General features: G+C 38.1%; 2 protein-coding genes across 2 annotated transcripts; one reads left to right on the top strand and one right to left on the bottom strand.

Annotated features, from left to right (window-relative positions):
- Positions 1 to 8480: 8480 nt before the first annotated feature.
- Positions 8481 to 16012, bottom strand: LOC132560655 (uncharacterized). The gene is made up of 6 exons (XM_060225320.1): positions 15982 to 16012; positions 15297 to 15450; positions 13109 to 13337; positions 11337 to 12924; positions 9134 to 9235; positions 8481 to 8755 (listed from the first exon to the last, which is right to left on the bottom strand). Exons 1-6 carry the CDS (start codon positions 16010 to 16012, stop codon positions 8481 to 8483), a joined length of 2379 nt encoding a protein of 792 aa, XP_060081303.1.
- Positions 16013 to 23838: 7826 nt separating this feature from the next.
- On the top strand, positions 23839 to 25074 carry LOC132560654 (uncharacterized). Its single transcript, XM_060225319.1, has one exon. The coding sequence runs from the start codon at positions 23839 to 23841 to the stop codon at positions 25072 to 25074; it is 1236 nt and encodes a 411-aa protein (XP_060081302.1).
- The last annotated feature ends 35874 nt before the right edge of the window (positions 25075 to 60948 follow it).

Below are 60948 nucleotides of genomic sequence, written 5' to 3'. Positions count from 1 at the left end.
GAGATGCATTATTGGCCGGAGGTCATCAATGCTTCTATTCAGAATTTTGATTTGACCCCTTGGGGCCGAGGGCCGGGGTCCAAAAGGGAGAAATAATCAAATAAGCTTTGAAATGCTACTTCACCTTCATTCCTTGTGGAATTTCAACAAGATTTGGTGAGATGCATTATTGGCCGGGAGTTATCAATTCTTCTATTCAGAATTTTGATTTGACCCCAAAGGGCCGGGATCCAAAGGGGAAAATAATCAAATAAGCTTTGAAATGCTACTTCTCCTTCATTCCTTTGTCGGATTTCAACAAGATTTGGTGAGATACATTATTGGCCAGGGGTTATCAAATCTTCTATTTAGAATTTTGATTTGTCCCGTAGGGGCCGAGGGGCGGGGTCACAAAGAAGGAAATAATCAAACAAACTTTGAAATGCTACTTCTCCTTCATTCCTTGTGGGATTTCAACCAGATTTGGTGAGATGCATTATTGACCAGGGGTTATCAATTCTTCAATTCAGAATTTTGATTTGACCCCTAGGGCCAAGGGGCAAAGCCCCAAAGGGAGGAATTAGCTGAAATTAAGCTTTAAAATGCTTCTTCTTCATTCTTCTGAGGATATCTTCCAAACTTTATTGGATGCATCAGTGGGAGAAGAAATATAATTAGTAAATTTGAAATATTAATTCGAACACTTTGGGCTGATGGGCGGGGCCGCAATTGGGGAATTTTGCTAAAATTTGGCTTTAAAATGCTACTTCTCCTTCATTTCTCCGTGAATTTAAACTAAAATTGGTGTGATGCATAATTTGGTTGTACCATTCAATTCTTGAATTCGAAATTTTGATTTAACCCCTTTGGGACAAGGGGTGCCCCAAAGGGAGCAATTAGCTGGAATTAAGCTTTAAAATGCTACTCCTTCTGCATTCTTCTATGAATTGCTTCCAAACCTTTTTTTGATGCATGATTGGGAGAAGACATATAATTCTTAAATTGGAAATTTTGATTTGACCCCAAGGGGCCGAGGGGCAGGGCCCAATATGGGAAACTTAGTAGATTCTTAATAAATTATTTAAAAATCTGACTTCTTTTGAAGAAATTACAGGAAATGGTTCATATTTGGCAAGAATCATGTTTAGGTAAAGGGGGTTCAATTTTGTTTAAATGGTGGGTCTGGGCCCCTAGGGGCCAGAGGGGAAGGGCCCAAAAGGGGAAATTAAGCAAAGCCTTTATAATCCTACTTCTCCTAAACAAATTGAAGGAAAGGATTCATATTTGGTCTGCAACATGTAAATTCTTACTAAATTCTTTTAAATCCCACTTCTTCTGAAGGATTGCAGGATATGGTTCATATTTGGTCTGCTACATGCTTAGGACAAGAGGACTCAATTTTGTATCAACTGTGGGTCATAGCCCCCAGGGGCCAGAGAGGCGGGGTTCAAAAGTTGTAACTTACTAAATTATATTTTTTTTTTGACAATTCTGCTTCTCCTGAAGGAATCGTAGGATATAGTTCATATTTGGTCTCAAGCATGCTTATTTAAAAGGCTGATTAAATGTAGAAACTGGGTCTGTAGCCCTACTGACTAGATAGGCAGGTTTCAGTAGGGATAACTTATTACATTCTTGAAAATCCTTTTTCTTCTAATGGAAATGCAGGATGAAGGTTTAGCCTGAAGTATGATGCAATGAAAGGGATACTTTCACTTTTAAATTCTCTGTGATGTGGTAGTCAGATGACCATTAAGGCCCATGGGCCTCTTGTTTAAAGGAGGGATTCAACCATACAAATTTTGGGGGGAGGGAGGGGCTCAAACCTAAAACTTGCCAGAAAAAGACCTGTTTTTGTAAATTTGCTGATATTTAGGGGCTCCGGACATCCTTCTCTAGCTCCATGCATGCAACATTCTCCCATTCTCCATTAATGACTAACCTTGTTCAACAGTTCAATTGTTGTATCAAACGCTCAACTTCGGTAACTCTTTTTCCCCAGTTTTTATTTATTTATTTATTTTTCGTAGAACATCAAAAACTTCGTCATTCTTTCCAACAGAAAAAAATAATTGAGGACTTGCTTCTCTACCAGTTCAAATTAAGAATTAAGTACAATATCCCCTCTTTCAACTTCAGTGAAAATTCGGCTGAGATGCAACGGGAAAACCCAAGTTACCAAGTGTTGAATTGTCCCCCTCCTCCTCTCTCTCAAAATAGAAGGGATACAGGTTATTAATTATACCCTAACATGCATGGATCTAGTAGCTTTCATACGATAGGGGAGGGTTCCAAACAAGAAAGAGCATTTTTTTTCTCTTGGACGAAAGGGGGAGGGGGTTTCAAACCAAAAAACTGAAGCAAAAGATCTTTTCTGGTAAAAAATTGCAGGGGGTGGGGGTGGAAGGTTGGTTTAGTTCTGAACTTTACTCCTCCTATGGTCCTTCACCCTCTGGATCATATTGCCTTTAAGGATAATTGGATCTATAACACAAGCTGCGAATGTATAGATTTCAAAGATGTAATGGAGGCATTTACAAACGTATCGTAAATGTTGAGGAACCTTATCGAATCAACTGAATATAACTTGCGAAAAGTGACTATTGTATGCTGCCGGAATTATCAGCTCGTTATGTGTCCGTACATAACCCAAAATGACATACATATTGTTGTTTATTAACTTTGCACAAGGTTTGTCAATGACTGTAATCTGTCTACGTTTTTGTTAATGCTACTGATACATACTAATGCATAATATCTGGACAGACGGACGGATGAACAGAAAAAGTGCCGAGAACATGGGATGGAATATTCCAGGAATAGAGTATCCATGTAATTAAAGAGGTGAAACTGTTTGTGGATGTGATGAGTAATCAGAAAACATACGAATAATGACTAAGTTTCCATGTCCAGAAAATCCACAAAAATACCCGGAATGAATTCACAACAGGAGATGCACATTTTCAATATGTATGCAAACATCCTACAAAGTTTCACTGTTCTACGTCTAAAAGTGTAGGAGGAGCTGATTCTACAAAATAGGCACCCTATTTCCTCGCCTGCACGACATTCGCCATACTATAACCCGGATTCGCACTTTGTGCAATCTGGCCAATAAAACGAGTGACTAGCAGGGTTACACGCACATTTCCCACTTGAGCACAAGCCAGGGCAATATCATACCAGGGTGACCATATTAGTGCAAGGTCGTTTTGTTTCATTGAAATCCAAGCAGTTGTATCCGATGAAATGTTTAATACGCCTCAGAGGCCAGAGTGACGAATCATTTGTTTACCATCAAGTATTCTTTAAAGACATCGAGTACTTGATTATCATCAATTTTTACAATCCAGAAGTATTGAAATCAAATCTTGAGATCGCCATATTAACTCAGAGCTTGCGTAATGTTGTTTCATTCAAATCCTAATAATGACTGGAGAACAAGAGTATTAATCATGAAAAATATGTAAATACTGATATGTATGGTAAAGAAGATATAAGCCATTGTTGAAAGTGTGACAGACAGATGGATTGGCGGACAGACAAGGGATCCCTGCCTACACAGGCGACACATAAAGTTGATAATGCGTCAGCAAATCAGAGGCATGGGTTGCTTTGCAACAGATTCAAGGGAAAATTCAACAAAAGTTCTAAGGAACACATTTCGCCTTCGGATGACTTTCCCATAGTGTTACAGACACTTTGAGTAGAGAACCTCGAGTAATTGCTTCCTGTCAAGTTTTACTACAATCTATGCAACAGATTCAAAGGAAAATTTAACAAAGGTTCTAAGGAACATATTTCGCCTTCGGATGACTTTCCCATTGTGTTACTGACTAACGCAGACGAACAAAGTGATCTATTTGGTTGTTTGCCATGGACATCTCCCTCCTCTTTCTAGGTCTCCTTGCTATGCAAACAAAACACAAATGGATAAGCCGATCATAGTCTAGAGCAGTCATACTAGCCCACAGATTTAACCTCCTGACAATTTTTTTTAATAAATCAGAATTGTCTACACATCACGTTGTACTAAAACTGGGGAGAAGTCAGAATGCATAACATTGTATGAACAATGAAATATTCATCCCCTTAATGAAAATCTAGGATTAATGCTTTGGCTATTCACCTTTGATTGAATTCTCTTCGGTGATATAGGACGACAATGACGTCAAGTTTTTTTTACGTGCAATAACATGTGGGGCAATAACCCCAGTTTTCATGAACATTATCTCCCTTCATGCACATCTATATATTACCCTACCTTTTCTTCAGCGTGAAGATAACTGCTCCTGATGTAACAACATCTTTCGGGCTCCAACTCTTCATGTACATCTACATTTAGGTTTGATTAAATCCCTTCAGTCATGTATGAAAAATTGCAACAGGACAAGGTTAAGTGTGACAAACAGATGAGGGGAATAAAAGAACTTTAGAAAGTCACATTTGTAGTTGTCTGAATTTTATTTAAAAATAATTCAAAACTTGGTACATTTAAATCATTAAAACATTACACAAGAGGCCCAGATTGCCTGTATCGTTCACCTGGATCTCATATGACCAACAGTAATACATCTTTGCATATGTTCCAGAATAGATACTTAAATCAATATGACAAATTACCCCATTTGGGTTTTCCCAATAGCAGTTCTAGATAAAAAGTTGATGTTATCAACATAGCCAATTTGACTCCTTTTGGCCCCTCCCCTCAGGCACCTGGGGTCAGCCCCATCATTTGTATCAATCTGAATCCCAACCACCTAGGGATATGTCCTACAAAATGTATCTGAATTTACTACAGTGGTCCCAGAGAAGAAGTCAATTATATAAATATTGCCAATTTGACCCTTTTCAGCCCAGCCCCTCAGGCCCCCAGGGGGTCAGTCCAATCATTTGTACAAATCTGAATCCCAGCAACCTGAGAATACTTTCTGCCAAATATGAGGAAATTCCAATAATAGCTTCCAGAGAAGAAGTCAATTATATGAATATAGCCAATATGACCCATTTTAGCCCTGCCCCTCAGGCCCCCGGGGGGTCAGCCTAATCATTTGTATAAATCTGAATCCCAGCGACCTGGGGATACTTTCTGCCAAATATGAAGAAATTCCGATTGTTGGTTCAAGAGAAGATGTCAAATGTTGATGGACGGACAGACGACGGATGCAGGACGCCACGGTATGGCATAAGCTCACCTTGGTCCTTCGAACCAGGTGAGCTAATAATACACCTGGCCCCACTTGTATAAAACATCTCAACTTGAGATTTCCTCAAGTCGAGATTTTCCTCAGCTAATATCTCCTTGAAAATATCTTGTATGGAAATTCCGCAAGGAATTTCAGGACATCCTAGCCGATGACTTCCTCGTGTTCCTTGAGAAAATTTTATACAAGCCGTTTTTGAGGAGATATCAGCTGAGGAAAATCTCGACTTGAGGAAATCTCAAGTTGAGATGTTTTATACAAGTGGGGCCTGTTGTGTTAAGTTTTCAAAATCTTATCAAAGTTTGTTGGGACCCTGATTCTGAAGCATGACCTTGGGTCAAGGTCAAGGCCACTGACACATCATGGATAATATAAGTGTTAAGTATGAATCTGTTCCATCAAGTTATGTAAGAAATACAGACCAGAAAAGAACATTTCATCCAAATCTACAGTGATCTTGGCATTGATGGCATGACCTTGTGTCAAGGACATGTCACAATGTGACACATTTGCCTCAAGTAATAAGCTGTTCCATTGAGGTAGTCAGACTGACAGACTGTCATACCATAATACACACATAAACAAATTCCAATGCATCTCCATCACCATCAACAATGAATACCACAGTACATATAAACACAGTAAGTGCAATATTTCATTAGTAATCACAAAATTTTGGCTTATTCAGAAGCAGATTTCAAACCGTTCCATTTGTGCTTAATCTAATATGACTTTGAATTTTATGTTTGTATTGTATTTCATTTATTCAATTCTTACAAAAATATGATTAAGATTTACTAAATTCTTGCACAAATATGGTTAAAAAGAAGTTTCAACACCTTCAACAAGGGAGAAGACCAATGTGAAAAAAATAATTAAGATAATGCCCATGCTTTATCTGTACAAGACTGAAAGGCAAGGAACACGTGAACCAATTTCCAGTACGAAGAGATTCAAACATGCAAATCTACTGTAGATATAAAATAATGTTCAGCATTTTACTAAAGAGAACATATTCGATTAGACCAGTATTTTTTGAAAATTAGAATTACAGATTTTATTTCTGAAAAAGTCTGAGGAGGGAAACCAAGGGTTGTCAGAAAGACAACAAAGCTTTGTGGGGCAACCATCTGTGAAAATATCCAAGCGCAACCTCTTACAGTTCAATAGATATGGCAAAGGTTGAAGTTTTTGAAAAGTAGGTCAAAGTCAAGGTCACAAGGTCAGAAATTTTTGTACCAATGGAAAGGTCTTGTCACAAGGGATGCACATGTTAAATAAGAAAGCTCTTAATGGTTCAAAGGTTATGGCCGAGGTTAAGGTTTTTGTGCACGCAGACGCCAATGCTGATTTCAGGGAATGACAATAAGCTTTCCAGACATTGTCCTGGTGAGCTAAAAATAACACAAACAAGAGTTTCGTAAACAGTACATAATACACCTGCCGACACAATGAAGGGAGTCAGTTTTATAGTAAGATGTACATATACTCACATCTAGAGATTGGATCAGGAATACTTGTGTGAAGTTTCATACAGTTTGGTCCAGTACTTTGGTCAAAAAGTTGCGAACAATCATATTTCCTGTTGAAATTTGGTTGCTGTGACCTTGAACTTTTGCGCGTAAACTCAAATTTCAACAGGCACCTGGAGTTTGATATCAAAAAGACTTGGGTGAAGTTTCATAAAATTCTGTCCAGCACTTCAGTCAGAAAGTTGCGGACAAAGCAAATGTTGACGGACCGACAGGATGACACCAATATACAACCGCCTGTACAGGCAGGCGTATAAAGCTAGTGAACACTTATCTCAGGTCTTTTTTGTGTTTAAACTAAAACTAAACTTTAGAATAAAATACACAGATTTTACAATTCTTATAAACCTGACACTGAGTAACCATTTAACATCTGTCAGATTGCATTTATTGTCGATATGAATGCAATCTGGGTGCCAGAGAAATAATCATGATGTTGTTAGGACTAAAATGACGTCATGCTATTGTCCTTTGTTCCAGACTGCATCAATACTTCTGTCAATAGATTATGACAGAGTTAATGGAAGGCTATCATACAAAATGAAAAAATATATATCTATATCTCACATAATTATTGAAGACTGTGATATACCTTATACAATATATAAATACAAGAGTCTTCATCCTCCTTAGGAGCTTAATAACTTAAAATTTGAAAGTTGAACTTCCTTTCCATCCGCAATATCTTAGAATCTAACTATCAGAAATACAACTTTTCTATTTTGTCCAAATTTAGGGGTCTGCAGATCCGTAAAATGAACTTTAAAAAAAAACGAGAAATTGCCTTGATTTAGCAGAGCTAAAATCAAATGTCTCCCCTTCTTGGGAATGAAGTAGTTTTGGGGTGAGTGTGTGTGCAATTGTGTAGTTGTGCAAAATATTGATCGAAGTTGAACAAGCTTACAGTTAGTGTTGCATGCAACACATGTCCCCTGCCATAAATTACTGTATTTATCAGCAAATACGCACACCAATGTTCTGTTGAATGGGAGCAAATGCTACTTTACTGATTGCAATACAGACGGACAGACGAACAATTGGAGACAAACACTATAGTCCCCTCCTTATAAGCTACCATTGTATGAAGTTTCATCCAAATCCATCCAACTGTTCTCAAGTTATTGTCCGGAAACTTAAATGTGACAACAGTTTCTATTTTTAGTAACAGTGACCTTTGTAGTTAACCTTTCCATCCGAAACAAAATCCCACACTGTATCACCTCATGAGCTACCACTGTATGAAGTTTGATCCAAATCCATCTAGCTGTTCTCAAGTTATCATCTGGAAACCAACATCCGGACAGACAGACGGACGGACGGACAGAGGGACAGACTGAGACAAACACTATAGGTTTCACCGGCAGGGGACTAAAAAAAACTTTTTTTACAAAGGGCAATAACTCTATTATAAAAGGGCCATGGCCCCTAATATTTGTATGCGACACACCGTCTTTTAAGTCATGAACATGTATATCAAATATCATCATCCTATCTCAGTTACGAAGAGAGTTACGCTCCGAACAAGTTTTTTTAAAAAGGGCAATTACTCTGTTATAAAAGGGTCACGGCCCCTAATTTTTGTACGCGACACACCGTCTTTCAGTCATGAACATGTATATCAAATATAATCATCCTATCTCAATTATGAAAAGAGTTATGCTTCGGACACGAAATTATTGGAAGAAGAAGAACAAGAAGAAGAAGAAGAAACTCGTACAAAAACAATATGTCTCCCTTCTGGAGAAGGGGAGACATAATAGCCTTATCAACACTTTTTCTTTTTCATGATGATGTTGTGCACAGCGTCCTTAACATTCCTCCATGTTTGCTTTGACAAACATTTTTCTTTTTTGAGAACTAGGTCTATATCTCCCTTTCCTGGCACATTTAGCATCTGAATGAAGTGTCCAAATTCTCTGTTTATGGCCTCTTTCTCCTGCTCTGACCATGGCCTGCGATTAACAACAGGTTTGGACTCACTCCGTCGTACTCTTATATGCTTTTCTGATGTTTTCTTTCGCAAAGATATGGCCTTTGGAACTGCAATACAGTCAAAACACTTTTTATGTTTTAATGCAGACATAATATTACAATATTACTAGAAACAGCCTAACTAAACCTAAACCTACTGGATCATCATGGTGATCTTCATTTAGGCTATGTGACATTTGATCAAAGTAATGACACCAGTTTGAGTCATCAATTATATTTGTGTATAAGGTTTGATAAAGTTCCACTGACCTTGAACTTGTGACCTTAAAATTAATAAGATATTTCATTAAATATTAAAGCTTTATAAAAATGTAACATGATCATAGCAAAAGGCTCAAGCAATGGTGTAACTTGAATATACCAGCTATGGAATATGCAGGAAACTCATGACCTAAAAAAAAAAAAAAAAAAGCATGAAAAAATAACCTTCAACAGGATATGCATCAGACTCTTCAGTAGCACTGTCATCTTCAGAAATACTGTCATTATCATCATCTCCCCTATCCTGGTCATTTTCAATCTCGATCTCTGTTTAACAAAGAGAAATGATAGATTAAACAACTTTCTATAAATTAAAGGTTTGTCCACTGAAAGAAGAGGCCCAAGTGAGCCTATATTGCTCACCTGACCTTGATGAGCCAACAAATACCCTGTGTAAACCAGCACAAGATATGCTACAAAATCATTTTTCCTGTTACATGACATTGTGACTTTGACCTCTGACCTTTGTTCATGGGCAACAACATATAATGAAGTAGGATCCAGTTTCATGCAGGGGTATCTGAGTTATGGCCCAAACAAGGTTTTTTTAAACACCAGTCCATTGTAACCTGGACCAAATGACCTTGTGTCTAGGTCATGACACCCTGAGGCTATGGTAAAATTTGTATGTCGATGAAAAAATTTGGTGAAAAAACAAAACTAGGTTTTGAGTTGAGAACCTTCAAGGCTTGCTTTCTGTTTATTATTTTTCACTGAAATACATGGACTTAACTGTAGCACTGAAATGGGCGCTTAACATTACTTGTTCTGTAATCAGAACAGGGGACATACACTGAAATGAAGTGAAGGAAATGGGGACTTTACACACTACTTATTCTGTAATCAGAACTGGGGACATAACTTGAAATGAAGTTCTGAAATGGGGACTTCACACATTACTTATTCTGTAATCTGAACTGGGGACATACACTGCAATGAAATGAAGGAAATGGGGACTTTACACATTACTTATTCTGTAATCAGAAACCAGAAAACCCGTATGCAAACTGATATTGTTAAAAATGTTTTGCCAAATCAATGGTCAGGGTAGCTTTTCTTATTGCTAATCAATTACAGCCACTGATACAATTTTGCTAAGGACTTTGACTATTTGCCCCCACCAAGTTTCAATGAAATACCAGAAGTAAGCATGTAGAACTCAAATATGTGTCAGCAAATCATATTTGTTGATCCAATGGACACACAGTTGAAATTTGAATGATATAGAATTTAGAAACTCAAGCATTTGCTCCTTATATTAAGTTTAAGCATGTTCAGTAAGACTGGACAATGTATGACACTACCACAAAAGCTCAATTTAAGCTTTGTTTGAATTTCTTTCAATTTAATCATACAATTACATACATTGCCTTTTGATTTTAGCATACTTGTCACAAAGCAGACCTGGTAAGGTAGTGGTTAACCTTGATGTTTAACCTTGGTCAATGACCTTCGCCTTTGACCTTTTGAATTAGAAATCAATAAGGTTATCTACTAGTCATGGCCACTGTTTCTAAGTTTGACAAGAATAAGGCGTAAATACTAATACCCTCTGCTGGCAGCTATATGTTTGTAGTATGAAAGCCTGATCCTTTTTGCTTTAGAGAAAATATCTTACAGAACTTCTTTACCAACTTTTCAAAATCCAGTCAAAGTTCAAGGTCAAAAGTCATGGTATAAAAATTGTAGCTCCTGTCATGATGGTTAAATTTATATAAAATGAAAGCCCTACCTCTCATACTTTAAGAGAAAGTAGCTTACAGAATGTCTTAACCAATTTTCAAAATCTTGTTGAAGTTCAAGGTAAAGGTCATTTGGATTGGTCGAAATTCATGGTATAAAATTGTAGCCCATGTCATGATGGATAAATGTATGTTATATTAAAATTCTACCTGTTATACTTTAAGAGAAAGCAGCTTACAGACCTTCTGAACCAAATTTTCAAAATCCTATCAAATTTCAAGGTAAAGGTCATTTGGTCAAAAGTCATGGTATAAAATTGTAACTCATGTCATGATGGATAAGTAATTATGAAAGCTCTACCTTTCATACTATAACAGAAAGTAGCTTACGGGAAATTTTTAACCAAAAAATTTCAAAGGTCAAAGTTCAAGGTCAAGATCATTTGGTGAACAGTCACTATCTTAATCTGTAGCTTGAGTCAAGATGGATAAGTGTATGTAAAATGAAAACCCTGCCTCTTATACTTTAAGAGAAATTAACTGAACAAGGACAGAGGGAAAGACAGACAGAATGATTCCTATATAACTCTACCCCCCAAAACTTTGTAAGGGTATACCAGTAGTAAGTTACCAATAGAAAGATTAAGACAATTTATTAGATGTAAAGTAATATATCGGTGACTTACCTGCCTCATTGAAAGTCATTTTCTCTATATCTAGCCCTTCATTTACTCTAAGTAACATCTTGGTAATTTTTGTTTTTTGGACCAAGTCCAGAGGCTGTCTGTATACTTCTCTGTGTATGCGTATATCATGACCCAAAAACTTGGCTAGCTGGTCCTGTCCATTTTCGCTCAGTTCATGTACCTGGGCCATAGTGGCAATATGTTTTCGCAAATTTGTATACGTGATCAGGTCTGCATACTTGAGATTGACCTTCAAACACATTTCTCGCAATACATCTCTTGCTCTGTATGTCCTTGTGGAAGGTGATTTCCTGGAAAATACATATTTTCCAACAACACTTGCCTCCTCCCTCTTCTCTAACAGAAGGTTGATACTTGAAAGCATATCCTTTGTTAAAATGATTGCAACCTTTCTCTCTTGCTTTCCTTTCATTTCAGTGCGAGTCATTGATGAACTAAGTGCTCTTTCAAGTGTAGAAAGACTTGACCTGACCTCATTGTCAAATAGCAAGCTGTTCTGCATCTTCAGCGCATGTTTATAGGTTGCTACGGTAATTCTTTGGACATCTCCACCACGTTTCCTATTAAATAGTGTAACCAGGCAAAGAGTTAATTTTAACAGCTCAAAATAGATGGAAATATCATCTACGAGGTGCTGCATCATGGTCCTCATCTTTGATTTCAAGAATCCAGTCAACATGTAAACATCTTGACTCAGAGGCAGCATTTTCGGTGCATTGTACTTCTTTTCTTCTTGTGTCTGCCTGGCACGCGAAGAAATCAAATCATTCCAATTGGAGGAGTACAGCTTAAGAAAATTTTCACCATTTTCTTTCTTACTCTGATTTTTTTCTGTAATACCATTAGACTCCAGAATTTTAGCACACCGTTGAGGGCTGTATCCTACCTTCAAAGTTAATGAGGGTGTGGTGTAGAAATGGGTATCCTCATTAAATCCTGCTAGAGATTTCACACAAGAAACAATGGTATAAAAATTGAGAGGATTCAGACAATCTTCCAAACTGAAGATGGGTGAAGGAAGTTTTCTGGTTTCCAAGACAAGTCTGCCTAACTCCCTCATTCTGCCACTTATATGATTAGGCGTGTGCTCTTGAATGTCTTTGTTGTCAAATAGCCTCTTTCCAAAATTCATTATCAATGAGTCACTGGTAACAACAGAGAACACGTCATCATTAACCATGGACTGTATGACCCTCTTGTAAAATCTTTCACCTACATTTTTTGGCAGAGGCAACAGCATCTTTCCTTCTTTTACTCCTTGGCCTCGTTTGTTGGATGAATTTGCTTTGCATAATTTCCTATGTTCATGCAAAGATTTCTTAGAAAATAATGCTTTACACCCTGTGCATGGGATATATTTTGAGATAGGCTTAGCATCTTCTTTTTCTCTGTATTTAGGAATAAGAGTTCCTTTCCCTGATTCGAGAACTTCAAAATTGTGCTCCCAGTTTCCTTCATTTCGAATCTGTGCCCATGCATCTTTCCTTTCTCCTGAATGTTTTGGTAAGGCAAGAGCTCTTGCAACATCTTCTTCATCACTATGCACTGTTTCAAGGTGCCTTGCTATCTTTGGATAGAGATTTTCACAGTATTTGCATGCATGTCTTTTATCCCATTTCTTTTTCCTTCAACAGAACGAGTGGTTTGAACATGTAGTGCATCTGATGTGGAGGACATAGGTATCACAACACTTTCATCATAACTCTCAGCAGGCAAATTACATGCATGTCTTTTATCCCATTTCTGTTTACCTTCCAAAGAGTGAGTGGATTAAACACAAACAGTATCTGATGTGGGGGCACAGGTATTGTTGCACTTTCATTGTCATCCTCAACTGGCCTTTTTGAAACATGGAGATCAGAGAATTTCTTGGATGATCCTGTCCTCTTGGAAACATTGAGATCTTTTGAGATTTTCTTGGACCTTTCATGAAATTCATCATCTTCCAAGTCTGTATCATCTTCCATACTGTCTGTTTCCCTTTTTAAGAAAGAATAAGAGAACTATTAGGAGACTTAAGATTAGAGGAAGAGATAAATTGTCCAACAGGATATTACAGAAGTTAATTCATGTTTCTAACGCAGTTGCAAGACTGAAGGAAAAATTTCAATTATTTTCTCAATAACATAACAGCGATCAGTGAAGTATTAACAAAGTTTCCAAAATGCACAGACACAGTCTACTTGAATACACGGCAAAGGTAAAATCAACATCTTTCTACTTCAATAACATGTGTTTGTGAACTATTGATGCCCCTGTATGGCAACAAGTTTCACAGAAAATGAATAAGTAGGTCAAAAGTCGTGGTCAAAAGGTCAGATAATTGGTACCAATGGGAAGGTGTTGTCTCAAGTAATACACATGAAAACTCTCACCTTTTATAGTTCAAAAGATACAACCAATATTAAAGTTTAAGTCAAAGATTAAGGTCAAGATCAGTAGTACAAAGATTTTGATATAAACCAAAAGGGTTTTATTACAAGGAATACACATTTAAATTAAAAAAAAAATCAACCACTTATGGATATAAAGTTATGACCAAGGTTTAAATGTTTTATAGACAAACAAATTGACAAAAGAACTGACCAAAAACTAGATACCCCCTGACTTTGTTTCCAGGTCATAATAAAAAAGGTCCAAAACATGGTTACCAGAAGACAACAGAGCTTGTTGAGTCAAATTAGACTCAACAGCTATATAAGGTAACAGATTTTCAACAAAAGTCGTCCGAAGACAACGGAGCTCGATGATGGGTGCTTTTGCCTAGCATGGGGTTGCTTTTGAAGGTAGGTAAAACTTCAAGGTCAAAAGGTCGAAGTTTATTATGAATCCAACAGAAAAATCTTTTCACAAGGAGTAAATGTGAGAAATATCAAAGTCCTACCTCTAAGGGTTTAAAAGGTATGACAGAGGTTAAATTTTTTGAAAAGTAGGTCAAAGGTCATTATCAAGGTCACTAGATCAATTTTAGCACCACTGGCAAGGTTCTGTCACATTGAATACACAAGTGAAATATGAAAGCCTTACTTTAAAAGGTTCAAAAGTTATGACCAAGGTTATTTTTTTTAAAAATAGGTTAAAAGTTACAGTCAAGGTCACATGGTAAAAAAAATGAAATCAACAGAAAGGTCCTGTGACGTATCAAAGCCCTACTCTTAAGATTCAAAAGATATGACCAAAGTTAAAGTTTTTGTTTATGCCAGATGACAGTGCTAACAGACGCTGACCCTAGTTCTGTGACATTAGCTCTCTAGACATTCATCCCTGTGAGCTGAAAAGTATTGTATGCTATGACTATACAAGATAAAAACCATATGAAACCCTTCATACAGACAGAAGCCCCTGCCGCCTACACCAGAGATATGACAACAGCTTTCCAGATGTAACCCTGGAAAATATTAGCTGCAATATACCACTCAGCCAGGGAGATCAGTTGAGCGTCAGACTAGTAAGCCAGGGGTCCTGGGTTCAAATACTTGTGGAGGCATTGAAATAAATAATGACCTCTGTTACATTGGCACCGATGTAGGGACTCTGGAATAATACTTAGCCATGCCCCACCAAAATCATTGTAACCCCTGGAAACTCGAGGACGAGTTATTTCCAGGAGGGGGAGTATGTAACCCTTTAAAATACCAGCCGCAATATACCGCTCAGCTAGGGAGAACTTCTCTTTAGCTCGATTGGGTGAGCGTCAGACTAGTAAGCCAGGGGTCCCTGGTTCGAATCCTTGTGGAGGTATTGAAGTAACTAATGACCTCTGTTACACAGACATTGGTCTCCAAGAGCTATGATAAGCAGATGTAATAATGATTTTTAAAACAGAAGAACATTTGTTAGAGTTTTTGTAAAAGGGAATGCATGTACATGCACAGTTCATTACCATATTACTGTATTGTATGTAAATCATCATGCAATGTCCAGGCAAACTTTACTTACTGACTGGAGTCACTATCTGCAATGTAATCTTCATCATCATCTGCGAATAGCTGTTTCTCCGTTTCATCGTCAGCATTATTGTATGATTGTGGTACATTGTACTGTTCTTTCTCCATTTCATCTTCATCATTTTGCTCTTCCTCACTATCATCTTCTGCAAAAAGTTTTGAGAAACTCTAGTTAAGTGAAAATGTTTAACAAACTCGTGTCCTGCCTGTTGAGAATTTGACACTGGATGTGAACTAGACCTTCAATAGGGGCTACATTTATTAAAACTTTTGGTACCAATAGAAAGATCTTATCACAAGGAATACACATATGAAATATAATAGCCCTTCCTCTTAGGGTTAAGAAGATACAGTCAAGATGAAAGTTTTTGAAAAGTAGGTCAAAGGTCAAAGTCAGGTCACAAGGTCAAAATTCTGGTACCAATGGAAAGGTTTTCTTACAAGGAACAAACAAATTAAATATGAAAGCCCTTCCTCTTAGGGTTCAGAATAAATGACCATGGTTAAAGTTTTTTTTTTTTTTAAAGTCAAATTTCAAAGTCAAGGTCACAAGGTCAGCGTCTTTGGCTTTTGATTTGGCTTTTCAAGAACTCGCACACTTATTTCAGAACAGTAAACCTGTCTCTTTTGACAACCTAGAATTACCTGAATTGCAGTAAAAATCTCTTTTCATTTACCTGGATAATTAAAGATGAATTTCTTGTCCATTATGTTTATAATTGTACCATCTGTAAGGACCTTGTTTCTTTTGTTTTTGCCACATAAACTTCTTAGGAAAGCCTGTAATACACATAAGCAGTAAAATCTTAATTCCTTAGTCAATCAAACTTCAGCAGTCTGTTCAAGTCAACTCAAAACTTTACTGACAGTGAAAGGTTTGTATACAAACAGATCTATGTGAATTTAAAATGGCTGTGTACCTCAGAGGGAAGCATTTTTCTTCACTTGAATTTTCCTGAATGCAGAGCGATAATGTGCCCATTTAGACATGCACAAAGCTTCAAAACTGGATTTGAATCCATAGCAGAGATATCTCTGCCTGAAATGATCTAATTAACTCCTTCACGAAATGCACATTTATGAGGAAAATCACAAGTTATGTCATCACAACAAAACGGGTAAATGTTAGCATGTGTTCAATGCAATGCAGTCTTTCGATTTTAATTAAGGTGGATCTATGGTCATACTGAATGCCTCTGATATCCTTAAGTGACACATTTTCAATAATAGCTGACTCCTCTGAAAAACACTGCCCCCTTCTTGCGTCAATACTCTTTGAAATTTGAAATCTCTTGGTATATTGGCTATAAGGAGAAATATTTTGCTACTCTGGAAAAGTAAGTATAACCCCGTTTTTGTTTTTTAAGACGCCTTTATCACCTACCACAGTCACTTTATATCATGTCGCCTTTATATTTTAACCGTGCTTTTTGTATCATGTTTTCTACATGTATATGATTCCAATCTCTCTAGTTTCTTCCTATTCACTTGTACATGGTGGATATAAAAAAACTATATAGTCAACTCCTATGCCTATCACTTAAGTACATATACGTGTATGTCCCTATTTCAGTTACAGAGAACGTTACGTCTGAAGTCACGTTACTTTTTTTTCAGTATGAATGAATGTCCCCAGTTTGGTTAGAGATGATGTTATGTGTTAAGTCACTAGGTACTTTAATTTATTTAAGTATGTGTGTATGTCCCCAGTTTGGTTATAGATGATGTTATGTGTTAAGTCCCCAGTTAGGTTATAGATGATGTTATGTGTTAAGTCCCCAGTTAGGTTATAGATGATGTTATGTGTTAAGTCCCCAGTTAGGATATAGATGATGTTATGTGTTAAGTCCCCAGTTAGGATATAGATGATGTTATGTGTTAAGTCCCCAGTGACTTTACTTTATTTAATTATGAGTGTATGACCCCAGTTCAGTTATATATGATTTGTGTGTTAAGTCACCTTTGCATGTTTCAGTATTTGTAGGGTATGTTTCCAGTTCAAGTTTTAAGATAATGTTGTGTCTAAAGTCAAAATTTATGTATTTCACTTCTTTATCACAATGTAACTAATTCATGTACAGGAAATGTTGTCCATTTCAATAATCAGTCTCAGTATAAGTGTACATTGTGTATTCCAGTACTTTGGATGACCAAAGTTCAGTTTCAGATAGCAATCCTTTATTACTTGTACTGTGTTCTGCACATTTATCTCAGAATTTCTTTTCTTGACCTTGACTTTTTATTTGTACAATCTAATTTTCATGACAATGTGGAGAAAAAGTGTGCAAACAGCAAAAATTTTTGTGCTAAAGTTAATTCCAAATCATAAATGAAAGCTTGTGAAGTGGAAATCAGTGGGTTTCATCACAACAAAACGGGTAAATGTTAGCAGTTTTTGATGCACGGACCACTGCCCGGTTTAAATTAAGGTGGCAGATATCGCTTTTCACTAATATATTCCTGATGGACTTGGGTATCCTGAAGTGACACATTTTCAATAATAGCTGCTCCTCTGAAAAACACTTATCAAATTTGTAATCCAACATATTGGATAAGGATATTTTGCTACTCTTGAAAAGTAAGTATAACCCCGTTTTTGTTTTTTAAGACGCCTTTATCACCTACCACAGTCACTTTATATCGCCTTTATATTTTAACCATGCTTTTTGTATCATGTTTTCTACATGTATATGATTCCGATCTCTCTAGTTTCTTCCTATCTACTTGTACATGGTGGTTATAGAAAAACTTGTATTAGTCATCTCTACCAGATCACTTAAGTACATATAGTGTGAGAAAACATGATACAAAAAGCATGGTTAAAATATACAGGCAAATAAAGTGAACGCGGGTGTTACCTAATTATACTTACTTTTCAAGAGTAGCAAAATGCGGTTATAGCCAAATATGGTGAGATTCGGAATTTCAAAGATATGAGGCAAGAAGGAGCACTAAGTGCACAAATGTGTCACAATCAGAGGCATTGTATGCATCATTAACGAAATCGAAAGACCGCATTGTGGCGGGACATTTACCCGTTTTGTTGTGATGACACGGTCCCTCATGACGTCATTTCGTGAAGGAATTGATTTGATCCATTTCAGGTCTGTTATCGGATTTAACCAGTTTTGAAACAGTGATAACAACCGTCGTGGCAATTCAGGAAAATTCAAGTGAAGAAAGTCAGGTACACACATTTTAACAACGCAGCCAGAAGGTCTTGTCAGTAAAGTTTTGATATCAGAGCTGAAGTTTGCGCGTAATGAATTACACCCATGTGTATTACAGGCTTTCCTAAGAAGTTTATGTAGGCAAAAACAAAAGACGCAAGGCCTTAAAGCCGAGATAATGGACAAGAAATTCATCTTTAATTATCCAGGTAAATGACGATACTGCAATTCAGGTAATTCTAGGTTGTCAAAAGTACACACCATGCTGAAAAACATGGCACCGAAAAGCCAAATTGTAAGCCACACTGGCTGACCTTGTGACCTTGACTTGAACATTTAAAGAAAAAACGGCCATATATTCTGAACCCTAAAAGGAAGGGCTTTGCATTATTAAATTTTCCCTTGTAGAGAAAACACCAGAATGAACGAGAACCGGATTTGACCTACTTTTTTCAAAAGCTTTAATCTTGGAGGTCTTTCTAACCCTAAGAGGAAAGAATTATATTTCATATGTGTATTCCTTTGTGACAACAAGTGAAATTTTAATAAATGTAGCACCTATTGAAGGTCTAGTTCACATCCACACAGTCGGACCAGCCCATTAAAAACTATCGACCGGTTTTGGATTTAGGAAGAGCAAAATGATGAAGAAAATTGAAAGAAAGAATCATTAATTATGCTGATGATCAATGATGATACAGCGTCGCAGATGATGATGAAGATTACATTCTAACAGTGACTCCAGTCAGTACATTTGCCTGGACATTGCATGATGATTTCGTATTTATTCCAATGAACGCCCCGTACTCTAATAAACGCCCCCCACCTGTTTCTCAGTAAATTTCAACAACTCAGGAACGAGCTTATGATGGTTTTAATTCTCTAGGTATCCATGAACATGAACGAAGAATTTTGGCACAAGACTATGCAATATACATATGTTTATATCTTTTATATGTCACCTAACGACCGGGACTAGAAACTACTGTCTTGACTGAAGCTTAAAAAAATTTTTTTCAGCTCAGTGTTAATTCGCGTTTAGAAAATTTTGCAAAACGTGGTGTGCAGCTGGAATCCTTTTCATTAACCCCTGGAATCCTCATTGATACAGAGTGCCGTACTGGAATATGATCCTCGCTACGTCCAGCGAATTTGTGATCCCGCATTTTAATGCGTTACCGTTACTTTATGATCATGTGATGTCTAATGCTATCCCATGCATAAATAACAAGACAACATTACAGCTTTTCAGTGGGGCTAAAAAATTGTTTATATATCTTCCTGAAGAAAGCCACTGGGGCCACCGGTGAAACACCCACGAATAAAAATGAACTCTCCAAGTTTTTGTTTGAAGGGTTTATACCACGACACATATAGAAAAGCATGGTTGAAATATAAAGGCGACATGATGTAAAGTGACTGTGGCAGGTGATAAAGGCGTCTTAAAAAACAAAAACGGGGTTATACTTACTTTTCCAGAGTAGCAAAATATTTCCCCTTATAGCCAATATAGCAAGAGATTTCAAATTTTTTTTCAGAGGAGTCAGCTATTATTGAAAATGTGTCACTTCAGGATATCAGAGGCATTCAGTATGACCATAGATCCACCTTAATTAAAATTGAAAGACCGCATTGCATTGAACACATGCTAACATTTACCCGTTTTGTTGTGATGACATAACTTGTGATTTTTCTCATGAATATGCATTTCGTGAAGGAATTAATTAGATCATTTTAGGCAGAGATATCTCTGCTATGGATTCAATTCCAGTTTTGAAACTTTGTGCATGTCTAAATGGGCACATTATCGCTCTGCATTCAGGAAAATTCAAGTGAAGAAAAATGCTTCCCTCTGAGGTACACAGCCATTTTAAATTCACATAGATCTGTTTGTACACAAACCTTTCACTGTCAGTAAAGTTTTAAGCTGACTTGATCAGACTGCTGAAGTTTGATTGACTAATGAATTAAGATCTTACTGCTTATGTGTATTACAGGCTTTCCTAAGAAGTTTATGTGGCAAAAACAAAAGAGCCAAGGTCCTTACAGATGGTGCAATTATAAACATAATGGACAAGAAATTCATCTTTAATTATCCAGGTAAACGAAAAGAGATTTTTACTGCAGTTCAGGTAATTCTAGGTTGTCAAAAGAGACAGGTTTACTGTTCTGAAATAAGTGTGCGAGTTCCTGAAAAGCCAAATCAAAAGCCAAAGACGCTGACCTTGTGACCTTGACTTTGAACTTTGACTTTGAAAAAAAAAAAAAAATTAACCTTGGTCATATATTCTGAACCCTAAGAGGAAGGGCTTTCATATTTAATTTGTTTGTTCCTTGTAAGAACACCTTTCCATTAGTACCAGAATTTTGACCTTGTGACCTGACTTTGACCTTTGACCTACTTTTCAAAAAATTTCATCTTGACTATATCTTCTTAACCCTAAGAGGAAGGGCTATTATATTTCATATGTGTATTCCTTCTGATAAGATCTTTCTATTGGTACCAAAAGTTTTAATAAATGTAGCCCCTATTGAAGGTCTAGTTCACATCCAGTGTCAAATTCTTAACAGACAGGACACGAGTTTGTTAAACATTTACACTTAACTAGAGTTTCTCAAAACTTTTTGCAGAAGATGATAGTGAGGAAGAGCAAAATGATGAAGATGAAATGGAGAAAGAACAGTACAATGTACCACAATCATACAATAATGCTGATGATGAAACGGAGAAACAGCTATTCGCAGGTGATGATGAAGATTACATTCCAGATAGTGACTCCAGTCAGTGAGTAAAGTTTGCCTGGACATTGCATGATCATTTACATATAATACAGTAATATAGTAATGAACTGTGCATGTACACCTCCACTAGGATTCAAAGCAGGGACCCCTGGCTTACTAGTCTGACGCTCACCCAATCGAGCTAAAGAGAATTTCTCCCTAGCTGAGCAGTATATTGCAGCTGGTATTTTAAAGGGTTACATACTCCCCCTCCAGGAAATAACTCATCCTCAAGTTTCCAGGGGTTACAATGATGCTGGTGGGGCATGGCTAAATATTATTCCAGAGTCCCTACATGGGCGCCAATGTAACAGAGGTCATTATTTATTTCAATGCCTCCACAAGTATTTGAACCCAGGACCCCTGGCTTACTAGTCTGACGCTCAACTGATCTCCCTGGCTGAGTGGTATATTGCAGCTAATATTTTCCAGGGTTACATCTGGAAAGCTGTTGTCATATCTCTGGTGTAGGCGGCAGGGGCTTCTGTTGTATGAAGGGTTTCATATGGTTTTTATCTTGTATAGTCATAGCATACAATGAGACTTTTCAGCTCACAGGGACGAATGTCTGGAGAGCTAATGTCACAGAACTAGGGTCAGCGTCTGTTAGCACTGTCATCTGGCATAAACAAAAACTTTAACTTTGGTGATATCTTTTGAATCATAAGAGGTAGGGCTTTGATATGTCACAGGACCTTTTTGTTGATTTCATTTTTTTTTACCATGTGACCTTGACTGTAACCTTTAAACAGTTTTTAAAAAAATTAACCTTGGTCATAACTTTTGAACCTTTTAAAGTAAGGCTTTCATATTTCACTTGTGTATTTAATGTGACAGAACCTTGCCAGTGGTGCTAAAATTGATCTTGTGACCTTGATAATGACCTTTGACCTACTTTTCAAAAAATTTATCCTCTGTCATATCTTTTAAACCCTTAGAGGTAGGACTTTGATATTTCTCACATTTACTCCTTGTGAAAAGATCTTTCTGTTGGATTCATGATAAACTTCGACCTTTTGACCTTGTAGTTTGACCTACCTTCAAAAGCAACCCCCTGCTAGGCAAAAGCACCCACCAGCGAGCACGGTTGTCTTCGGACGACTTTTGTTGAAAATCTGTTACCTTATATAGCTGTTGAGTCTAATTTGACTCAACAAGCTCTGTTGTCTTCTGGTAACCATGTTATGGACCTTTTTCATTATGACCTGGAAACAAAGTCAGGGGGCATCTAGTTTTTGGTCAGTTCTTCTGTCAATTTGTTTGTCTATAAAACTTTTAAACCTTGGTCATAACTTTACATCCATAAGTAGTTGGGTTTTTTTTTTTTAATTTTACGTGTGTATTCCTTGTAATAAAACCCCTTTAGTTGATATCAAAATCTTTAAATTACTGATCTTGACCTTAATCTTTGACTTAAACTTTAATATTGGTTGTATCTTTTGAACTATAAGAGGTGAGAGTTTTCATGTGTATTCCTTGAGACAACACCTTCCTATTGGTACCAATTATCTGACCTTTTGACTATGACTTTTGACCTACTTATTCATTTTCTGTGAAACTTGCTGCCATACAGGGGCATCAGTAGTTCACAAACACATGTTATTGAAGTAGAAAGATGTTGATTTTACCTTTGCTGTGTATTCAAGTAGACTGTGTCTGTGCATTTTAGAAACTTTGTTAATACTTCACTGATCACTGTAATGTTATTGAGAAAATAATTGAAATTTTTCCTTCAGTCTTGCAACTGCGTTAGAAACATGAATTAACTTCTGTGATATCCTGTTGGACAATTTACCTCTTCCTCTAATCATAAGTCTCCTAATAGTTCTCTTATTCTTTCTTAAAAAGGGAAACAGACAGTATGGAAGATGATACAGACTTGGAAGATGATGAATTTCATGAAAGGTCCAAGAAAATCTCAAAAGATCTCAATGTTTCCAAGAGGACAGGATCATCCAAGAAATTCTCTGATCTCGATGTTTCAAAAAGGCCAGTTGAGGATGACAATGAAAGTGCAACAATACCTGTGCCCCCCACATCAGATACTGTTTGTGTTCAATCCTCTCACTCTTTGGAAGGAAAACAGAAATGGGATAAAAGACATGCATGTAATTTGCCTGCTGAGAGTGATGATGAAAGTGTTGTGATACCTATGTCCTCCACATCAGATGCTCTACATGTTCAAACCACTCATTCTTTTGAAGGAAAACAGAAATGGAATAAAAGACATGCATGCAAATACTGTAAAAATCTCTATCCAAAGATAGCAAGGCACCTTGAAACAGTGCATAGTGATGAAGAAGATGTTGCAAGAGCTCTTGCCTTACCAAAACATTCAGGAGAAAGGAAAGATGCATGGGCACAGATTCGAAATGAAGGAAACTGGGAGCACAAAGTTCTCAAATCAGGGAAAGGAACTCTTATTCCTAAATACAGAGAAAAAGAAGATGGTAAGCCTATCTCAAACTATATCCCATGCACAGGTTGTAAAGCATCATTTTCTAAGAAATCTTTGCATGAACATGGGAAATTTGCAAAGCAAATTCCTCCAACAAACGAGGCCAAGGAGTAAAAGAGGGAAAGATGCTGTTGTCTCTGCCAAAGAATGTAGGTGAAAGTTTTTACAAGAGGGTCATACTGTCCATGGTTAATGATGAGGTGTCCTCTGTTGTTACCAGTGACTCATTGATAATGAATTTTGGAAGGTGGCTATTTGACAACAAAGACATTCAAGAGCACACGCCTAATCATATAAGTGGCAGAATGAGAGAGTTAGGCAGACTTGTCATGGAAACCAGAAAACTTCCTTCACCCATCTTCAGTTTGGAAGATTGTCTGAATCCTCTCAATTTTTATACCATTGTTTCTTGTGTGAAATCTCTAGCAGGATTTAATGAAGATACCCATTTCTACACCACACCCTCATTAACTTTAAAGGTAGGATACAGCCTTCAATGTTGTGATAAAATTCTGGAGTCTAATGGTATTACAGAAAAAAATCAGAGTAAGAAAGAAAATGGTGAAAATGTTCTTAAGCTGTACTCCTCCAATTGGAATGATTTGATTTCTTCGCGTGCCAGGCAGACACAAGAAGAAAAGAAGTACAATGCACCGAAAATGCTGCCTCTGAGTCAAGATGTTTACATGTTGACTGGATTCTTGAAATCAAAGATGAGGACCATGATGCAGCACCTCGTAGATGATATTTCCATCTATTTTGAGCTGTTAAAATTAACTCTTTGCCTGGTTACACTATTTAATAGGAAACATGGTGGAGATGTCCAAAGAATTACCGTAGCAACCTATAAACATGCGCTGAAGATGCAGAACAGCTTGCTATTTGACAATGAGGTCAGGTCAAGTCTTTCTACACTTGAAAGAGCACTTAGTTCATCAGTGACTCACATTGAAATAAAATTAAAGCAAGAGAGAAAGGTTGCAATAATTTTAACAAAGGATATGCTTTCAAGTATCAACCTTCTGTTAGAGAAGAGGGAGGAGGCAAGTGTTGTTGGAAAATATGTATTTTCCAGGAGATCACTTTCCACAAGGACATACAGAGCAAGAGATGTATTGCGAGAAATGTGTTTGAAGGTCAATCTCAAGTATGCAGACCTGATCACGTATACAAATTTGCAAAAACACATTGCCACTATGGCCCAGGTACATGAACTGAGCGAAAATGGACAGGACCAGCTAGCCAAGTTTTTGGGTCTTGATATACGCATACACAGAGAAGTATACAGACAGCCTCTGGACTTGGTCCAAAAAACAAAAATTACCAAGATGTTACTTAGAGTAAATGAAGGGCTAGATTAGGAGAAAATTACTTTCAATGAGTAAGGTAAGTCACCGATATATTACTTTACATCAAATAAATTGTCTTAATCTTTCCATTGGTAACTTATTACTGGTATACCCTTACAAGGTTTTTGGGGGGTAGGGTTATATAGGAATTATTCTGTCTGTCTTTCCCTCTGTCCGTGTTCAGTTAATTTCTCTTAAAGTATAAGAGGCAGGGCTTTCATTTTACATACACTTATCCATCTTGACTCAAGCTACAGATTAAGATAGTGACTGTTCACCAAATGATCTTGACCTTGAACTTTGACCTTTGAAAATTTTTGGTGAAGAAGTTCCCATAAGCTACTTTCTGTTATAGTATAAAAGGCAGAGCTTTCATAATCACTTATCCATCATGACATGAGTTACAATTTTATACCATGACCTTTGACCAAAATGACCTTTACGTTGAAATTTGATAGGATTTTGAAAATTTGGTTCAGAAGGTCTGTAAGCTGCTTTCTCTTAAAGTATAACAGGTAAAATTTTAACATAACATACACTTATCCATCATGACATGGGCTACAATTTTATACCATGAATTTTGACCAATTCAAATGACCTTAACCTTGAACTTCAACAGGATTTTGCAAATTGGTTAAGACATTCTGTAAGCTACTTTTTCTTAAAGTATGAGAGGTAGGGCTTTCATATTATATAAATTTAACCATCATGACAGGAGCTACAATTTTTATACCATGACTTTTGACCTTGAACTTTGACTGGATTTTGAAAAGTTGGTAAAGAAGTTCTGTAAGCTATTTTCTCTAAAGCAAAAAGGATAAGGATTTCATACCCAGCAGAGGGTATTAGTATTTACGCCTTATTCTTGTCAAACTTAGAAACAGTGGCCATGACTAGTAGATAACCTTATTGATTTCTAGTTCAAAAGGTCAAAGGCAAAGGTCATTTGACCAAGGTTAAACATCAAGGTTAACCACTACCTTACCAGGTCTGCTAAGTGACAAGTATGCTAAAATCAAAAGGCAATGTATGTAATTGTATTATTAAATTGAAAGAAATTCAAACGAAGCTTAAATTGAGCTTTTGTGGTAGTTTCATACATTGTCCAGTTTCACTGAACATGCTTAATATAAGGAGCAAATGCTTTAGTTTCTAAATTCTACATCATTCAAATTTCAACTGTGTGTCCATTCGATCAACAAATATGGCCTATGATTTGCTGACACATATTTGAGTTCTACATGCTTACTTCTGGTATTTCATTGAAACTTGGTGGGGGGCAAATAGTCTAAGTCCTTAGCAAAATTGTATCAGTGGCTGTAATTGATTAACTATAAGAAAAGCTACCCTGACCATTGATTTGGCAAAACATTTTTAACAATATCAGTTTGCATACGGGTTTTCTGGTGTCTGATTACAGAATAAGTAGTGTGTGAAGTCCCCATTTCAGAACTTCATTTCAGTGTATGTCTTCAGTTCTGATTACAGAATAAGTAGTGTGTAAAGTCCCCATTTCCTTCATTTCATTGTAGTGTATGTCCCCAGTTCAGATTACAGAATAAGTAATGTGTGAAGTCCCCATTTCAGAACTTCATTTCAAGTTATGTCCCCAGTTCTGATTACAGAATAAGTAGTGTGTGAAATCCCCATTTCAGAACTTCATTTCAGTGTATGTCCCCAGTTCTGATTACAGAACAAGTAATGTTAAGTGCCCATTTCAGTGCAACAGTTAAGTTCATGTATTTCAGTGAAAAATAATAAACAGAAAGCAAGCCTTGAAGGTTCTCAACTCAAAACCTAGTTTTGTTTTTTCACCAAATTTTTTCATCGACGTACAAATTTTACCGTAGCCTCAGGGTGTGACATGACCTAGACACAAGGTCATTTGGTCCAGGTTACAATGGACTGGTGTTTAAAAAAACCTTGTTTGGGCCATAACTCAGATACCCCTGCATGAAACTGGATCCTACTTCATTATATGTTGTTGCCCATGAACAAAGGTCAGAGGTCAAAGTCACAATGTCATGTAACAGGAAAAATGGTTTTGTAGCATATCTTGTGCTGGTCTACACAGGGTATTTATTGGCTCATCAAGGTCAGGCGAGCAATATAGGCTCACTTGGGCCTCATCTTTCAGTGGACAAACCTTTAATTTATAGAAAGTTGTTTAATCTATCATTCCTCTTTTTTAAACAGAGGAGATCGAGATTGAAAATGACCAGGATAGGGGAGATGATGATAATGACAGTATTTCTGAAGATGACAGTGCTACTGAACAGTCTGATGCACATCCTGTTGAAGGTTATTTTTTCATGCTTTTCGTTCTTTTTTTTTTTTTTTTAGGTCATGAGTTTCCTGCATATTCCATAGCTGGTATATTCAAGTTACACCATTGCTTGAGCCTTTTGCTATGATCATGTTACATTTTTATGAAGCTTTAATATTTAATGAAATATCTTATTAATCTTAAGGTCACAAGTTCAAGGTCAGTGGAACTTTGTCAAACCTTATACACAAATATAATTGATGACTCAAACTGGTGTCATTACTTTGATCAAATGTGACATAGCCTAAATGAAGATAACCATGATGATCCAGTAGGTTTAGGTTTCGTTAGGCTGTTTCTAGTAATATTGTAATGATAAAGAGTTATGTCTGCATTAAAACATAAAAAGTGTTTTGACTGTATTGCATTTCCAAAGGCCATATCTTTGCGAAAGAAAACATCAGAAAAGCATATAAGAGAAAGACGGAGTGAGTCCAAACCTGTTGTTAATCGCAGGCCATGGTCAGAGCAGGAGAAAGAGGCCATAAACAGAGAATTTGGACACTTCATTCAGATGCTAAAGGTGCCAGGAAAGGGAGATATAGACCTAGTTCTCAAAAAAGAAAAGTGTTTGTCAAAGCGAACATGGAGGAATGTTAAGGACGCTGTGCACAACATCATCATGAAAAAGAAAAAGTGTTGATAAGGCTATTATATCTCCCCTTCTCCAGAAGGGAGACATATTGTTTTTGTACGAGTTTCTTCTTCTTCTTCTTGTTCTTCTTCTTCCAATAATTTCGTGTCCGAAGCATAACTCTTTTCATAATTGAGATAGGATGATGATATTTGATATACATGTTCATGACTGAAAGACGGTGTGTCGCATACAAAAATTAGGGGCCAGGCCCCTTTTGTGACAGAGTTATTGCCCTTTGTAAAAAAAAAACTTGTCCGTAGCATAACTTTCTTCATAATTGAGATAGGATGATGATATTTACTATACATGTTTATGACTTACAGAGGGTGTGTCAGGTGCAAAAATTAGGGGCCATGGCCCTTTTATAACAGAGTTATTGCCCTTTGTAAAAAAAACTTGTTCGGAGCATCAATCTCTTCGTAATTGAGATAGCATGATGATATTTACTATACATGTTAATGACTTACAGATGGTGTGTCAGATGCAAAAATTAGGGGCCATGGCCCTTTTATAACAGAGTTATCGCCCTTTGTAAAAAAAACTTGTTCGGAGCGATGTCACCTGTCCTGGTGGTCATCCTGACTGCACAGCCAACAATGACCGACACGACAGCTTGTCCGAGTATGCCATGGGAAAGGACATTGGGGATCAACTGGCTACACAAGGCGTGCTAATAAAATATGCAACCACAGATGGCGTTGGAACTGGAGCCCAAGGCCTGGAGGAAGCCATGAGAGCCTTACATCCCATGTGGAAAGTGGAGAGACTGGCTGACCCAACCCACCTTGGCAGAGCACAGTTCCGGAAATGTAACAGTGCTAAGTGGAGCGAGTCAATGTTTCCTGGTCATACCAGACTGATGAGGTCTCATGCTCAGAAGGTATTTTCTCAAGACTTGAAAGCCCGGAGCAGTCTGATTTTCAAGGAATTGATGAAAATTCACTCCAGAGACATTGAGACTATCACGACTCGTTTACCTGCAGTGTTAGATGCAACTGTATCCTGCTACACAGTTGACTGCTCCAAGTGCAAGCAGCATTCCGTGGTGTGCTCTGGTGGTGACAGCGACAACTGGTGGGTGCGATCAATGTTCCTGAGTTCAAACCAGATCCATCAACTTCAAATGACATCGGAGGATGAGATGTTGGTGTCGGAGCTTCTGAAAATGAAACTCAGCACTGATGTTATTTGATCTATGAGACTCAGCACATCCACACAGAAAAATGAGGGTTGTCACAGAAGCCTGAATGTGTCTTTACCAAAACATCAGAATTTTGGAAGAAATGCTGAGGGGAGGTTAGACAATGCCATTCTGACCCTAAACAACACTGCAGGGAAAGCCATTCAAAAGAAGGTGGAACACTTTGGTGGTACTCTGAGTAGGGAGGTCAAACATAAACTTGATCAACTCAGCTCAGAGAAAATATATCAACGCCAGCACCAATACAAACCTGCTGTCAAGAAAAGAAGTATGTTGTTGTTAGCAGAACAGCGCAAGCAGCATGCGAAAAGGTCCAGGTCCGCTCGGAAGTCTGACTACAGGAGAGGTCAGCTAGATCCCAACATCCATCCATGTAGGAGAGACAACCGACCTCAGGACCACCTGTATTGAGAAGAAGAGGTGACAACAAATTTATTAGAGACATGTCAACAATCAGAAAAAAAACACAAAATAATGTAACAACAACAGCAACAACAACAACAAAATATATGACTACCTAATGAGGGAACCTCCACGTGGTGGTAGTCGGACAATGTTGTATACATCAGTGTACAATAGCTAATACCCTCAAATCAATAAAAACTTAATTACATTTTCAAATTCAACATGCAGTCACTGAACCCTAAATGACCATAACACACATTTGAATTTAAACAGTACTGCCTGTTATTATTTATAAAATGAGGTTCTGAACTTATGTGCTCTACATTCACACATAAACTATTATGACAGAGATGGGAACAGTCCAGATCACTTGACAATTCTAAATTTTCAGAAAAACAAATAAAAGCAAGTCTGTGTGCATGTTTCTTTTTCCATTTTAAATCACTGGGGTCCTTAAATGACAGAATTCCATATTTCCCTGTCCTTGTTACAGGTCCAATCCAAATCCTACACAAGCCATTATCTGGGGCTAACCACAAAATTTTCTAAGATCTTGTACTTGTATAATTTGAAAAAAATCCTCCATCTTAACTTTTAAAAATCTGGCGTAGGAATACACAAGAACACAAATATGCTAATTTGATGCTATTTATAGATGTCCTGATCACTCCAGAAAATAAAGTTTAAAAAATTAAAAAAAAAAATTAATTTAATTAAAATTTTAATTATAATCGAAATGATCAATTAAAAATTATTTCACTACCTAATCAGTCATGAAATATAGAACAACCATGCCAATTTGTATGAGAATCGGTCAAAAAATGTGGGTATGAGAAATAAAAGCATGGATTTTTAGTCATGTCATTAAAGGACACTTTTTTTTTAAAAGTTATGAAGAATTGAAAAACCCCTCTCAGACTGAGATTTTAACTCAGCTTTACATACAATTGTACACTTTGCTGTACATTCAAACATTCAGGAAAAATGAAACAGATTTTGCAATTATTAAGATATTTCAGTTCTGTAAATTGGTATATAATAAAATTCACATATACCTATACAAAAAAGTTTTTCAATTTCAAATTACAGCTTCATTTTTTTTTCGTAGAATTATAATTTTTTTTTTTTAAATTACCAAATTTTGATATTAACTGAACATTTAATCTGCTTTAAAGCATTTTCCAGCTTTGATTTGGACATGAAATAATCAATAGATAACAGTGAAGACTTGCAGTAAACAATCACAGTGAATGACACCCACTGGACTAACTAACAGCCAGCCACATGTATACATACAAAGACAACCCATGCCAAAGGCAGGGGAGGGGGGTTGGGGTGTTCTCTTTGCCTTTATGTTTACTTTTGGGGCTCTCCCTGTCTCTGAAACACCTTTGATGTTATATTATCAAACAGGCAATGATGTGTATATCACAATTACCAATCAAATGGTCAGCTTCAGTTTGATTTTTGTATTCTTAATTGTTACATAGCTTTGTACTACCCTATTTGTATTTCGCGCGCATAGACTGTTGTACGCGCACGGGATGTGCGACATGGTATACTAGAGGAGAGAGACAATGGACAAAAACAGCATGTGAGGGTTTCAATATATTACCTTTATGGGACCAATATACGCAACTGCAGCTTGCGGTGATTATGTGGATATGTTTATATATGTTGTTAAACTGTTGTGTAGATAAACAGCGAGGTTTCATATTATTTTTTTATAAATTACGTGGCACAGGTGTGTACAGGTGCACGTGTTGTATTGTTTAGGGTGTATAGGGCATTACATGACATGTAGGTTACATTGGTTGTATTATCATTATTTATTATCATATATGTAGTTGTAAATATAGATATAATATATAATAAAGGGTTGTATTTGGCTATATACAGTTATATCACTCACGTGTATGCACGGGTGCATGCCAGCATGACAGATATTAAGGCGTCGTGTGGCATACTTTAGTGAACTTTACATTGAAGTTGATTTAGCTGTAAATATGTATTATACCATATTATATATATTCATATATGTCCATATTATTGCTGTAAATTGTTGGGGATGATTTAATAACGATGTAGGGTTATATTTATATCTATTGTAGTTTAACCCAGTAGAGAGGGATAACTGCCAGAGGTGCACGCATGTCTAACTAAGTGGTCTGGGGTACTGGGTTGCCTGTTGAGGGACACAGCCAGCACTTATGATGAGGATAGACTGTCCACCTTGTGTTCAGCATTTGGCTAATGTATAGCTCTGGAACTTTTCTGGTTGTTGTGTTCCGGCAGTCTTTATGTGACGGTGACCACATCACATGTGTACTGACACTTACTCCGTGGTGGATATCAGCCCATCAGTATACGGTGTCACTGTAGCAGGAACATTTGGGAAATAATGGAATACTGCCCATTTATAGAGTGTGACTGTTACTTTGTATATATCTTATGCCTTTAATCTATGACCTTGTTGAATGTACAGAGAGAGTGTGTATGAAGTGCAACCATTGTTAATAGTGTATAGTGTAATTAAATATTGTAAATAATGTAAATACTCTGTGTTGTGTTGCTTTACCGTCATCAGAGTGGACAATATGCTCATCCCGTTACATTAATACATCTGACTACTTCTGACTGACCAGTGCTGACCACACTGCTGACCACTACTGACCATTACCAATATGAAGGGAGACAGAAAGAGAAGGAACAATTATTTCAAGCCTGGAAATGTTCCAAAGAATAAGGGCCAGGTATTTAAAGTTGAAGATCCTGAGGTACCTGTCACCAGAGAAGAGAGACCAGCTCTGACCAGAAGACTGACCACCCAGGAATTTCAGCTGATCACCAAGCCCAGTCCTGACGGCCTTTACCTGGTAACAACAGATACTGGAGACAGACCATGTCCAACACGGATACTACGGCCAGCAACTGTTACAGCTGAAGAATCCAACTCTGAGCCTGTAATAGAAGGAAACCGGATCATCGACATAGTGTTGATGGTGAAAATGTGGAACGACATCATCAGACTTCACGCCGGACAACCAAACACTACATCATGCATGGTACCGGAGTTTGAACTGGACACCGAGCGGAAAAAGGCTCTGGGATGGAGTTGTGCTGTCCGATGTAATAAATGCCAGTACAGATCTCCACTGTACAAACTATATAGAGAGGCAGACACGGATAAGCCCGGACCAAAGCCAGCCCTTGTCAACAAGTACCTGCCTTCAGCTTTGTGTGGCCAGGCTGTCAGCACCAAAGGAGCCAGGTTACTTCTCGGACACCTGAATATACCTGCAGGAGCCAAGAGTGGAATGCAGCGACAGGCAAATCAAGTGTCCAAGGACATTACTGCCCTTAACAAAAAGGACATGTCCGAGAAGACCAGACTGGTGGTGGAGGCCAACACCCTGAGAGGAGATGATTCCCCGAGCACCATCGGACTAGCTGTGGATGGGCGGTACAACAGCACATCATTTGGAAGTGCTAAGAAGCCAGGGATGAATGCCTCACAGGGGTTAAGTCTGGGTATCGAGACATCTACCCCTAAGAAGTGGATACTTGGACGTGCCCTCCACAACAAACTTTGCTGGACAGGAGCTTGGCTGAGAGGGAAAGGATATGATGTCACCTGTCCTGGTGGTCATCCTGACTGCACAGCCAACACTGACCGACACGACAGCTTGTCCGAGTATGCCATGGGAAAGGACATTGGGGATCAACTGGCTACACAAGGCGTGCTAATAAAATATGCAACCACAGATGGCGTTGGAACTGGAGCCCAAGGCCTGGAGGAAGCCATGAGAGCCTTACATCCCATGTGGAAAGTGGAGAGACTGGCTGACCCAACCCACCTTGGCAGAGCACAGTTCCGGAAATGTAACAGTGCTAAGTGGAGCGAGTCAATGTTTCCTGGTCATACCAGACTGATGAGGTCTCATGCTCAGAAGGTATTTTCTCAAGACTTGAAAGCCCGGAGCAGTCTGATTTTCAAGGAATTGATGAAAATTCACTCCAGAGACATTGAGACTATCACGACTCGTTTACCTGCAGTGTTAGATGCAACTGTATCCTGCTACACAGTTGACTGCTCCAAGTGCAAGCAGCATTCCGTGGTGTGCTCTGGTGGTGACAGCGACAACTGGTGGGTGCGATCAATGTTCCTGAGTTCAAACCAGATCCATCAACTTCAAATGACATCGGAGGATGAGATGTTGGTGTCGGAGCTTCTGAAAATGAAACTCAGCACTGATGTTATTTGATCTATGAGACTCAGCACATCCACACAGAAAAATGAGGGTTGTCACAGAAGCCTGAATGTGTCTTTACCAAAACATCAGAATTTTGGAAGAAATGCTGAGGGGAGGTTAGACAATGCCATTCTGACCCTAAACAACACTGCAGGGAAAGCCATTCAAAAGAAGGTGGAACACTTTGGTGGTACTCTGAGTAGGGAGGTCAAACATAAACTTGATCAACTCAGCTCAGAGAAAATATATCAACGCCAGCACCAATACAAACCTGCTGTCAAGAAAAGAAGTATGTTGTTGTTAGCAGAACAGCACAAGCAGCATGCGAAAAGGTCCAGGTCCGCTCGGAAGTCTGACTACAGGAGAGGTCAGCTAGATCCCAACATCCATCCATGTAGGGGAGACAACCGACCTCAGGACCACCTGTATTGAGAAGAAGAGGTGACAACAAATTTATTAGAGACATGTCAACAATCAGAAAAAAAAAACACAAAATAATGTAACAACAACAGCAACAACAACAACAAAATATATGACTACCTAATGAGGGAACCTCCACGTGGTGGTAGTCGGACAATGTTGTATACATCAGTGTACAATAGCTAATACCCTCAAATCAATAAAAACTTAATTACATTTTCAAATTCAACATGCAGTCACTGAACCCTAAATGACCATAACACACATTTGAATTTAAACAGTACTGCCTGTTATTATTTATAAAATGAGGTTCTGAACTTATGTGCTCTACATTCACACATAAACTATTATGACAGAGATGGGAACAGTCCAGATCACTTGACAATTCTAAATTTTCAGAAAAACAAATAAAAGCAAGTCTGTGTGCATGTTTCTTTTTCCATTTTAAATCACTGGGGTCCTTAAATGACAGAATTCCATATTTCCCTGTCCTTGTTACAGGTCCAATCCAAATCCTACACAAGCCATTATCTGGGGCTAACCACAAAATTTTCTAAGATCTTGTACTTGTATAATTTGAAAAAAATCCTCCATCTTAACTTTTAAAAATCTGGCGTAGGAATACACAAGAACACAAATATGCTAATTTGATGCTATTTATAGATGTCCTGATCACTCCAGAAAATAAAGTTTAAAAAATTTTTAAAAAATTAATTTAATTAAAATTTTAATTATAATCGAAATGATCAATTAAAAATTATTTCACTACCTAATCAGTCATGAAATATAGAACAACCATGCCAATTTGTATGAGAATCGGTCAAAAAATGTGGGTATGAGAAATAAAAACATGGATTTTTAGTCATGTCATTAAAGGACACTTTTTTTTTAAAAGTTATGAAGAATTGAAAAACCCCTCTCAGACTGAGATTTTAACTCAGCTTTACATACAATTGTACACTTTGCTGTACATATCACAGACACCAAGCGTCAGGAAAAATGAAACAGATTTTGCAATTATTAAGATATTTCAGTTCTGTAAATTGGTATATAAACTTGAATAATTCCTACATATACCTATACAAAAAAGTTTTTCAATTTCAAATTACGACTTCATTTTTTTTTCGTAGAATTTTAATTTTTTTTTTTTAAATTACCAAATTTTGATATTAACTGAACATTTAATCTGCTTTAAAGCATTTTCCAGCTTTGATTTGGACATGAAATAATCAATAGATAACAGTGAAGACTTGCAGTAAACAATCACAGTGAATGACACCCACTGGACTAACTAACAGCCACATGTATACATACAAAGACAACCCATGCCAAAGGCAGGGGAGGGGGGTTGGGGTGTTCTCTTTGGGCCTTTATGTTTACTTTTGGGGCTCTCCCTGTCTCTGAAACACCTTTGATGTTATATTATCAAACAGGCAATGATGTGTATATCACAATTACCAATCAAATGGTCAGCTTCAGTTTGATTTTTGTATTCTTACATTGTTACTAGCTTTGTACTGACCACTGCTGACCACGCTGCGCATACTGACCATTACCAATATGAAGGGAGACAGAAAGAGAAGAGAGACAATTATTTCAAGCCTGGTGTAAACAGCATGTGAGGGTAGCGGTATCTCACCGGGGCATATATTACCTTTATGGGACCAATATACGCCAACTGCAGCTTGCGGTGAGTACCGACCACACAAACCCATATGTGGATATGTTTATATATGTTGTTAAACTGTTGTGTAGATAAGACAGACCAGCTCCACCAGATACTGGCACAGGTGTGTACAGGTGCACGTGTTGTATTGTTTAGCTGTACATTACATGACCTGTAGGTTACATTGGTTGTATTATCATTATTTATTATCATATATGTAGTTGTAAATATAGATATAATATATAATAAAGGGTTGTATTTGGCTATATACAGTTATATCACTCACGTGTATGCACTGGTGCATGCCACATGACCATGTCCTTAACAAACTTTATATTGAAGTTGATTTAGCGGTATTATACCATATTATATATATTCATATATGTCCATATTATTGCTGTAAATTGTGGGGACGGCCAGCAACTGTTACAGGTTATATTTAATCTATTGAACTCTGAGCCTGTAATAGAAGGAAACCGGATCATCGACATAGTGTTGATGGTGAAAATGTGGAATGACATCATCAGACTTCACGCCGGACAACCAAACACTACATCATGCATGGTACCGGAGTTTGAACTGGACACCGAGCGGATAAGGGCTCTGGGATGGAGTTGTGCTGTCCGATGTAATAAATGCCAGTACAGATCTCCACTGTACAAACTACATAGAGAGGCAGACACGGATAAGCCCGGACCAAAGCCAGCCCTTGTCAACAAGTACCTGCCTTCAGCTTTGTGTGGCCAGGCTGTCAGCACCAAAGGAGCCAGGTATTTACTTCTCACACACCTGAATATACCTGCAGGAGCCAAGAGTGGAATGCAGCGACAGGCAAATCAAGTGTCCAAGGACATTACTGCCCTTAACAAAAAGGACATGTCCAAAGACAGACTGGTGGTGGAGGCCAACACCCTGAGAGGAGATGATTCCCCGAGCACCATTTCGGACTAGCTGTGGATGGGCGGTACAACAGCACATCATTTGGAAGTGCTAAGAAGCCAGGGATGAATGCCTCACATGGGTTAAGTCTGTGGTACGACATCATCAGACATTACCCCTAAGAAGTGGATACTTGGATGCAGGTTTGCTGGACAGCAAATCAAAGGCTCTGGAGGAAGGAATGGATTTCACTGTCCTTGTGGTGGCTGAGAGGGAAAGGAAGATGTCACCTGTCCTGGTGATCCTGACTGCACAGCCAACACTGACCGACACGACAGCTTGTCCGAGTATGCCATGGGAAAGGACATTGGGGATCAACTGGCTACACAAGGCGTGCTAATAAAATATGCAGCGTAGGTCAAATAAAACAGGAGTTATGAAGAATTGAAAAACCACAGATGGCGTTGGAACATGGAGACCCAAGGCGTGGAAAAATGAAATGTGGAAGATTTTGCAATTAAAGATATTTCAGTTCTGTAAATTGGTATATAAACTTGAATAATTCCTACATATACCTATACAAAAAAGTTTTTCAATTTCAAATTACAACTTCATACCAAATTTTAATATTAACTGAACATTTAATCTGCTTTAAAGCATTTTTCAGAATGAAATTTCTGAAGACTTGCAGTAAACAATCACAGAATGACACCCACTGGACTAACTAACAGCCACATGTATACATACAAAGACTCCCATGCCAAAGGCAGGGGAGGGGGGGGGGTGTTCTCTTTGGGCCTTTATTTTACTTTTGGGGCTCTCCCTGTCTCTGAAACACCTTTGATGTTATATTATCAAACAGGAACAATGACCAATCAAATGGTCAGCTTCAGTTTGATTTTTGTATTCTTAATACATCTAACTACTTCTGACTGACCACTGCTGACCACAATGCTGACCACTACTGACCATTACTGACCATTACCAATATGAAGGGAGACAGGAAGAGAAGGAACAATTATTTCAAGCCTGGAAATGTTCCAAAGAATAAGGGCCAGGTATTTAAAGTTGAAGATCCTGAGGTACCTGTCACCAGAGAAGAGAGACCAGCTCTGACCAGAAGACTGACCACCCAGGAATTTCAGCTGATCACCAAGCCCAGTGCTGACGGCCTTTCCCTGGTAACAACAGATACTGGAGACAGACCTAGTCCAACACGGATACTACGGCCGGCAACTGTTACAGCTGAAGAATCCAACTCTGAGCCTGTAATAGAAGGAAACCGGATCATCGACATAGTGTTGATGGTGAAAATGTGGAACGACATCATCAGACTTCACGCCGGACAACCAAACACTACATCATGCATGGTACCGGAGTTTGAACTGGACACCGAGCGGAAAAGGGCTCTGGGATGGAGTTGTGCTGTCCGATGTAATAAATGCCAGTGACAGCTACAGATCTCCACTGTACAAACTACATAGAGAGGCAGACACGGATAAGCCCGGACCAAAGCCAGCCCTTGTCAACAAGTACCTGCCTTCAGCTTTGTGTGGCCAGGCTGTCAGCACCAAAGGAGCCACGTTACTTCACACCTGAATATACCTGCAGGAGCCAAGAGTGGAGTGCAGCGACAGGCAAATCAAGTGTCCAAGGACATTACTGCCCTCAACAAAAAGGACATGTCCGAGAAGACCAGACTGGTGGTGGAGGCCAACACCCTGAGAGGAGATGATTCCCCGAGCACCATCGGACTAGCTGTGGATGGGCGGTACAACAGCACATCATTTGGAAGTGCTAAGAAGCCAGGGATGAATGCCTCACAGGGGTTAAGTCTGGGTATCGACATCTACCCCTAAGAAGTGGATACTTGGACGTGCCCTCCACAACAAACTTTGCTGGACAGGAGCTTGGCTGAGAGGGAAAGGATATGATGTCACCTGATCACTGTGTCATTAGGTTTGAATACAACTGCTTCTTCAATCAAGTAGGGAGGTCAAACATAAACTTAATCAACTCAGCTCAGAGGAAATATATCAACGCCACCACCAATACAAACCTGCTGTCAAGAAAAGAAGTATGTTGTTGTTAGCAGAACAGCACAAGCAGCATGCGAAAAGGTCCAGGTCCGCTCGGAAGTCTGACTACAGGAGAGGTCAGCTAGATCCCAACATCCATCCATGTAGGGGAGACAACCGACCTCAGGACCACCTGTATTGAGAAGAAGAGGTGACAACAAATTTATTAGAGACATGTCAACAATCAGAAAAAAAAACACAAAATAATGTAACAACAACAGCAACAACAACAACAAAATATATGACTACCTAATGAGGGAACCTCCACGTGGTGGTAGTCGGACAATGTTGTATACATCAGTGTACAATAGCTAATACCCTCAAATCAATAAAAACTCAATTACATTTTCAAATTCAACATGCAGTCACTGAACCCTAAATGACCATAACACACATTTGAATTTAAACAGTACTGCCTGTTATTATTTACAAAATGAGGTTCTGAACTTATGTGCTCTACATTTAAACATAAACTATTATGACAGAGATGGGAACAGTCCAGATCACTTGACAATTCTAAATTTTCAGAAAAACAAATAAAAGCAAGTCTGTGTGCATGTTTCTTTTTCCATTTTAAATCACTGGGGTCCTTAAATGACAGAATTCCATATTTCCCTGTCCTTGTTACAGGTCCAATCCAAATCCTACACAAGCCATTATCTGGGCTAACCACAGAATTTTCTAAGATCTTGTACTTGTATAATTTGAAAAAAATCCTCCATCTTAACTTTTAAAAATCTGGCGTAGGAATACACAAGAACACAAATATGCTAATTTGATGTTATTTATAGATGTCCTGATCACTCCAGAAAATAAAGTTTAAAAATTTTCTAAAAATTTAATTTAATTAAAATTTTAATTATAATCGAAGTGATGAATTAAAAATTATTTCACTACCTAATCAGTCATGAAATATAGAACAACCATGCCAATTTGTATGAGAATCGGTCAAAAAATGTGGGTATGAGAAATAAAAACATGGATTTTTAGGCATGTCATTAAGGACTAAGACCACAATTAATTTCACTATATGTTTCATTGTAACATTAAAATTCATAACTAAGTCCCAAAGTTTCATCTGCAAATTTCCATTTCACCTGGCCAAGATCAACATCTGAGAAGCAAAATGTAAAAGTTTCAACCCATCATGTTGGGCATTTTCTGGAGATATACCTCCATATGTGTCACCAACGTCAATTATATACATCCGGGTCAGGGGTAAAGGTGAAAACAGGACTTTTTACACCGGATCCTGCAGCACAAAATACATGTTCAATATGAATGATTTACACACTGACAGTTAGATTATCATCTCTATAACACATCTACATCAAATTTATAGGCAAAAATCTAATTCAAAGAGGCATATAATTTTTTTCCCTAACATACATACATTTTTTAGGGACTTCATTCGTGGGTACTGAACCCGGAAGTATTTAATTGTGGTCTTAGTCCTATTATAGGACACTTTTTTTTTTTAAATTTAAAAAAAAATATTTTCATCAACTGTGAGCTATTTCAAACATTTCGGCGTAAACAGAATCAGCGTAGGTCAAATAAAACAGGAGTTATGAAGAATTGAAAAACCCCTCTCAGACTGAGATTTTAACTCAGCTTTACATACACTTTGCTGTACATATCACAGACACCAAGCGTCAGGAAAAATGAAACAGATTTTGCAATTATTAAGATATTTCAGTTCTGTAAATTGGTATATAAACTTGAATAATTCCTACATATACCTATACAAAAAAGTTTTTCAATTTCAAATTACAACTTCATTTTTTTTTGTAGAATTTTAATTTTTTTTTTAAATTACCAAATTTTAATATTAACTGAACATTTAATCTGCTTTAAAGCATTTTTCAGCTTTTTGGACATGAAATAATCAATAGATAACAGTGAAGACTTGCAGTAAACAATCACAGTGAATGACACCCACTGGACTAACTAACAGCCACATGTATACATACAAAGACTATCCATGCCAAAGGCAGGGGAGGGGGGGGGGGTGTTCTCTTTGGGCCTTTATGTTTACTTTTGGGGCTCTCCCTGTCTCTGAAACACCTTTGATGTTATATTATCAAACAGGCAATGATGTGTATATCACAATGACCAATCAAATGGTCAGCTTCAGTTTGAATTTTGTATTCTTAATACATCTGACTACTTCTGACTGACTGACCACTGCTGACCACTACTGACCATTACTGACCATTACCAATATGAAGGGAGACAGAAAGAGAAGGAACAATTATTTCAAGCCTGGAAATGTTCCAAAGAATAAGGGCCAGGTATTTAAAGTTGAAGATCCTGAGGTACCTGTCACCAGAGAAGAGAGACCAGCTCTGACCAGAAGACTGACCACCCAGGAATTTCAGCTGATCACCAAGCCCAGTCCTGACGGCCTTTCCCTGGTAACAACAGATACTGGAGACAGACCTTGTCCAACACGGATACTACGGCCGGCAACTGTTACAGCTGAAGAATCCAACTCTGAGCCTGTAATAGAAGGAAACCGGATCATCGACATAGTGTTGATGGTGAAAATGTGGAACGACATCATCAGACTTCACGCCGGACAACCAAACACTACATCATGCATGGTACCGGAGTTTGAACTGGACACCGAGCGGAAAAGGGCTCTGGGATGGAGTTGTGCTGTCCGATGTAATAAATGCCAGTACAGATCTCCACTGTACAAACTACATAGAGAGGCAGACACGGATAAGCCCGGACCAAAGCCAGCCCTTGTCAACAAGTACCTGCCTTCAGCTTTGTGTGGCCAGGCTGTCAGCACCAAAGGAGCCACGTTACTTCTCGGACACCTGAATATACCTGCAGGAGCCAAGAGTGGAGTGCAGCGACAGGCAAATCAAGTGTCCAAGGACATTACTGCCCTCAACAAAAAGGACATGTCCGAGAAGACCAGACTGGTGGTGGAGGCCAACACCCTGAGAGGAGATGATTCCCCGAGCACCATCGGACTAGCTGTGGATGGGCGGTACAACAGCACATCATTTGGAAGTGCTAAGAAGCCAGGGATGAATGCCTCACAGGGGTTAAGTCTGGGTATCGAGACATCTACCCCTAAGAAGTGGATACTTGGACGTGCCCTCCACAACAAACTTTGCTGGACAGGAGCTTGGCTGAGAGGGAAAGGATATGATGTCACCTGATCACTGTGTCATTAGGTTTGAATACAACTGCTTCTTCAATCAAGTAGGGAGGTCAAACATAAACTTAATCAACTCAGCTCAGAGGAAATATATCAACGCCACCACCAATACAAACCTGCTGTCAAGAAAAGAAGTATGTTGTTGTTAGCAGAACAGCACAAGCAGCATGCGAAAAGGTCCAGGTCCGCTCGGAAGTCTGACTACAGGAGAGGTCAGCTAGATCCCAACATCCATCCATGTAGGGGAGACAACCGACCTCAGGACCACCTGTATTGAGAAGAAGAGGTGACAACAAATTTATTAGAGACATGTCAACAATCAGAAAAAAAACACAAAATAATGTAACAACAACAGCAACAACAACAACAAAATATATGACTACCTAATGAGGGAACCTCCACGTGGTGGTAGTCGGACAATGTTGTATACATCAGTGTACAATAGCTAATACCCTCAAATCAATAAAAACTCAATTACATTTTCAAATTCAACATGCAGTCACTGAACCCTAAATGACCATAACACACATTTGAATTTAAACAGTACTGCCTGTTATTATTTACAAAATGAGGTTCTGAACTTATGTGCTCTACATTTAAACATAAACTATTATGACAGAGATGGGAACAGTCCAGATCACTTGACAATTCTAAATTTTCAGAAAAACAAATAAAAGCAAGTCTGTGTGCATGTTTCTTTTTCCATTTTAAATCACTGGGGTCCTTAAATGACAGAATTCCATATTTCCCTGTCCTTGTTACAGGTCCAATCCAAATCCTACACAAGCCATTATCTGGGCTAACCACAGAATTTTCTAAGATCTTGTACTTGTATAATTTGAAAAAAATCCTCCATCTTAACTTTTAAAAATCTGGCGTAGGAATACACAAGAACACAAATATGCTAATTTGATGTTATTTATAGATGTCCTGATCACTCCAGAAAATAAAGTTTAAAAATTTTCTAAAAATTTAATTTAATTAAAATTTTAATTATAATCGAAGTGATGAATTAAAAATTATTTCACTACCTAATCAGTCATGAAATATAGAACAACCATGCCAATTTGTATGAGAATCGGTCAAAAAATGTGGGTATGAGAAATAAAAACATGGATTTTTAGGCATGTCATTAAGGACTAAGACCACAATTAATTTCACTATATGTTTCATTGTAACATTAAAATTCATAACTAAGTCCCAAAGTTTCATCTGCAAATTTCCATTTCACCTGGCCAAGATCAACATCTGAGAAGCAAAATGTAAAAGTTTCAACCCATCATGTTGGGCATTTTCTGGAGATATACCTCCATATGTGTCACCAACGTCAATTATATACATCCGGGTCAGGGGTAAAGGTGAAAACAGGACTTTTTACACCGGATCCTGCAGCACAAAATACATGTTCAATATGAATGATTTACACACTGACAGTTAGATTATCATCTCTATAACACATCTACATCAAATTTATAGGCAAAAATCTAATTCAAAGAGGCATATTATTTTTTTCCCTAACATACATACATTTTTTAGGGACTTCATTCGTGGGTACTGAACCCGGAAGTATTTAATTGTGGTCTTAGTCCTATTATAGGACACTTTTTTTTTTTTAAATTTAAAAAAAAATATTTTCATCAACTGTGAGCTATTTCAAACATTTCGGCGTAAACAGAATCAGCGTAGGTCAAATAAAACAGGAGTTATGAAGAATTGAAAAACCCCTCTCAGACTGAGATTTTAACTCAGCTTTACATACACTTTGCTGTACATATCACAGACACCAAGCGTGAGGAAAAATGAAACAGATTTTGCAATTATTAAGATATTTCAGTTCTGTAAATTGGTATATAAACTTGAATAATTCCTACATATACCTATACAAAAAAGTTTTTCAATTTCAAATTACAACTTCATTTTTTTTCGTAGAATTTTAATTTTTTTTTAAATTACCAAATTTTAATATTAACTGAACATTTAATCTGCTTTAAAGCATTTTTCAGCTTTGATTTGGACATGAAATAATCAATAGATAACAGTGAAGACTTGCAGTAAACAATCACAGTGAATGACACCCACTGGACTAACTAACAGCCACATGTATACATACAAAGACTATCCATGCCAAAGGCAGGGGAGGGGGGGGGGGGGGGGTGTTCTCTTTGGGCCTTTATGTTTACTTTTGGGGCTCTCCCTGTCTCTGAAACACCTTTGATGTTATATTATCAAACAGGCAATGATGTGTATATCACAATGACCAATCAAGTGGTCAGCTTCAGTTTGAATTTTGTATTCTTAATACATCTGACTACTTCTGACTGACCACTGCTGACCACTACTGACCATTACTGACCATTACCAATATGAAGGGAGACAGAAAGAGAAGGAACAATTATTTCAAGCCTGGAAATGTTCCAAAGAATAAGGGCCAGGTATTTAAAGTTGAAGATCCTGAGGTACCTGTCACCAGAGAAGAGAGACCAGCTCTGACCAGAAGACTGACCACCCAGGAATTTCAGCTGATCACCAAGCCCAGTCCTGACGGCCTTTCCCTGGTAACAACAGATACTGGAGACAGACCTTGTCCAACACAGATACTACGGCCGGCAACTGTTACAGCTGAAGAATCCAACTCTGAGCCTGTAATAGAAGGAAACCGGATCATCGACATAGTGTTGATGGTGAAAATGTGGAACGACATCATCAGACTTCACGCCGGACAACCAAACACTACATCATGCATGGTACCGGAGTTTGAACTGGACACCGAGCGGAAAAGGGCTCTGGGATGGAGTTGTGCTGTCCGATGTAATAAATGCCAGTACAGATCTCCACTGTACAAACTACATAGAGAGGCAGACACGGATAAGCCCGGACCAAAGCCAGCCCTTGTCAACAAGTACCTGCCTTCAGCTTTGTGTGGCCAGGCTGTCAGCACCAAAGGAGCCACGTTACTTCTCGGACACCTGAATATACCTGCAGGAGCCAAGAGTGGAGTGCAGCGACAGGCAAATCAAGTGTCCAAGGACATTACTGCCCTCAACAAAAAGGACATGTCCGAGAAGACCAGACTGGTGGTGGAGGCCAACACCCTGAGAGGAGATGATTCCCCGAGCACCATCGGACTAGCTGTGGATGGGCGGTACAACAGCACATCATTTGGAAGTGCTAAGAAGCCAGGGATGAATGCCTCACAGGGGTTAAGTCTGGGTATCGAGACATCTACCCCTAAGAAGTGGATACTTGGACGTGCCCTCCACAACAAACTTTGCTGGACAGGAGCTTGGCTGAGAGGGAAAGGATATGATGTCACCTGATCACTGTGTCATTAGGTTTGAATACAACTGCTTCTTCAATCAAGTAGGGAGGTCAAACATAAACTTAATCAACTCAGCTCAGAGGAAATATATCAACGCCACCACCAATACAAACCTGCTGTCAAGAAAAGAAGTATGTTGTTGTTAGCAGAACAGCACAAGCAGCATGCGAAAAGGTCCAGGTCCGCTCGGAAGTCTGACTACAGGAGAGGTCAGCTAGATCCCAACATCCATCCATGTAGGGGAGACAACCGACCTCAGGACCACCTGTATTGAGAAGAAGAGGTGACAACAAATTTATTAGAGACATGTCAACAATCAGAAAAAAAACACAAAATAATGTAACAACAACAGCAACAACAACAACAAAATATATGACTACCTAATGAGGGAACCTCCACGTGGTGGTAGTCGGACAATGTTGTATACATCAGTGTACAATAGCTAATACCCTCAAATCAATAAAAACTCAATTACATTTTCAAATTCAACATGCAGTCACTGAACCCTAAATGACCATAACACACATTTGAATTTAAACAGTACTGCCTGTTATTATTTACAAAATGAGGTTCTGAACTTATGTGCTCTACATTTAAACATAAACTATTATGACAGAGATGGGAACAGTCCAGATCACTTGACAATTCTAAATTTTCAGAAAAACAAATAAAAGCAAGTCTGTGTGCATGTTTCTTTTTCCATTTTAAATCACTGGGGTCCTTAAATGACAGAATTCCATATTTCCCTGTCCTTGTTACAGGTCCAATCCAAATCCTACACAAGCCATTATCTGGGCTAACCACAGAATTTTCTAAGATCTTGTACTTGTATAATTTGAAAAAAATCCTCCATCTTAACTTTTAAAAATCTGGCGTAGGAATACACAAGAACACAAATATGCTAATTTGATGTTATTTATAGATGTCCTGATCACTCCAGAAAATAAAGTTTAAAAATTTTCTAAAAATTTAATTTAATTAAAATTTTAATTATAATCGAAGTGATGAATTAAAAATTATTTCACTACCTAATCAGTCATGAAATATAGAACAACCATGCCAATTTGTATGAGAATCGGTCAAAAAATGTGGGTATGAGAAATAAAAACATGGATTTTTAGGCATGTCATTAAGGACTAAGACCACAATTAATTTCACTATATGTTTCATTGTAACATTAAAATTCATAACTAAGTCCCAAAGTTTCATCTGCAAATTTCCATTTCACCTGGCCAAGATCAACATCTGAGAAGCAAAATGTAAAAGTTTCAACCCATCATGTTGGGCATTTTCTGGAGATATACCTCCATATGTGTCACCAACGTCAATTATATATACATCCGGGTCAGGGGTAAAGGTGAAAACAGGACTTTTTACACCGGATCCTGCAGCACAAAATACATGTTCAATATGAATGATTTACACACTGACAGTTAGATTATCATCTCTATAACACATCTACATCAAATTTATAGGCAAAAATCTAATTCAAAGAGGCATATTATTTTTTTCCCTAACATACATACATTTTTTAGGGACTTCATTCGTGGGTACTGAACCCGGAAGTATTTAATTGTGGTCTTAGTCCTATTATAGGACACTTTTTTTTTTTTAATTTAAAAAAAATATTTTCATCAACTGTGAGCTATTTCAAACATTTCGGCGTAAACAGAATCAGCGTAGGTCAAATAAAACAGGAGTTATGAAGAATTGAAAAACCCCTCTCAGACTGAGATTTTAACTCAGCTTTACATACACTTTGCTGTACATATCACAGACACCAAGCGTGAGGAAAAATGAAACAGATTTTGCAATTATTAAGATATTTCAGTTCTGTAAATTGGTATATAAACTTTAATAATTCCTACATATACCTATACAAAAAAGTTTTTCAATTTCAAATTACAACTTCATTTTTTTTCGTAGAATTTTAATTTTTTTTTAAATTACCAAATTTTAATATTAACTGAACATTTAATCTGCTTTAAAGCATTTTTCAGCTTTGATTTGGACATGAAATAATCAATAGATAACAGTGAAGACTTGCAGTAAACAATCACAGTGAATGACACCCACTGGACTAACTAACAGCTACATGTATACATACAAAGACTATCCATGCCAAAGGCAGGGGAGGGGAGGGGGGGGGGTGTTCTCTTTGGGCCTTTATGTTTACTTTTGGGGCTCTCCCTGTCTCTGAAACACCTTTGATGTTATATTATCAAACAGGCAATGATGTGTATATCACAATGACCAATCAAGTGGTCAGCTTCAGTTTGAATTTTGTATTCTTAATACATCTGACTACTTCTGACTGACCACTGCTGACCACTACTGACCATTACTGACCATTACCAATATGAAGGGAGACAGAAAGAGAAGGAACAATTATTTCAAGCCTGGAAATGTTCCAAAGAATAAGGGCCAGGTATTTAAAGTTGAAGATCCTGAGGTACCTGTCACCAGAGAAGAGAGACCAGCTCTGACCAGAAGACTGACCACCCAGGAATTTCAGCTGATCACCAAGCCCAGTCCTGACGGCCTTTCCCTGGTAACAACAGATACTGGAGACAGACCTTGTCCAACACAGATACTACGGCCGGCAACTGTTACAGCTGAAGAATCCAACTCTGAGCCTGTAATAGAAGGAAACCGGATCATCGACATAGTGTTGATGGTGAAAATGTGGAACGACATCATCAGACTTCACGCCGGACAACCAAACACTACATCATGCATGGTACCGGAGTTTGAACTGGACACCGAGCGGAAAAGGGCTCTGGGATGGAGTTGTGCTGTCCGATGTAATAAATGCCAGTACAGATCTCCACTGTACAAACTACATAGAGAGGCAGACACGGATAAGCCCGGACCAAAGCCAGCCCTTGTCAACAAGTACCTGCCTTCAGCTTTGTGTGGCCAGGCTGTCAGCACCAAAGGAGCCACGTTACTTCTCGGACACCTGAATATACCTGCAGGAGCCAAGAGTGGAGTGCAGCGACAGGCAAATCAAGTGTCCAAGGACATTACTGCCCTCAACAAAAAGGACATGTCCGAGAAGACCAGACTGGTGGTGGAGGCCAACACCCTGAGAGGAGATGATTCCCCGAGCACCATCGGACTAGCTGTGGATGGGCGGTACAACAGCACATCATTTGGAAGTGCTAAGAAGCCAGGGATGAATGCCTCACAGGGGTTAAGTCTGGGTATCGAGACATCTACCCCTAAGAAGTGGATACTTGGACGTGCCCTCCACAACAAACTTTGCTGGACAGGAGCTTGGCTGAGAGGGAAAGGATATGATGTCACCTGATCACTGTGTCATTAGGTTTGAATACAACTGCTTCTTCAATCAAGTAGGGAGGTCAAACATAAACTTAATCAACTCAGCTCAGAGGAAATATATCAACGCCACCACCAATACAAACCTGCTGTCAAGAAAAGAAGTATGTTGTTGTTAGCAGAACAGCACAAGCAGCATGCGAAAAGGTCCAGGTCCGCTCGGAAGTCTGACTACAGGAGAGGTCAGCTAGATCCCAACATCCATCCATGTAGGGGAGACAACCGACCTCAGGACCACCTGTATTGAGAAGAAGAGGTGACAACAAATTTATTAGAGACATGTCAACAATCAGAAAAAAAACACAAAATAATGTAACAACAACAGCAACAACAACAACAAAATATATGACTACCTAATGAGGGAACCTCCACGTGGTGGTAGTCGGACAATGTTGTATACATCAGTGTACAATAGCTAATACCCTCAAATCAATAAAAACTCAATTACATTTTCAAATTCAACATGCAGTCACTGAACCCTAAATGACCATAACACACATTTGAATTTACAGTACTGCCTGTTATTATTTACAAAATGAGGTTCTGAACTTATGTGCTCTACATTTAAACATAAACTATTATGACAGAGATGGGAACAGTCCAGATCACTTGACAATTCTAAATTTTCAGAAAAACAAATAAAAGCAAGTCTGTGTGCATGTTTCTTTTTCCATTTTAAATCACTGGGGTCCTTAAATGACAGAATTCCATATTTCCCTGTCCTTGTTACAGGTCCAATCCAAATCCTACACAAGCCATTATCTGGGCTAACCACAGAATTTTCTAAGATCTTGTACTTGTATAATTTGAAAAAAATCCTCCATCTTAACTTTTAAAAATCTGGCGTAGGAATACACAAGAACACAAATATGCTAATTTGATGTTATTTATAGATGTCCTGATCACTCCAGAAAATAAAGTTTAAAAATTTTCTAAAAATTTAATTTAATTAAAATTTTAATTATAATCGAAGTGATGAATTAAAAATTATTTCACTACCTAATCAGTCATGAAATATAGAACAACCATGCCAATTTGTATGAGAATCGGTCAAAAAATGTGGGTATGAGAAATAAAAACATGGATTTTTAGGCATGTCATTAAGGACTAAGACCACAATTAATTTCACTATATGTTTCATTGTAACATTAAAATTCATAACTAAGTCCCAAAGTTTCATCTGCAAATTTCCATTTCACCTGGCCAAGATCAACATCTGAGAAGCAAAATGTAAAAGTTTCAACCCATCATGTTGGGCATTTTCTGGAGATATACCTCCATATGTGTCACCAACGTCAATTATATACATCCGGGTCAGGGGTAAAGGTGAAAACAGGACTTTTTACACCGGATCCTGCAGCACAAAATACATGTTCAATATGAATGATTTACACACTGACAGTTAGATTATCATCTCTATAACACATCTACATCAAATTTATAGGCAAAAATCTAATTCAAAGAGGCATATTATTTTTTTCCCTAACATACATACATTTTTTAGGGTTCATTCGTGGGTACTGAACCCGGAAGTATTTAATTGTGGTCTTAGTCCTATTATAGGACACTTTTTTTTTTTTAAATTTAAAAAAAAATATTTTCATCAACTGTGAGCTATTTCAAACATTTCGGCGTAAACAGAATCAGCGTAGGTCAAATAAAACAGGAGTTATGAAGAATTGAAAAACCCCTCTCAGACTGAGATTTTAACTCAGCTTTACATACACTTTGCTGTACATATCACAGACACCAAGCGTGAGGAAAAATGAAACAGATTTTGCAATTATTAAGATATTTCAGTTCTGTAAATTGGTATATAAACTTGAATAATTCCTACATATACCTATACAAAAAAGTTTTTCAATTTCAAATTACAACTTCATTTTTTTTCGTAGAATTTTAATTTTTTTTTAAATTACCAAATTTTAATATTAACTGAACATTTAATCTGCTTTAAAGCATTTTTCAGCTTTGATTTGGACATGAAATAATCAATAGATAACAGTGAAGACTTGCAGTAAACAATCACAGTGAATGACACCCACTGGACTAACTAACAGCCACATGTATACATACAAAGACTATCCATGCCAAAGGCAGGGGAGGGGGGGGGGGTGTTCTCTTTGGGCCTTTATGTTTACTTTTGGGGCTCTCCCTGTCTCTGAAACACCTTTGATGTTATATTATCAAACAGGCAATGATGTGTATATCACAATGACCAATCAAGTGGTCAGCTTCAGTTTGAATTTTGTATTCTTAATACATCTGACTACTTCTGACTGACCACTGCTGACCACTACTGACCATTACTGACCATTACCAATATGAAGGGAGACAGAAAGAGAAGGAACAATTATTTCAAGCCTGGAAATGTTCCAAAGAATAAGGGCCAGGTATTTAAAGTTGAAGATCCTGAGGTACCTGTCACCAGAGAAGAGAGACCAGCTCTGACCAGAAGACTGACCACCCAGGAATTTCAGCTGATCACCAAGCCCAGTCCTGACGGCCTTTCCCTGGTAACAACAGATACTGGAGACAGACCTTGTCCAACACGGATACTACGGCCGGCAACTGTTACAGCTGAAGAATCCAACTCTGAGCCTGTAATAGAAGGAAACCGGATCATCGACATAGTGTTGATGGTGAAAATGTGGAACGACATCATCAGACTTCACGCCGGACAACCAAACACTACATCATGCATGGTACCGGAGTTTGAACTGGACACCGAGCGGAAAAGGGCTCTGGGATGGAGTTGTGCTGTCCGATGTAATAAATGCCAGTACAGATCTCCACTGTACAAACTACATAGAGAGGCAGACACGGATAAGCCCGGACCAAAGCCAGCCCTTGTCAACAAGTACCTGCCTTCAGCTTTGTGTGGCCAGGCTGTCAGCACCAAAGGAGCCACGTTACTTCTCGGACACCTGAATATACCTGCAGGAGCCAAGAGTGGAGTGCAGCGACAGGCAAATCAAGTGTCCAAGGACATTACTGCCCTCAACAAAAAGGACATGTCCGAGAAGACCAGACTGGTGGTGGAGGCCAACACCCTGAGAGGAGATGATTCCCCGAGCACCATCGGACTAGCTGTGGATGGGCGGTACAACAGCACATCATTTGGAAGTGCTAAGAAGCCAGGGATGAATGCCTCACAGGGGTTAAGTCTGGGTATCGAGACATCTACCCCTAAGAAGTGGATACTTGGACGTGCCCTCCACAACAAACTTTGCTGGACAGGAGCTTGGCTGAGAGGGAAAGGATATGATGTCACCTGATCACTGTGTCATTAGGTTTGAATACAACTGCTTCTTCAATCAAGTAGGGAGGTCAAACATAAACTTAATCAACTCAGCTCAGAGGAAATATATCAACGCCACCACCAATACAAACCTGCTGTCAAGAAAAGAAGTATGTTGTTGTTAGCAGAACAGCACAAGCAGCATGCGAAAAGGTCCAGGTCCGCTCGGAAGTCTGACTACAGGAGAGGTCAGCTAGATCCCAACATCCATCCATGTAGGGGAGACAACCGACCTCAGGACCACCTGTATTGAGAAGAAGAGGTGACAACAAATTTATTAGAGACATGTCAACAATCAGAAAAAAAACCACAAAATAATGTAACAACAACAGCAACAACAACAACAAAATATATGACTACCTAATGAGGGAACCTCCACGTGGTGGTAGTCGGACAATGTTGTATACATCAGTGTACAATAGCTAATACCCTCAAATCAATAAAAACTCAATTACATTTTCAAATTCAACATGCAGTCACTGAACCCTAAATGACCATAACACACATTTGAATTTAAACAGTACTGCCTGTTATTATTTACAAAATGAGGTTCTGAACTTATGTGCTCTACATTTAAACATAAACTATTATGACAGAGATGGGAACAGTCCAGATCACTTGACAATTCTAAATTTTCAGAAAAACAAATAAAAGCAAGTCTGTGTGCATGTTTCTTTTTCCATTTTAAATCACTGGGGTCCTTAAATGACAGAATTCCATATTTCCCTGTCCTTGTTACAGGTCCAATCCAAATCCTACACAAGCCATTATCTGGGCTAACCACAGAATTTTCTAAGATCTTGTACTTGTATAATTTGAAAAAAATCCTCCATCTTAACTTTTAAAAATCTGGCGTAGGAATACACAAGAACACAAATATGCTAATTTGATGTTATTTATAGATGTCCTGATCACTCCAGAAAATAAAGTTTAAAAATTTTCTAAAAATTTAATTTAATTAAAATTTTAATTATAATCGAAGTGATGAATTAAAAATTATTTCACTACCTAATCAGTCATGAAATATAGAACAACCATGCCAATTTGTATGAGAATCGGTCAAAAAATGTGGGTATGAGAAATAAAAACATGGATTTTTAGGCATGTCATTAAGGACTAAGACCACAATTAATTTCACTATATGTTTCATTGTAACATTAAAATTCATAACTAAGTCCCAAAGTTTCATCTGCAAATTTCCATTTCACCTGGCCAAGATCAACATCTGAGAAGCAAAATGTAAAAGTTTCAACCCATCATGTTGGGCATTTTCTGGAGATATACCTCCATATGTGTCACCAACGTCAATTATATACATCCGGGTCAGGGGTAAAGGTGAAAACAGGACTTTTTACACCGGATCCTGCAGCACAAAATACATGTTCAATATGAATGATTTACACACTGACAGTTAGATTATCATCTCTATAACACATCTACATCAAATTTATAGGCAAAAATCTAATTCAAAGAGGCATATTATTTTTTTCCCTAACATACATACATTTTTTAGGGACTTCATTCGTGGGTACTGAACCCGGAAGTATTTAATTGTGGTCTTAGTCCTATTATAGGACACTTTTTTTTTTAAAATTTAAAAAAAAATATTTTCATCAACTGTGAGCTATTTCAAACATTTCGGCGTAAACAGAATCAGCGTAGGTCAAATAAAACAGGAGTTATGAAGAATTGAAAAACCCCTCTCAGACTGAGATTTTAACTCAGCTTTACATACACTTTGCTGTACATATCACAGACACCAAGCGTGAGGAAAAATGAAACAGATTTTGCAATTATTAAGATATTTCAGTTCTGTAAATTGGTATATAAACTTGAATAATTCCTACATATACCTATACAAAAAAGTTTTTCAATTTCAAATTACAACTTCATTTTTTTTCGTAGAATTTTAATTTTTTTTTAAATTACCAAATTTTAATATTAACTGAACATTTAATCTGCTTTAAAGCATTTTTCAGCTTTGATTTGGACATGAAATAATCAATAGATAACAGTGAAGACTTGCAGTAAACAATCACAGTGAATGACACCCACTGGACTAACTAACAGCCACATGTATACATACAAAGACTATCCATGCCAAAGGCAGGGGAGGGGGGGGGGGGGGGGGGGTGTTCTCTTTGGGCCTTTATGTTTACTTTTGGGGCTCTCCCTGTCTCTGAAACACCTTTGATGTTATATTATCAAACAGGCAATGATGTGTATATCACAATGACCAATCAAGTGGTCAGCTTCAGTTTGAATTTTGTATTCTTAATACATCTGACTACTTCTGACTGACCACTGCTGACCACTACTGACCATTACTGACCATTACCAATATGAAGGGAGACAGAAAGAGAAGGAACAATTATTTCAAGCCTGGAAATGTTCCAAAGAATAAGGGCCAGGTATTTAAAGTTGAAGATCCTGAGGTACCTGTCACCAGAGAAGAGAGACCAGCTCTGACCAGAAGACTGACCACCCAGGAATTTCAGCTGATCACCAAGCCCAGTCCTGACGGCCTTTCCCTGGTAACAACAGATACTGGAGACAGACCTTGTCCAACACGGATACTACGGCCGGCAACTGTTACAGCTGAAGAATCCAACTCTGAGCCTGTAATAGAAGGAAACCGGATCATCGACATAGTGTTGATGGTGAAAATGTGGAACGACATCATCAGACTTCACGCCGGACAACCAAACACTACATCATGCATGGTACCGGAGTTTGAACTGGACACCGAGCGGAAAAGGGCTCTGGGATGGAGTTGTGCTGTCCGATGTAATAAATGCCAGTACAGATCTCCACTGTACAAACTACATAGAGAGGCAGACACGGATAAGCCCGGACCAAAGCCAGCCCTTGTCAACAAGTACCTGCCTTCAGCTTTGTGTGGCCAGGCTGTCAGCACCAAAGGAGCCACGTTACTTCTCGGACACCTGAATATACCTGCAGGAGCCAAGAGTGGAGTGCAGCGACAGGCAAATCAAGTGTCCAAGGACATTACTGCCCTCAACAAAAAGGACATGTCCGAGAAGACCAGACTGGTGGTGGAGGCCAACACCCTGAGAGGAGATGATTCCCCGAGCACCATCGGACTAGCTGTGGATGGGCGGTACAACAGCACATCATTTGGAAGTGCTAAGAAGCCAGGGATGAATGCCTCACAGGGGTTAAGTCTGGGTATCGAGACATCTACCCCTAAGAAGTGGATACTTGGACGTGCCCTCCACAACAAACTTTGCTGGACAGGAGCTTGGCTGAGAGGGAAAGGATATGATGTCACCTGATCACTGTGTCATTAGGTTTGAATACAACTGCTTCTTCAATCAAGTAGGGAGGTCAAACATAAACTTAATCAACTCAGCTCAGAGGAAATATATCAACGCCACCACCAATACAAACCTGCTGTCAAGAAAAGAAGTATGTTGTTGTTAGCAGAACAGCACAAGCAGCATGCGAAAAGGTCCAGGTCCGCTCGGAAGTCTGACTACAGGAGAGGTCAGCTAGATCCCAACATCCATCCATGTAGGGGAGACAACCGACCTCAGGACCACCTGTATTGAGAAGAAGAGGTGACAACAAATTTATTAGAGACATGTCAACAATCAGAAAAAAAACACAAAATAATGTAACAACAACAGCAACAACAACAACAAAATATATGACTACCTAATGAGGGAACCTCCACGTGGTGGTAGTCGGACAATGTTGTATACATCAGTGTACAATAGCTAATACCCTCAAATCAATAAAAACTCAATTACATTTTCAAATTCAACATGCAGTCACTGAACCCTAAATGACCATAACACACATTTGAATTTAAACAGTACTGCCTGTTATTATTTACAAAATGAGGTTCTGAACTTATGTGCTCTACATTTAAACATAAACTATTATGACAGAGATGGGAACAGTCCAGATCACTTGACAATTCTAAATTTTCAGAAAAACAAATAAAAGCAAGTCTGTGTGCATGTTTCTTTTTCCATTTTAAATCACTGGGGTCCTTAAATGACAGAATTCCATATTTCCCTGTCCTTGTTACAGGTCCAATCCAAATCCTACACAAGCCATTATCTGGGCTAACCACAGAATTTTCTAAGATCTTGTACTTGTATAATTTGAAAAAAATCCTCCATCTTAACTTTTAAAAATCTGGCGTAGGAATACACAAGAACACAAATATGCTAATTTGATGTTATTTATAGATGTCCTGATCACTCCAGAAAATAAAGTTTAAAAATTTTCTAAAAATTTAATTTAATTAAAATTTTAATTATAATCGAAGTGATGAATTAAAAATTATTTCACTACCTAATCAGTCATGAAATATAGAACAACCATGCCAATTTGTATGAGAATCGGTCAAAAAATGTGGGTATGAGAAATAAAAACATGGATTTTTAGGCATGTCATTAAGGACTAAGACCACAATTAATTTCACTATATGTTTCATTGTAACATTAAAATTCATAACTAAGTCCCAAAGTTTCATCTGCAAATTTCCATTTCACCTGGCCAAGATCAACATCTGAGAAGCAAAATGTAAAAGTTTCAACCCATCATGTTGGGCATTTTCTGGAGATATACCTCCATATGTGTCACCAACGTCAATTATATACATCCGGGTCAGGGGTAAAGGTGAAAACAGGACTTTTTACACCGGATCCTGCAGCACAAAATAATGTTCAATATGAATGATTTACACACTGACAGTTAGATTATCATCTCTATAACACATCTACATCAAATTTATAGGCAAAAATCTAATTCAAAGAGGCATATTATTTTTTTCCCTAACATACATACATTTTTTAGGGACTTCATTCGTGGGTACTGAACCCGGAAGTATTTAATTGTGGTCTTAGTCCTATTATAGGACACTTTTTTTTTTTTTTAAATTTAAAAAAAAATATTTTCATCAACTGTGAGCTATTTCAAACATTTCGGCGTAAACAGAATCAGCGTAGGTCAAATAAAACAGGAGTTATGAAGAATTGAAAAACCCCTCTCAGACTGAGATTTTAACTCAGCTTTACATACACTTTGCTGTACATATCACAGACACCAAGCGTGAGGAAAAATGAAACAGATTTTGCAATTATTAAGATATTTCAGTTCTGTAAATTGGTATATAAACTTGAATAATTCCTACATATACCTATACAAAAAAGTTTTTCAATTTCAAATTACAACTTCATTTTTTTTCGTAGAATTTTAATTTTTTTTTAAATTACCAAATTTTAATATTAACTGAACATTTAATCTGCTTTAAAGCATTTTTCAGCTTTGATTTGGACATGAAATAATCAATAGATAACAGTGAAGACTTGCAGTAAACAATCACAGTGAATGACACCCACTGGACTAACTAACAGCCACATGTATACATACAAAGACTATCCATGCCAAAGGCAGGGGAGCGGGGGGGGGGGGGGGGGGGGTGTTCTCTTTGGGCCTTTATGTTTACTTTTGGGGCTCTCCCTGTCTCTGAAACACCTTTGATGTTATATTATCAAACAGGCAATGATGTGTATATCACAATGACCAATCAAGTGGTCAGCTTCAGTTTGAATTTTGTATTCTTAATACATCTGACTACTTCTGACTGACCACTGCTGACCACTACTGACCATTACTGACCATTACCAATATGAAGGGAGACAGAAAGAGAAGGAACAATTATTTCAAGCCTGGAAATGTTCCAAAGAATAAGGGCCAGGTATTTAAAGTTGAAGATCCTGAGGTACCTGTCACCAGAGAAGAGAGACCAGCTCTGACCAGAAGACTGACCACCCAGGAATTTCAGCTGATCACCAAGCCCAGTCCTGAGGGCCTTTCCCTGGTAACAACAGATACTGGAGACAGACCTTGTCCAACACGGATACTACGGCCGGCAACTGTTACAGCTGAAGAATCCAACTCTGAGCCTGTAATAGAAGGAAACCGGATCATCGACATAGTGTTGATGGTGAAAATGTGGAACGACATCATCAGACTTCACACCGGACAACCAAACACTACATCATGCATGGTACCGGAGTTTGAACTGGACACCGAGCGGAAAAGGGCTCTGGGATGGAGTTGTGCTGTCCGATGTAATAAATGCCAGTACAGATCTCCACTGTACAAACTACATAGAGAGGCAGACACGGATAAGCCCGGACCAAAGCCAGCCCTTGTCAACAAGTACCTGCCTTCAGCTTTGTGTGGCCAGGCTGTCAGCACCAAAGGAGCCACGTTACTTCTCGGACACCTGAATATACCTGCAGGAGCCAAGAGTGGAGTGCAGCGACAGGCAAATCAAGTGTCCAAGGACATTACTGCCCTCAACAAAAAGGACATGTCCGAGAAGACCAGACTGGTGGTGGAGGCCAACACCCTGAGAGGAGATGATTCCCCGAGCACCATCGGACTAGCTGTGGATGGGCGGTACAACAGCACATCATTTGGAAGTGCTAAGAAGCCAGGGATGAATGCCTCACAGGGGTTAAGTCTGGGTATCGAGACATCTACCCCTAAGAAGTGGATACTTGGACGTGCCCTCCACAACAAACTTTGCTGGACAGGAGCTTGGCTGAGAGGGAAAGGATATGATGTCACCTGATCACTGTGTCATTAGGTTTGAATACAACTGCTTCTTCAATCAAGTAGGGAGGTCAAACATAAACTTAATCAACTCAGCTCAGAGGAAATATATCAACGCCACCACCAATACAAACCTGCTGTCAAGAAAAGAAGTATGTTGTTGTTAGCAGAACAGCACAAGCAGCATGCGAAAAGGTCCAGGTCCGCTCGGAAGTCTGACTACAGGAGAGGTCAGCTAGATCCCAACATCCATCCATGTAGGGGAGACAACCGACCTCAGGACCACCTGTATTGAGAAGAAGAGGTGACAACAAATTTATTAGAGACATGTCAACAATCAGAAAAAAAACACAAAATAATGTAACAACAACAGCAACAACAACAACAAAATATATGACTACCTAATGAGGGAACCTCCACGTGGTGGTAGTCGGACAATGTTGTATACATCAGTGTACAATAGCTAATACCCTCAAATCAATAAAAACTCAATTACATTTTCAAATTCAACATGCAGTCACTGAACCCTAAATGACCATAACACACATTTGAATTTAAACAGTACTGCCTGTTATTATTTACAAAATGAGGTTCTGAACTTATGTGCTCTACATTTAAACATAAACTATTATGACAGAGATGGGAACAGTCCAGATCACTTGACAATTCTAAATTTTCAGAAAAACAAATAAAAGCAAGTCTGTGTGCATGTTTCTTTTTCCATTTTAAATCACTGGGGTCCTTAAATGACAGAATTCCATATTTCCCTGTCCTTGTTACAGGTCCAATCCAAATCCTACACAAGCCATTATCTGGGCTAACCACAGAATTTTCTAAGATCTTGTACTTGTATAATTTGAAAAAAATCCTCCATCTTAACTTTTAAAAATCTGGCGTAGGAATACACAAGAACACAAATATGCTAATTTGATGTTATTTATAGATGCCCTGATCACTCCAGAAAATAAAGTTTAAAACATTTTTAAAAATTTAATTTAATTAAAATTTTAATTATAATCGAAGTGATGAATTAAAAATTATTTCACTACCTAATCAGTCATGAAATATAGAACAACCATGCCAATTTGTATGAGAATCGGTCAAAAAATGTGGGTATGAGAAATAAAAACATGGATTTTTAGGCATGTCATTAAGGACTAAGACCACAATTAATTTCACTATATGTTTCATTGTAACATTAAAATTCATAACTAAGTCCCAAAGTTTCATCTGCAAATTTCCATTTCACCTGGCCAAGATCAACATCTGAGAAGCAAAATGTAAAAGTTTCAACCCATCATGTTGGGCATTTTCTGGAGATATACCTCCATATGTGTCACCAACGTCAATTATATACATCCGGGTCAGGGGTAAAGGTGAAAACAGGACTTTTTACACCGGATCCTGCAGCACAAAATACATGTTCAATATGAATGATTTACACACTGACAGTTAGATTATCATCTCTATAACACATCTACATCAAATTTATAGGCAAAAATCTAATTCAAAGAGGCATATTATTTTTTTCCCTAACATACATACATTTTTTAGGGACTTCATTCGTGGGTACTGAACCCGGAAGTATTTAATTGTGGTCTTAGTCCTATTATAGGACACTTTTTTTTTTTTAAATTTAAAAAAAAATATTTTCATCAACTGTGAGCTATTTCAAACATTTCGGCGTAAACAGAATCAGCGTAGGTCAAATAAAACAGGAGTTATGAAGAATTGAAAAACCCCTCTCAGACTGAGATTTTAACTCAGCTTTACATACACTTTGCTGTACATATCACAGACACCAAGCGTGAGGAAAAATGAAACAGATTTTGCAATTATTAAGATATTTCAGTTCTGTAAATTGGTATATAAACTTGAATAATTCCTACATATACCTATACAAAAAAGTTTTTCAATTTCAAATTACAACTTCATTTTTTTTCGTAGATTTTAATTTTTTTTTAAATTACCAAATTTTAATATTAACTGAACATTTAATCTGCTTTAAAGCATTTTTCAGCTTTGATTTGGACATGAAATAATCAATAGATAACAGTGAAGACTTGCAGTAAACAATCACAGTGAATGACACCCACTGGACTAACTAACAGCCACATGTATACATACAAAGACTATCCATGCCAAAGGCAGGGGAGGGGGGGGGGGGGGGGGGGGTGTTCTCTTTGGGCCTTTATGTTTACTTTTGGGGCTCTCCCTGTCTCTGAAACACCTTTGATGTTATATTATCAAACAGGCAATGATGTGTATATCACAATGACCA

The sequence above is a fragment of the Ylistrum balloti genome, unplaced genomic scaffold, assembly GCF_031769215.1.
Source record: "Ylistrum balloti isolate Yb309-2 unplaced genomic scaffold, AGI_CSIRO_Ybal_v1 Utg371092, whole genome shotgun sequence".
Lineage (NCBI taxonomy): Eukaryota > Metazoa > Mollusca > Bivalvia > Pectinida > Pectinidae > Ylistrum > Ylistrum balloti.
The sequence above is the reverse complement of the archived record's forward strand: the minus strand, read 5'-3'. Positions and strand labels throughout refer to the sequence as shown.

Excerpts from the sequence above, each read along its gene's own strand:
- LOC132560655 (XM_060225320.1), bottom strand. The coding sequence starts at position 16,012 with ATGGACAAGAAATTCATCTTTAATTATCCAG. Across the intron at positions 9,236-11,336 it reads AATGACTTTCAATGAGGCAG|AGATCGAGATTGAAAATGAC; the intron begins GTAAGTCACCGA and ends TTTGTTAAACAG. Across the intron at positions 8,756-9,133 it reads TGATGCATATCCTGTTGAAG|TTCCAAAGGCCATATCTTTG; the intron begins GTTATTTTTTCA and ends ACTGTATTGCAG.
- LOC132560654 (XM_060225319.1), top strand. The coding sequence starts at position 23,839 with ATGCTGTTGTCTCTGCCAAAGAATGTAGGTGAAAGTTTTTACAAGAGG.